The sequence below is a fragment of the Carassius auratus genome, unplaced genomic scaffold, assembly GCF_003368295.1.
Source record: "Carassius auratus strain Wakin unplaced genomic scaffold, ASM336829v1 scaf_tig00217496, whole genome shotgun sequence".
Lineage (NCBI taxonomy): Eukaryota > Metazoa > Chordata > Actinopteri > Cypriniformes > Cyprinidae > Carassius > Carassius auratus.
Window position 1 is genome coordinate 198,171 of NW_020529095.1, and position 70,526 is coordinate 268,696.

General features: G+C 40.3%; 1 long non-coding RNA gene across 1 annotated transcript; it reads right to left on the minus strand.

Moving 5' to 3' along the window:
• Positions 1-37,584: 37,584 nt before the first annotated feature.
• On the minus strand, positions 37,585-39,704 carry LOC113101087 (uncharacterized). Its single transcript, XR_003289918.1, has 3 exons — positions 38,892-39,704; positions 38,520-38,637; positions 37,585-38,417 (listed from the first exon to the last, which is right to left on the minus strand). It is a non-coding gene; the product is annotated as an uncharacterized LOC113101087 (long non-coding RNA).
• Positions 39,705-70,526: the final 30,822 nt, after the last annotated feature.

Sequence of the window (70,526 nt, forward strand, 5' to 3'; positions counted from 1 at the left end):
CCACCTATCCACATCGGAACGTCAGCGGAGGATTAACACCGGGCTGTGTCTCTATTGTGGGGGAGATGGACACCTATTACCATCATGTCCAGTACGGCCTCCACGCCCAGCGGTGAGTACCATCCATCACTCTTCTGTTTCAGTACAAGACATCGCCACTCTTCTGTTTCAGTACAAGCCCTCATCGACTCCGGTTCGGCGGGGAACTTCATCAACCAGCAAACATTAACTCGTCTAAGTGCCAAGCATCATCGAAGCCCGTCGAACTCAAAATAATGACGATACAGGGAAAGCCGCTGGGCAAAGGTCATGTCCGCTATTTCTCCCCCACAATCATCCTCCGTGTGGGACTCCTGCATGAGGAAGACATCACGTTCATGGTGCTGGAGGAATCCACCGCATACATCATCCTGGGACGCCCATGGCTTAACCAACACCAACCACACATCCATTGGCCCACAGGTGAGATCCTGAAATGGGGAAAATCTTGTCATCCTACCTGCATCACTCCCCCAGTTAAAGTTCCCAAGGTCATTCCTTCCATCAAGAAGTCATCCCTACCGGTCCAGTCCACATCAGTGGAAAGCCCCGAAACTAAGGTGGATCATATCATCCCTCCAGAATATCGGGCATTCCAGGATGTGTTCAGCAAGCGGTTGGCAACGAAACTTCCACCTCATCGGCCATGGGACTGCGCCATCGACCTCCTGCCTGGAGCAACCCTTCCAAAGGGACGAGTCTACCCTCTGTCCATTCCGGAGCAGAAGGCCATGGAGGAGTACGTACAGGAAGCTCTCACTCAAGAATTCATCCGACCATCTACTTCCCCTGCCGCTTCCAGCTTTTTCATTCCAGAGGACATCGTCTCCGACAGGGTCTGGTCAGCTTTCTTCCGTCTTCTAGGGGTGTCTGTCAGCCTCTCTTCAGGATATCATCCACAGACCAACAGCCAGACAGAGCGAGAGGGTCTGGGACTCGGCTCACGTGCATCTCCAGCGGGCAGTTCGGAGGCATAAGGAGCAAGCGGACGCTCGAAGACCTACGCCGCAATACCAACCTGGACAGCAAGTCTGGCTCTTGACGAGGGACATCCGCCTCCGGCTGCCCTGCCGTAAGCTGAGTCCCCGATACATCGGACCATACATGATTGAATGGCAACTGAACGAAGTGACCTATAGACTCCAGCTACCTGCACAGTACCGTATCTCACCTTCATTCCATGTTTCACTCCTCAAACCCTTCACTGAACCTTTGTCTCCTCCATCCACAGAGCCTGGTGATGATGCCGTACCTCCTCCTCCAGCCATCGAATAAGATAACGACATCTTCCGGGTGAGAGCTATCCTCGACTCTCGACAACGGGGTCCTCAACTTGGGTACCTTGTGGACTGGGAGAACTACGGCCCGGAGGAGCGTTGCTGGGTTAATCGTAACAACATCCTGGACCCCAGTCTTCTCACCGACTTTCACCGGGACCATCCAGACCGCCCCGCTCACCGTGGTCGAGGTAGACCCCGTCGTCGCACAAGATCCCAGCCGTCAGAAGCCGCCCGTGGAGGAGGGGGTACTGTCACAGCCACACCATCTACACTCCCTGAACCGGACACTTACGCCACACCCACTCGTCCCCAATCACCAGAATTCTGAACACCTGTGCATCATCACCAGTGCCACACATAAAGCCATCCGTCACCATCACCCATTGTCTGGTCTTGCACCGATCTCCTCACCCTTACCGAAACGCCATTTGTCTGACCTACCTGATCCTCCGAACCCTCGTCATCATCATCTGTGTTCCTGTTCCCATCGTCTTCGTCTGAGTCATTATCTGTATCACCATCACCTTAAAGAAAGTTGTGTTATCACTGTGTCATCTTCGTGTCAAGATTCACCTGTGTCTGAAACCTCTGATTCACATTAAACACCATTGCACTGAATCCTCTGTGTCCTCGTCTGTGTCTTACACCCATCTCTTTAACCTGGCATATGCTAACATACTAATATGCTTTTAATATCCAAATCCGTTAAAGGATTTTTAGGCTGCATTAATTAGGTAAACCGGAAACACTTCACATAACACCATACTTGCTACATCATTAGAAGAATGGCATCTACGCTAATATTTGTCTGTTTCTCTCTTGTTCCGAGGTCACCATGGCCACCAGATCCAGTCTGTATCCAGATCAGAGGGTCACTGCAGTCGCCCGGATCCAGTACGTATCCAGACCAGATGGTGGATCAGCACCTAGAAAGGACCTCTACTGCCCAGAAAGACAGCGGAGACCAGGACAACTAGAGCCCCAGATACAGATCCCCTGTAAATACCTTGTCTCAGAGGACCACCAGGACAAGACCACAGGAAACAGATGATTCTTCTGCACAATCTGACTTTGCTGCAGCCTGAAATTGAACTACTGGTTTCGTCTGGTCAGAGGAGAACTGGCCCCCCAACTGAGCCTGGTTTCTCCCAAGGTTTTTTTTCTCCATTCTGTCACCGATGGAGTTTCGGTTCCTTGCCGCTGTCGCCTCTGGCTTGCTTAGTTGGGGTCACTTCATCTACAGCGATATCATTGACTTGATTGCAAATAAATGCACAGACACTATTTAAACTGAACAGAGATGACATAACTGAATTCAATGATGAACTGCCTTTAACTATCATTTTGCATTATTGAGACACTGTTTTCCAAATGAATGTTGTTCAGTGCTTTGACGCAATGTATTTTGTTTAAAGCACTATATAAATAAAGGTGATTGATTGATTGATAGTGATTCAGATGAATGTGAGAGTGTAGGGAGTTTTCTAGAAATGGGAGACATTGATTCCCAAATAGGCACATCAGAATTGAGTGGCTGTGAAACTAAGTTATATTCTACAAGGGAGATTAGTGCTTTCCTTGATGAAACTAAAGGTGTATGGAATCCACAGTTTGATTTGTTTTTTCCAGATTTAAAATGATTTTTAGTGTCTTGTAGAGATGTAATGATAAATGCAACAGTTGAAGAGTTTAGTAGACAAAAACGGTATCGTCTTAAAAAAATAATGACCAAAGTAAAGAAAATGATTCATCAAGATGGAAAAAGGTAGCTGCTCAGAGATTGGAAAAGATAGTCTTGTGAGATATCACCTGCTGCATTAAGATATAATGACATCCTTAAATATTGGATCTTTAAATGTAAATGGATGTCGTAATAAAGAAAAGAGAAGTGCACTTTTAAAGTTTTTGGCTTTTAAAAAGTCAAGAGTGATATTCTTGCAAGAAACACACACAGATGTATTTAACCAGGCAGAATGGCTAAGTGAATGGAAAGGACAGGCTTTTCTCAGCCATGGTTCCAGTGTAAGTGCTGGAGTAGCTGTTCTCATATCAGAAAGTGTTCAGGGTAACGCTTCCAATATGATCCAAATTATTCCTGGAAGAATGCCGCGGGTGGATATTACTTTGCAAGGTCTGTCTTTTTCCTTTATTAATGAATATGCTCCTAATGTTGGGTATGAAAGAGGTTTTATTTAAGAAATTACAGGACGCAATGATTCATATTCTTTGTGATAACTTGATTATTGTGGCTGGAGATTTTAATTGTACTCTTAATAATATAGTTGATAGGAATCATGACGAACCGCATCCTAATTCCGCTGAAGCTCTTAAGAAACTAATAACTTTTTATTCCCTTGTAGATGTGTGGAGAGAATCTTTCCCCAAAAGCAGGCAGTACACATGGATGAAAGTAAATTCCAATACAATATCGGGTGCTCGATTAGATCGAATATATGTTCAGAAATGTCGAAGAGGACACCTTTTTGATAGCAAAATTGTTCCTACTCCAATTTCTGACCATTTCTATGTCTCTGTTACAGTTACAACATCGAGTAATACCTTTAAATCATATTGCCGTTCACTCTGTTGCGAGATCGTACGTTTATACATCTATTTGATTTCTTTTGGAGCGCTTGGAGAGAGAGAAAGACAGAGTTTAAATCCCTAAGTCAGTGGTGGGACATTGGGAAAACCAATATTCAGTCTTTTTGCCAACAGTATGTAAAAAATAATACAAAAGAAATTAAGAAGAAAATTGAAGAGTTAGAACAAGAAATCATGAGACTGAACAGCTCCATGAGTGAAAGTGGTGGAACAAGTGTGGATCTGCTTGAACAATATAATTTTCTCCTGAAAAACTTGCATGAAGAAAGAGATCAAGGAAAAATAGTACAACAAAGATTTACTCAGCTCAACAACATGGACTCTTCAACATCATTCTTTTTTGCTTTAGAGAAAAAAGTTAAAGACAAGAAATCAATAAGTCATCTTAAATTATCAAATGGAAGAGAGACAACAGATAAGAGATAAATTACTTCACAAGTTTTGTCTTTTTATGAAGAACTGTATAGTGCTGAACCTTGTGATTCCGAAGCGACAGCCTATTTTCTTACTGGAAAACTGAAGGAAGAAGAGAAGACACTATTAGAAAAGCCACTTTCACTAGAAGAGTTGAGCGAGGCTGCTAAACAGCAGTCGGTGGGACGATCTCCAGGATTGGATGGACTGACTTCAGAGTTTTACAAGGCTTTGTGGTCAATGATTGGACCAGATCTGCACTCCGTTTTCCTTAAATGTGAAAAATCAAGACTACTTCCTCTCAGTTGCAGAAGAGCAATAATTATGCTATTGCCAAAGAAAGGAGATCTAGGACTTTTAAAGAACTGGCGCCCTATCTCTCTTTTAAGGATAGATTATAAAATACTTTCAAAGGCATTAACAAACCGCTTGAAAAATGTTATGGCTTCAATAATTTATAAAGACCAATCTTATTGTGTTCCAAGATGTTATATTTTTGATAACCTTTTTCTTGTGCGAGATTTATTGCATTTTACTGAAATTTATGGACTTGATGTGGGCCTTTTATCCCTTGACCAGGAAAAGGCGTTCGACAGAGTCGATCATGGATACCTTTTTAATGCCTTATCAGCTTTTGGCTTTGAGGAACAGTTCATTTCATGGATCAAAATACTCTACACAGATGTTTTTAGTATGTTGAAGATAAACGGAACATTAACAAGAACTTTTCCTGTGCGTAGAGGCATAAGACAAGGATGCAGCCTCTCAGGACTTTTGTATTCAATATCCATCTAACCTTTATTGAGAGTTCTCAGAGAAAAGCTACAAGGTATTTCAGTCCTCAATCCCAATATATCGGAAACTACTGTAGTAAGGCTTATTGCCTATGCTGATGACGTTACAGTCATAATAAGATCTCAAGAAGACATTTTTCAGTTGAGGAAGTGTCTAGACTGGTTTCAGAAAGCATCTTCAGCGAAGGTAAATTGGAACAAAACGGAAGCATTACTTTGTGGCCAGTGACGGGAAGAAGTTCCACCTCACCTCCCACAACAGTGCCAACTGGAACACAGAGAGATTGAAGATCCTTGGAATCTTTTTTGGCACTCAGCAGTATATGGCAAAGAATTGGGATGGAGTGGTTGAAAAGATTTTAGGACGATTGAAGAGATGGAACTGGATTCAGCCACAGTTATCATGTAGAGGAAGAGTCTTAGTGATAAACAACTTAGCTGCTTCAATGTTGTGGCATCGACTGACTGTTTTAGACCCTCCTGCTGGACTTTTACAGCTACTCCAGAAACATTTTGTGAATTTCTTCTGGGGAGGCCATCATTGGGTTCATCCAGGGATTCTGAATTTACCTGTGTTTGAGGGTGGTCAGGGTCTCATTGATCTAACCGCTAAATGGAGAGCTATGAGACTACAATCAGCTCAAAAACTGCTGTATAACACTGATCCACAACGATGGATTATGTATGGGTTAGCAGTATTACGAGCAGTTAGTAAAATGGGACTTGATAGACATTTATTCCTTATTTCTAACGATGCAATCAAAGGTTTGGGTATAAATGGATTCTACCTGTCTGTATTAAGAGCATGTAGTATTTTTAAAATGGAAAGAGAGAGCCATTTTGGACTTGAAGAACCACTATTTCATAACTCATGGCTATGTCATCCGTCTAACTTGCCAAATGTTGAAATTAACACTTTTATTTCATTGGGGGTTTTAAAAGTGGCAGATTTAGTTGACACAGAACATAGTACATGGTTTTCAGTACAAGAAATAACTAAACAAATGGGTAAGAAGTCAGAAAGGATAGTGAAGAATGTTTTAAGCAAGTTAAAATCATCATTTACTACATCATTTAACAAGTTTCTTGAAGATTTTTTTGTTAATGGTTCAAATCAAGGGGTTTTTCCTGAATTATTTGTAACACCACATAATTGCCAGAATAGTGAAGATAAGAAACAACTTCTTTCCTTAAAAGAACTTCAACATATGTCTTTTTCAGAAAGCAGTAAGCGACTTTTGTATATAGCTTGTGTGAAGTCAAGATTTCGTGAACAACTTAAAAATAAGACGGATACAAAATGGAGGAGTTATTTATCTGTCCCCGACGTTCAATTACCTTCATGGCGTTTGTTTTATAAAAGTCCATTGCCCAAACGATCAGGAGATTTAGTGGCATATCTTGCACTGTGCTCTAGCAACAAAAATATTTTTGTTTAAGTGCAACTTTAGTACATCTTCAGTTTTTTAATTAATTTTGTAATGTATCAGAAACTGTTTTTCACATTTTTTCTGAGTGTTATAGAATTGTACCTCTTTTGAATCTCTTAGAAAATTTACTTAGAGGTTTTGGTTAGAATTTTTCAAAAATGGTATTTATTTTTGGGGTTAAATATATGAAGTCTCAAAGTGAGTCCTGCACCTTTTCCAATTTTTTAATTGGGCAAGCGAAGTTAACCATTTGGAAAGCATATCAAACTGAAAATGAAGACAAAATAATTAATATAGTAGGATTGTTCAAAGCTTTGGTAGAGTCCAGAGTTCAAATAGAGTATGAATTTTATAAAATGAACAATAATATTTTATTATTAACAGATTTTATTTTTGTGAATGATGATGATAAATTAGTGTTTCAGTGTTACTCTTGAAATTTGAAGGAATTAATATTGAATTGAAAGTGTTATTTATTACTCATTGTTATTAAGTATTGTCATGAATTTTGGAAACGTGATGATCATTGTATAATATGATAGAAAAATAAAAGTGGATAAAGTCTCTCTCTCTCTCTCTCACACACACACACACACACACACACACACACACACACACACACAATGAAACATGAAGCCAAAGTCTTTCTGTATGTTTTAAAAATAAAAATATTGATTTTGCTTTCAATGTATGCTGAGGAGCTCGTTTGTTTGTCACAGCATAGACTGTGAAGTTTAGATGAAGTTGTTTTATCTTTTAGAAGAAAGACCCTCGATCGTATTCAGTCATTAAAGATGGTTCAGGATAGATGGGTTTGCAGACCCACGCATCCTAGAGATGTAATTTGAGAACTGTGCTTTGCTACGGTCATAAACCTTACACATATCTACAGTACTCTCAGACACAGAGCAGGAAAGACATTTTTTTTGCAGGGCCTCTGTTTAGCCGTTCCAAAATACCTCCATTTAAAAAAGTATAAAATATTATATTAAAATGACCGCCTGTACATCTAACAGGCTGTAGTTCTATTTTATATATTTTGTATTAAAAGTATCCTTACTATCCATATTATATTCTTTATTTAAAACAATATATTTAACTGACAGTACCCCCCACCCCAGCGTGTGTTTTCCATCAGTTGTTTGGCCTTCAGCCTTTTTACGTAGTGCTTTTCATTTACTGTAAGATCGCTTTACACCAGTGTAATGAAAGTTAACTTTTCTTAAGGTTTATAGTTGTATTTTACTGTATTCTCATCCTTCTATCCTGTAGATTGTATGCGTACTGTAAAATAACAAATATACATTTTGCTTAAAGTCAGTACAATAATTACACCTACAATTTCAAACGTGTTTAAACACATTGTGTGTCACTAAAGCAAGGCACGCCGTCTATCGTCTTATTTTTTTTTATAACCTGATGACCGGCATCGTTTCTTCATATGATTTATGCACCCGAGTGCTTTTCTCACACGAATAGAAAACTCTTTCTCTTTGGATGTGTATGGCAGAAACATAATTTTTACATCAGAATTTTTTTTTTTTTTAATGTATGACTGAACTTTTCTCATTCGACAGAAATACTATTTTCAAATTATTTACCTGGCCTATAACACTCGGTGTAAATGTTCTTACCTAGAACAGAAAACATACACTCTGACTATTTTGTAGGCATCGTGTAATGTTAAATGGTTTACTAAAAAAAATAAAGCACCGGCAGCTGTGATTTTCAAAATGAAAGAAATGTACAAGCTAAGGATGTTTCAACTATTATAATCATTTCCTTTTGACCCAGATAAACCTGTAATTAATTTGCTATGCGAGTGGCACAATATACAGTTCTCATACTATTGCTGTAAATAGCTGTGCTAAAACATTTATGACTATTGGTGTAAATAGCCATGCTAAAACATTTATGACTATTTTTGCATGCCAACAGATTATGTCAAGGGTGTTTCACATATAAGAATCACAATGTTTTGTAAATGACATTTTTCTTACACCTCAAGATTTAGCCATATCAAGATTTTGAACGGCCGTTCAAAATTTGTTTGTCGGCCGGTCGTTTTTAGGCAATCTTTGTGCGGCATCATCGTAATAGGAATAAATGAAAATTAAGAAATTAAGTTACAGTTTTTCTCTTCGAGATATTTCTTTTAGTGCAACCTTGTGTCTGTCCAAAAAGTGTGATCACATGAAGTATCGATGCAAAAATGAAGTCTAGCTGTTTTACGCTTAAAACTATTACAACCTAAACAAATCAAATGGTTCCACCGAAAGCCACACACTCGTTTAAGTTTGAGCGTGTTAAAGTTTCCACACTCTCGTTGAGATACATTTTATCCATAACCTTTCGCATATTCAGGCGACCAAATCGCTAAGAAAGAGAGTATAGCAAGAAAACTAACGTTTACAACGCATATAGAATTCAGAATACAATTGTTCAAGTATTTTTTTTTTTAAATGTTGATTTGTAAATTATATTTTTATTACTCCGTTAGATTTAGTCATCGTGTTCGGATAGCAGATGACACAATTCACATTTTGTTTTAAGACTCCTGTAAGTTCATGCTAACTCTTGCGTGGGAAAGAGAGCAACATTTCCACTTGACATTAAAGAGTAGGCCTATGTGTACTCCCCTTCTGTCATAAGCATTATCATCTACCGTGTGCTGAGATTTTTCTGCTTTCTCCACTTTTGACGGATTTCCTAGATGGACTATGTCATCTCGTTGTAACGTGATTACGTTTAAGATCCATAAGATTGCACTAAATGCCCTTGAATAGGTTATAGACATACTCTTTTATACAGGAAATGTGTATCAGAATAACAAATACCTAATAGTGAAATCTTCTCTTCTAAACTATTGTGAAAACTTTTAATGTCGATCCGGCCCACCAGCCGTGTATCTTCTTCATTGTTTTTAGATAAAGACTATTCTCAGAGTTTGGTCAAACAGACTAAAACATGAACACACAAGAGTACAAGATGATTAGATGATTGTGAAGAGAGTGTTTAAACTGAGATTGCGATGCACTTTAGAGCTTTTTCTGGTCTACCGGTGTCACAAAGACATATAAATAGCCACTACCTCGACATTTAAAATGAGTCTTACCATCTTCTGTTATGACCGTTACATTAAAGTTGGACATTATAATGTCAAGGATGCCGCAGGAACTATTTCCTTTATCTGTCTCTCTAAACATCACACTGGTAAATAACCCAGAGATGACATGTAGAAAGAATTCATTGAAAGGGGAATGTTTTAGTCAATTTTAGATGGTCTGCACCAACATATGTTTTAGGTATTCATCAGACTAAAAGGTTTGATTCGGGAAACCACACTACAACTGGAAATGCACTTTGTTACGTCTAAATAACCTGTTCTTCTTTAAGAAAACACGAGGTGAGCAGTTTCTGACATCTATTAATTCACTTCATTTTTTCACCGTAAATGTTTGTTTAGCATTCATATTAGTTTTAGTCAGTTACATAGGTGACACGCATGAAGTTTATAATTATGATAGAGTTACAGGTTTAGGTTAGTGGGGTGCCTGTAAGCGGTGAAAACTTCAAGCATCATAGACGACGGTGTTACTCAAACAGCCCATAGCATTATCTTTAAACAAACTATTGTATAACGCGTTACTAAGACAAAATCTGTAACAGTGTTAATTAATATTTTGAAATGAAAATAAACATACGAAACCTTATAATGACCGTGAGTTCAATATAGCCTAACACTGCTTAGACAAATGTTTGTTCTAACTCTTTCGCCCCTAAAATTGCAAGATTTCTTGACTTCGCTGTGTTTAATGAACGCTAGATCTCATCATGCCGTAGTGAACTGTAAACCACACACTTTCTCATCGCATTACACTAAGAAACAAGTACAATCGTATACTTCCAGGACATTGCTCATTCTTTCTGTTTAAATTTGTTTAAACGGACTTTCACATTCTTATCTTATTTTCACCAACTAAGTGTAATTCCTAGGCCTTGCGGATTGTTTTCTAGTTTTGCCGTCAACCTCTTTGTTCATATGCAGCGATATCTCTGTGAATTTGCTTGATTTCATAAAATATTTGATCTTTTACGTTATATCAATATACTATCATACTTTATATCAGATACAAGTTTGTTTCTCAATATTCCTTGCTGGTCAAACCCTAACCAAGGCCCCTTCACCCTCCTCCACTTTTGAATGCAACACCCCCATCTCAACAACCAACCAAGCAACATTTGATACGTAGAAACAAGACCATTCTTTTTTTTTTTTTTTTTTGAATGTACAAAAGATCCACCACTACTTCCTCCTGACTATGGCTAGTCTTTATCCCCTGTGAGCGGCTGACCTCATAAACTCTGCAGTTATCGCAGGTTTTCTTATGATCTGCGAACAAGGGTTTTACAGCACGGTCGACGGAGCTACTGCAACATCTTTTCAATCAAAACATTATCTATGTGGACTGACAGAATCGGCTTCAACGATCAAAATCGTCTGAAACTGGTGCACTCTCAAATTTTTCAAATAATAAGACTTCGACGGATCTGAACCATAAACCAGAAATTGAAACTGAAATTGCGCAAAGCCTGGATCGTCCAGACACTTCGACAGTGCGGCATTGAGGAGGAATATCTCATTCCCGCTTTTTCAGGGAACAGGGTTACAGTCAAGTAACCCGAGACGTTCCCTTGTCAAAAGCTACTCTCAATGCTGCACTCAATAGCTATGTCACGGCACGTGATGCAAGAAACACCGCGAGAGAACCAATTGCGTGTAAGTCATTTATTTAGGGATAATCCAAAGGGGTAAACATTCCAGGCAGGGGTCAAAACCAAACATAATCCAAATCCAACATAAACAAGACACGAAGACAAAGCAAGGCAAGACAAGGCAAAGCAAGGCAAAGCAAGGCAAGGCAAGGCAAGGCAAGGCAAGAGTTGACGGACCTGAATAATACACAACATTAAACAAGGACTCCGTAACACAGACTAAGACAGACTGGGTATAAATAGACAGAAGGATAATGAGGGAACAAGAGAACGGTGGGGGACAATCAATTACACAACAAGGAGGAAGGTGACCAAATAAGGGAGGAGGAAGTGATCTGGTGACAGACACCGTGAGCAAGGAGGACATCTAGTGGAACCCCAGGGAACAACAACCCAGACACTGTGACAGTACCCCCCCCCCTCTGCGGAGCGGCTCCCAGACGCTCCATGACAAGACACAACACAGAGAGCAGGAGGGAGGCGGACAGGTGGAGGCATGGAGGGCCGGAAAAGAAAAACATGGGGAACAAACACCAGAAATGTAAACATAAAACAGGGACACCAGGAGGGAGGAGGACCGGAGGAGGTTCAGGGGGAGGGACGGAGGGCCAGACTAACTGAGGGGAACAGGCAGACACATAACAAAAACCAAAAACACAAAACAGAAGTCCATGAAGGACATAATGTGGTGTCCACCAGGGCGGAGCAGAAGACCACCACAGCCCTGTGGTCGAAGCCGGAGTCCACCAGGGCGGAGCGGAAGACCACCACAGTCATGTGGTCAGGACGAGAGCCCCTCAAGGTGGAGCTGACCTCTGTGCGGCCGGACCAACGGGACTACTAAACTCCGGTAATCCCCTGGTGTCTTTACTGGACTCCAGAAGATCGGTGACTTGACCTGACTCTGGAGGGTCAGAGGTGATTAGCCCTGACTCTGGAGGTTCAGAGGTGATTAGCCCTGACCCTGGAGGGTCAGCGGTGACTAGCCCTGACTCCGGAGAGTCCACCGGAACCTGACTCGACTCCAGACAGTCCACCAGAACCTGACTCGACTCCGGAGGGTCCACCGGAACCTGACTTGACTCCGGAGGGTCCACCGGAACCTACTCGACTCCGGAGGGTCCCCCGGAACCTGACTCGACTCCGGAGGGTCCACCGGAACCTGACTCGACTCCGGAGAGTCCACCGGAACCTGACTCGACTCCGGAGAGTCCACCGGAATCTGACTTGTCTCCGGAGAGTTCGCAGGAAGATGACTCGACTCTGAACTGTCTGTGAAAACCTGAGGCGCCTCAGCTTTGGGCACTGCCTCTGGAATGGCCTAGGGCACTGCATCGGGAACGGCCTCGGGCACGGCGAAGAAACACGGCGAGAGAACCAATTGCGGGTAAGTCGTTTATTTAGGGATAATCCAAAGGGGTAAACATTCCAGGCAGGGGTCAAAACCAAACATAATCCAAATCCAACATAAACAAGACACGGAGGCAAGGCAAGGCAAGGCAAGAGTTGATGGACCTGAGTAATACACGACATTAAACAAGGACTCCATAACACAGGACATCTAGTGGAACCCCAGGGAACAACAACCCAGACACTGTGACAAGCGCTAATGGGAACGAGAATACCAACGCCACCACACTGTAAGTGTCTGGACCTCCAGGATTGTGTAGTGTGTGCCCCTTGGTTATCTGATGTTCTACGCAAACACCGTTCAAAGCTTAGAGCTGCTGAAAGGGTGTGGCGCAAGTCCAAAAATACTACTGACCTTAATGTGTATCAGGCACTCCTATCTTCTTTCTCTGCTAATGTCTCCACTGCTAAAATTACATACTACCATAACAAAATTAACAATTCGTCTAACTCTCGCATGCTTTTTAAAACATTTTCCTCACTTCTTTGTCCTCCTCCTCCCCCCTCCTGCTTCATCTCTAATAGCTGACGACTTTGCAACGTTTTTCATTAATGAAATTAAACATATTAGTGCACAGTTTTCCACACCACAATCAGTCAAGCTCATATCACCAGCAAACTTACACTTAAATTCTTCTCTTCACTCTCTGAGGAAGAAGTCTCAAAACTCATCCTTTCTAATCACCCTACAACTTGCCCACTTTATCCTATTCCATCTCGTCTCCTTCAAGCCATTTCTCCTGCAGTTGTACCTGCACTCACTCACATCATCAACACATCCCTCCCCACTGGTGTTTTTCCCTCATCATTTAGACAGGCATGTATAACTCCACTACTTAAGAAACCCAACCTCAACCCATCTCTTTTAGAGAACTACAGACCAGTTTCCCTTCTTCCTGTCACTGCAAAAACACTTGAATGAGCTGTGTTCAACCAAATCTCTACATTTCTCACACACAACAACCTCCTTGACAGCAACCAATCTGGGTTCAGAAGTGGACATTCAACTGAGACTGCCTTGTTCTCAGTTGTTGAAGCTCTAAGACTGGCAAGAGCGGAATCCAAATCTTCAGTTCTTATCCTGCTTGATCTGTCCACTGCTTTTGACACGGTTAACCACCAGATCCTCCTATCAACTCTATTGGCAAAAGGCATCTCAGGAACCACACTTCAATGGTTTGAGTCTTACCTATCAGAAAGGTCCTTTAAAGTATCTTGGAGAGGTGAGGTGTCCAAGTCACAACATCTAACTACTGGGTTGCCTAAGGGCTCAGTTCTTGGACCACTTCTCTTCTCTGTCTACATGGCATCATTAAGTTCTGTCATTCAGAAACATGGCTTTTCATACTACTCCTATGCTGATGACACTCAACTCTAACTCTCATTCCATCCTAATGATCTGACGGTAGCTAATCGCATCTCAGCTTGTCTAACAGACATTTCTTCCTGGATGATGGACCATCATCTTCAACTAAACCTTGCTGGTGTAACCCAAATTTGGACCTCTGTCTTGAGGGCATTGGCTACGTGCTTAAAAGTACAGAACAGTCTGTTTCTGAAGGTCTCAGTTGAACTTTAGACCTTAGAAGACGTATGTGCATCATGTATTTAAATTTGAGGTTAATTTACAGTCTTCTGAGCAATGCTCAAAGTCCAACAAGCAACAACTATCTGCCGACTGTTCTGAAATAGGGAACTGAAACCAGACTGCAGAGCTCATCTGATATTTTTGGATTAATGATTTAACACCTCTTGATATTTGCTGCATAGACGGTTTTTAGTTTTAATCACAAGTTCCTTTGTTTGGCAGAGCTATAAGAGGAGGCAATGTACCCCTCCTGGTTTAGCTCAGGTTGAGTTCAGACTGGACCCTTCTAGCTGGACTTAGTCTTTGCTCACCTTCTTCTTTATCTTTGATTCCGGGCTCACTTGAATACTTCAACTTCTCTCAGGTTTTATTCATCTCAGATATGATTATTATTATATTATTTATTATTATATGAATATTAGTATAACTTTTGACTTTTGATATACAGGTATTGTTGTATACTTTGTATTATTATTTTTAACATCTTGATTACTTTTGAATATTATAATGCATTTTGTTTTACTCTTAATTGGGCAACACCCATCATATATGGATTGCTTTTAAAACTATATTAATATTGGGATTTGTATTTTCTATATTTGAAGCTGATTTTAATACTTACTAAATCTGTTTGTAAGTTATGAGTTGTATTCTCATTTCCTATATTCTTTGAATAAATTTGCATACTAAATTACCACCCCCACCGTCTGACGTGGATCAAGAGTAAATTTTTTGCATCACTTGCCAAGACAGAACTGCTTGTGATTCCAGCAAACCCATCGTTTCATCACAATTTCACCATCAAGTTAGGCACATCAACCATAACTCCTTCAAAAACAGCTAGAAGCATTGGAGTTATGATTGATGACCTAGGGTTAAATACGTAACCTAGAGACTTTCCTCTGCAGAAACTCAAGCTGTGTTGAAGCGCTACGGGGAACGATGTACCCATGCTGCCAGACTACCAAATCCCTGCCTAGTGTGTATCCAAAGAGCACAGCTTAGGACAAGAGAACAGAAGCGCCTGGAGTGACTGGCATATCTAGGCCATAGAATTTTGCAAATGTGTAGGGCGTGGACCACCCCGCAGCGTTGCAGATGTCCAGCATGGACACACCTGCTAGGAATGCCTAGGAGGTCGCCATACCCAGAGTAGAGTAAGCCTTGGCTCCCGACAGCGGGGGAAGAACAGAGGACTAATAGTCTGCTTAGATGCAGGAAAACCCCTTTTGGGGGGACCGTAGCATACTAGCAATTGGTCAGATTTTCTCCACAGGGCAGCTCTGTGGATGTATGCATCCAGCGCCCGAACTAGACACATACAATTTAGCTTCTCTTGGTCGGACTCCCAAAAGGGAGGAGGGCAGAAGGCTTGCAGCACAACAGGTTGTGGTGTGATAAAGGGAACCTTAGGAACATGTCCCGCTAGAGGGTATATGAAAGCTTTGGTCATGCCAGTTGCAAAATCCAGATGGGTAGGGGCCATTGAGAGGGCCTGTAAATCTCCTACTCTCCTCAGAAAGGAAATAGCCAACAGAAAGGCGGTTTTAAAGGTCAGGTGTCTGTCTGAGAAATGTTGAATCGGCTCGAATAGAGATTTCCAAAGAGCCTATAACACCACAACCAAGTCCCATGGGGGAATACGGGACCATACTGGAGGTCTCAGCCTCAGTGCACCGCAGAGGAAACGTGTAACTTAAGCCTGGAACACACCAAGTCGATGGTCGGCCGTCAGGCAGTTTTCGTGCGTCGACGGACTAAATCTTCTCAGTATGTGCATTTTCTTGTGATTATCATTCATGATTGTTTTAAGATATGGCTGTCTGGAACGAGGCAAGTGAAGATGCTTTGATCAACATGATCCAGGAAAGGCCGGCCTTGTATGAAATTACGGAAAAATCTTATTCCAACCATTTGGTGAAAGCTGAAATGTGCCGTGTGTGGTGGAAAAATTAATTGAACATTGCTTCTGTATACCTATATATGCATGTGTTTTCTTAGAATTGCTGTGTGGGTTCAGAAGGGTGACACCTGGGGGGAAAACAGATGTCTGAGAATGACCTGAGAGGGTCATTGGGCCATATAGTGGGGGTACAATGTCTAGGGATGACCTGAGGGGGTCACCCAGCTCCTAAATTTGTGGGAAGGGATTCACAGAGAATGTGTTTTATGTTATCTATGGAAAATTTCAGCTGTTCAGTGTGTGCAACCTTGGAAGAGCAGAGGTATATAAGGTGGAGGACTGCCCTCTTCCTTGGTCAGTTTCACTCTGCAGGAACTCAGTGTTGCTGTATGACTGTCTGACCTTCTTTGCAAAGAATAAAAGCTTTCTTTTTAATTATACCTGAGAATGAGTCTGTCTCTTATGCTGAAGAGAGTTGATTTAAATTTTGCCACGACAATTTGGTGTCAGAAAGTGGGATTCCTTGGATGTGTCTTCTGGACCTGTGAGCGGACGGTGACTGATCATCCTTAACAATAGAAGTTCAGCCCTAACCCCGATTAGATTTGAGGGAGAAAGGGACCGACCGCCGAGGCCCGGAGGAGACACCACTGGAATCAGAAAAGAACCGGAGTGGCAACAGAGCTCTCGGGTAAGAGACAATTCATGGTATTCAAAAATTTTGGGTTTTTAGAAATAAGGATTGGAAAATAAATTAAAAAAGGGATGAACCATAGCGGTGGGTCCTTCTCTGTGGGAAACACAATCCACGGGATTCGGATTGTGAGGGTACTGCGGCACAGTTAATAAATTTCTAAGGGGAATTGAAATTGCTGCAACTGGCGTGATCGTAAATTGAGTTAGAAATTGAGATCAAAGTGATCCAGATATTTCAAAGCGATAAGCTGAGATCACGCTCGAGCGGTTAACATATTAGAGTGCTCTCCACCGAGAAGACCAACAGCACTGTGGCCAGATCCAAAATGGAGACAAGAAACAGAGGAAGACCCAGAAATTCCTGAAAACCCCAACAAGGATATAGAAGAGGAAATAGTGCGCAGAGCACCCCCGACAAAGAAAAGAAAAACCAGACAACCAGTGAAAGAAGAAAATGTGAGTATTACAGCTCCAATGATTGAGGTTTGTGGCCCTGACGGCCCTATTATGGTCTTTAGACCATGGACTATAACGGACATGAAGGAAGCGATGGCTCACTTGCCGAGCCCTGACGAAGCAGGTGATAAATTTTCTACCGAATTAGTCACCTTCTGCCAAGAATTCAGCCCTACCGTGTACGAACTGAGGAGGCTGCTGGCAGTGAAACTGGGGGCTACGAGCAGGCATGAAGTGAGTGGAGAGCTGCAGAAAGAGGACTGTCGGAGAGAACACTGTGAATGGAAAAGTGGATGGCTATCTGCTGTTTTAGCACACGCTTTGCATGCAGAGGAGATGCAGACGGCGAAGAAGGAAAGAGTTAAAGCCAAGACCAACAGAGAGTGGCAGCTGCCGTTTGTGCAAGCCGTGTCAAAGCCGGGGGGCTATTCTGCGCAGCGAAACCAGCAATCGAAATCGGCAAGATGGAAAAGAGGAGGAGGAAGGTATCCGAACGAAACTGAAAGAAACTCTGAAAGATGGGGTTGTTGGATCTGCGAGACTGATCAGCATAAGACATTCAGGTCTACAAGATGCAGACTGTGCAAAAAGGACGGTCATTGGGCCGAGGATTGCCCGGAGAACCGGCGGAATCAACAAGCAGACTGAAGCGAGGGAGACGGAGAGCAGAGAGGAGGGGTCCAGGGCGAGCAACCAACAGTCACAAGTCAGGGAAGTGAAAATTTTCTAACCGCAAACACATACACATACACTGATGTACTTTCTGCTCTCTGCAATGAAGAAAACGCTTGCTTTCCTTTGTGTATGTCTGATTCTATCCTATGCTAGTGGAGGGGATATTGATTGAGTTTTTAGCTGATTCTGGGGCCGCACGGTCAGCTATACGGCCATGTGATTTGTAATGCCAACCACAATTAACAGGCGAAATGAATGAGTCAATTTCTGCATCAGGGCACGTAATTTGTGAAAGGTTCACAGTGCCTCTGAATTTGTTGAACAAAACGGGGTGAGGTGCTGAGGCATGCTTTTCTCTATACCCCTGCATGTCCAGTGCCTTTGATGGGGAGAGATTTGTTGTGCAAACTACACCGCAGACCCAGGGGGTGTCCGAGTGACAGAGAAAGAGCAGATTTGCTGTCTGCGAGCAGAACCAAAATGGGCATATGAATGGCACATCATAAATTCTGATTGGGCTGAAATGATGTGTGAATTGGCTGAAGATAGAACAAAACCATTTGATAGAGAAATCATGTTGCCTGACAAATTGCATTGCACGTCACATGTTGTAATACAGTGAGATGACCAGTATGAAAAAGACTGGTTTGAAGAGGAAGAAGGAGAAACCTTACATTTTGAGAAAATGTTTTGGACAGAAAATGTGTGTGCAGTTTCAGTTTGCTTGACAGAGAAACAGCTTCAGTTTTACCTAATGGCAGAAGACACTGTGCCTCACTTATCACTTTCCAAGGACAGGAGCCAGACAGGGCCCAGATTAGACTTGTTTGTGAAAAACTGTGTTTATGCCAAAGACTGGAGACAGATAGGGGAGGGGTGAAACACAGTGAGATTCTGGGAGGGTTTATGACTGAGTGCAAGCATGACATTGAAACAGAGAGAGTTGTGGTACCCATTGACAAAAGTCAGAGGGGGGGTCATTGCATGACAGTTATTTTTGCCTTCAGATATACATGCAGCATTAACACAAGTGCCATCAGAGTTATGGGCTAAACACAAATATGATTTGGGTTTGATTCACAAAGGATGTGAACCGGTTGTGGTCACCCCGAAATCTGATTACAGACCATGTCAACATCAATACCCCTTAAAACAAGAGGCAATTCTTGGTATAAAAACAGTGTTTGAGTCACTATTAAAATAGGGAATAATGGTGCCATGCAATGATTCTCCAGTTCGCACTCCAATATTTCCTGTAAAAAAGATAAGAGATGTGGGTCAGCCCACAGAGTGGCGATTTGTACAAGATTTACAGTCTGTAAGCGCTGCTGACAGGCAAAGAGCTCCATCAGTACCAAATCCATACACAATTTAATCACAAATACCACAAGATGATAAAGACAGTTGATAAAGACAGCCAATTCTGATTTGCATTTGAATTTGAGGCCAAAGGTTACAACGAAGCCCTAAGAAGGAGTTTGGAAGCTTTGACCCTGACAGCAGGTACAGCTTTGTTACAGTATGTGGATGATCTTTGCTTGTGTGCTTGTGATGAGCTTTAATGTGTAAACTGACACAGTGACTCTCCTGAAGCACCTGGCTCAGGAGGGCCATAAAGTCAGCCTGACAAAACTGCAGTTCGTAAAACAACAGATTACATTCCTGGGGCATGTAATAGCACTATATAGCAAATCACTGTATGAAAAAAGGGGTTACAAGAAAAGAAAAAGTCAAGAAAAGTCCCAAAACCAGTAATAACAAAGAAACAAATGCTTAATTTTGGGGGATGTGTTCCTAATGTAGAACATCTATTCCAAATTATAAAATTTTTGAGCTGCCCCTGAGAGCCCTGAGAGGGAAGGGGTTGGATTTATATTACAGGATTGAGTGGACAAAGAAAGCGAGAGAGGCATTTCTGAACATGAAAGTTCAGCTGTCTGTTGCGCCAACTCTGGGCTTGCAGGCGCCAAATTAACCCTTTGTTCAGATGGTTGATGAGAAAAATGTATTTATTAGGGCTGTCAAAAATAGCGCGTTAACAACGTTAATTAGTTGTTTGTTGTTAATTACGTCAATTTTTTTAACGCATTTCACGCATGCGCAGTGTGACAGATTATTCAGGTCACAAAAGTCTCGTCGATCTCTGAATTCTCAAGATAGTATAAAACAGCGGCGAGCGCCACGACGAAAACACAGAAGAAGCTTAAGGTTTTACCCCAGTTTCTCTCAAATACATTCGTGCCAAGCTCGATAAACAGAGACGACTTTGGTAGTTGATACGCTGGAGCTTCTTCCTGTTATAGCGTCCTGTGTTTCACACTGCGCATGCGCAGAACGCCTACATGCAATGCAGCGAAAATTACAGCTGTTTGGAAAAGCATAAGCATTTTTACTAGGTTTTACTGGCACTTGAAGCCTTCAGAACGTGAAAATATCGATCCTAAAGTATTGTGGCAGAGCAAATGAACACCTCCCAAAAACAAGAGTGCTCAGAGTGCTGCTTATTTGATGGTGGCGCATGTTTGTGTTTCTGAGTTCATTCTTTCGAGTTTCTCGATGCATAATTTCATAGATATGTGGCTATATTTAACCACTGGTTCACCTAAAACTTTTACACTATCTGTGGTTAAATGGCATGGTTTGATATAGTGCTCAGGTAAATTTGATCTAAGTAAATGTTAAACTTTTCAAATTCAGAAAAAAAGAACCACATATTGATAAATCAATACATGAAAATTATGTATCTGTGTCCTGTTATTTATCTTTTGGTATGCATTTCAGAAAAAAAAAATGGTTAGGATTCAGGTGTAATTGCAAATAGTGATTAATCCTGATTAATCCACTGAAAATTCTGATTAATTTGATAAAAATTTTTAATCATTTGACAGCCCTAGTATTTATGAATTCTGTATTGTTGCAGCATCATGGAGACAAACTGAGACCTGTGTCATATTTTTCCAGCAAATTAGACCCAGTTGCAGCAGGCCAGCCACACTGTCTGAGGGCAGTGGCAGCTGTTGAGAAGGCCGTGGTGGCTTCTAGAGAATTCGTAGGTTACTCTGATTTGACATTGATGGTGTCTCATGCAGTGTTCATGATTTTGCATGAAATAGAAAACATCACACTATCAACAGCTCGATGTTTAAAATGTCATACTATTCTGCTTGATGTGCTTAAAGGGGGGGTGAAATGCTCGTTTTCACTCAATATCCTGTTAATCTTGAGTACCTATAGAGTAGTACTGCATCCTTCATAATTCCAAAAAGTCTTTAGTTTTATTATATTCATAAGAGAAAGATAGTCTGTACCGATTTTTCCCGGAAAAACACGAGCGCCTAGAGGCGTGACGTGTGGGCGGAGCTAAAGAATCACGAGCGCGAGTAAGCTTTTGTGTTGAGCGAGTCTGGAAGCTGTGACACAGATCCAGAGGCTGAAATTTAACAAGAGCAGCATCAGCAAAGGCTTCTCTATGTGGTATGTACTGAAACTGTATATATTTGCTTAGCGGTTTTGGAAAATGACTAAGTTCCACTTTGTCGTCTTTTTTTTTTTTTTTTTAAGCTGTACATGTGGAAAGTGCAGTTTGATAACAACATCGCATGTTGTTTACTTGATGTGCTTACGCGATGATAGCTAAGTTAACAACACAGAGATATTTGAAGCAGTTTTACTCATGCAGTTTGATGACAACATCGCATGATGTTTACTTGATGTGCTTACGCGCCAATAGCTAAGTTAACAACACAGAGATATTTGAAGCAGTTTTACTCACAGCCTGCGGTTCCAACACACGATCGTGACCCTTTTTCGTTGGGATTGCATTATCCTTAAGAAATAAACGATGTGCAAATCCAGCGTCAACCTGGGCCTTGTTTGTAAAACAAGCATCTTCGAAATGCAGGGGAACAAACACAAACACTTGCACAACTCCGTTGATGCTCTGTAAAAATAAACTCCATCCACTGGTCCCTTAATGCTGTTTCTCTTTTGGTAATCTGTGCAGGGTTGTCTTGCCCTGGCAACTAAAAACACGCTCCTTTTGTGACATTTCGCGACGCTCTCGCTCTGATCAGTGAAGTCTGTGCACAGCCTCTCTCTGCTCTGCTATAAGCGAGCCTGCGCTCTTCCGGCAGACGCGCCCTTAGCACCCATACAAGGAAATTCCGCTCCATCTAACGTCACACAGAGCCATACTCGAAAAAAACTTTCCGAAACTTGGGGCCAAGATGGCGGCGTGATAGGTGGACGCGTTTCGGAGGTGTTATCAGGAAATTTAAAATAGGACGATTATATAACCGTGATAATTGGGTTTGTTTTTTGTGAATAAATGTGTAAGTGATTTTTTCTACTCGTATTACTCACCTTGCGCTGATTTATCTATGGGCAGAAAGAAAATTAGACAGATTTCCAACGAGACAACACGAGCGTCAACTATGGAGCCTGTTAAAAGTGCTGAAGTGAATGTTAGCGTCATCTCCTCTGTGGATTTGAGTTCATCAGGAAACGCTGGGGATCTTAACAACTGGTTTGACTCACACCCAGATATGAATGATCTCCTTGCGATCCCTCTACCTGAAACTCCCTTAAAACCTGCACCAAAGAAAACGAAAAGAGATCCTCGGGATAGTAGCGACACCTCAGTGGAAATTCTGACAGCTATTCGTGAGCTCTCTGGAAAGTACGATCAAATGTTCCAGAAAATTTCAGCAATTGAAATAACAACTGGGTCAACGGCTAAGCAGATTGAAACTCTGTCCTCTACTGTTACTCAGCTTGTTACTGAGGTAGCAATGCATAAGGAGTCTCTGAAAGTTGTGGCTACGGAGATTCAGGAGCTCCAAAATGCGAATAAAACCATGAAGGCCGAAATTGGAGAAAGCAAGCGCTATAGCTGGAAATGGACATTAAAATTACACGGCGTGAAAGAGAGAGATGGAGAGGATGCTCGGAAAGTTGTTATTGATGTCCTTAGCAACGTAGTGCCTGGCATCAGCGATGATCTTGAGGGTGCAATTGATATTGCACATCGTCTTGGCCCGAAGAGAGGGGATGGTTCCCACAGATCCATCATCATTTTGTTTGCTCTCCGTCGTTTTCGCGACACTGTTTGGCAAGCTGCCAGAGGCTGTAAATTCCTTTTCGAAAAGAAGTTGCGACTCACCGAAGCCCTTTCACCGGAAGATAGGATCGCCAGAGAGAAACTTTGGCCTCTTGTTAAAAAAGCCAGAGATGAGGGTAAAAAAGCCTCCTTTCGCAGCTCTTTCGCATTAATCGATGGAAAAAGATTCAATTACGTTGATGTGAGATAGTCTTGTCTCATTGTTAATGTTAATGGTTCTTAACCACATTAGTGCTAGGGACCTACTAGTCATCCAAATTTTGAAACTTGATTTGATGATTGACCTACTTTTGAGGGTGGTCTAATTGACCAAATATAGTTAATACACTCAAATATTATGAATCGCTTATGGTGCTCCTATTGAACTTACAAAGTTAAAGGTGTTGTCTATTTATCTTTGTTTATTACGTTCATTATTCAAACTGACATTCAGTTCTTTTTGCGTACTTGCTATAGAGTAACATGCAAGGTTGTGAAATATATATTATTTAACTTTGTACTCTAGAATTATCTTCGGTTATATATTGTTCCTATCTCAATTGAGAATATTTGTTTACTCAAATTTAAGAAGTGTAAGATTTTATTGGGGGGGGAGGGGGGGTTTAATGGAGTTTAAATTTAACTCTTTTTCTGTTGTATCTTTAAATGTAAGGGGTTTACGTGATGCTGTAAAGAGGAAAGCTGTTTTTTGTTCTGTAAAAGCAGTGAGTCTGACATAATCCTTCTTCAGGAAACACACTCATGTGAAATGGATGTAAAATTTTGGAAAAATCAGTGGGGTAATACTATATATTGTAGCCATGGCTCTAATCACTCAGCTGGAGTCTTAATTCTTTTACACAAATTTGAAGGGCAAATACTTGGGGTAAGGTTGTCTGACGAAGGGAGATGGATTAATTTGGCGTTTAAACAGGATAACTCAAACTTTGTTATTTGCAATATTTATGGTTGTAATTCTCGATCGGATAATAGGTCTCTCTTTGCTCAGATAACTTCTGAATTAAAAGTAACACTTGTTAAATACCCTGACTCTTTTGTGATTCTAGGCGGTGATTTTAATGAGTGTGTTGACGGCACTTTGGACAGATTTCCTCCTAGAGGTAACGATGGTCTTTATCTTAATAGCAACATTTTATCATTATGTGCAGAATTTTCTCTTACTGATACATGGCGTTTTTTTCACCCTGATTTACACGAATTCACTTGGTCTAATAGAAATAGATCTTCCCAATCAAGAATTGATTTATTTTTGCTCTCTTGCTCAGCTCTTCATTTTATTAAAGATATTTTTCATTCATTTGCGCCCCTGTCAGATCATAAACAAATAAGCTTAAAATTGTGTAGCAATGCTGATAAAATTCATAGGTTACGTGGTTATTGGAAGTTTAATAACTCCCTTTTAAAAGATGCTTCCTTTAATGATAGTATCAAAAACTTACTTTCAGATGTATTTTCAAAAAAAAAATGAGGACAGCTATAAAGTGAAATGGGAATTTTTTAAATATAAGGCTAGGCAGATTGCTATTAGACGAAGTAAAGACTTAAAAGCCTCTAAAAATAAAAATATAACTGAACTATTAAATAAAATAAATATTTTATTGCAAAAAAAATTAACTCCGGAAGAAGAATTACATTTAAGGGAGTTAAATCTTCAAATTAACCAAGCTTATTTGGACTTGGCTAGAGGGGTTTTTATTAGATCTAGAGCAAAATGGCTCGAGGAAGGAGAGACCAATTCCAGTTATTTTTTTGCATTAGAGAAGAGGAATTGCAGAAAAAATTCATTAACCGCTCTTAATATTAATGGTGTCAGATGCACAGATCCAAAATTAATTTCTACTTTTGTTACTGCCTTTTATAATGACCTTTACACCTCTGAATTTAATATGGATAATTGTGAGAATTTTTTGGAAACAATTAGAAATTATATTCCTGTCATTGATAATGATTTTAAAGATATTTGTGAGGCCACTTTGACAATAGAGCAAATTAAATTGGCTTTATTTTCTATGAAAAAAAAAGAAATCCCCTGGTGTTGATGGTTTTTCCGTAGAATTTTATATTAATTTCTGGGATTTAATACACTCCCCTTTGTTTCTTATGTATATTGAATGCATTGCTCAGAGAGAAATGACTTCATCAATGAAACAGGGTATTATTTCCCTTATCCCAAAGCCTGAAAAAGATTATCTCTTAATTGATAATTGGAGACCAATTACACTTCTTACAGTTGATTATAAGATTTTGGCCTTAGTATACGCAAATAGATTAAAATTTAAGCTTAATCATATTATTTCAGAAACACAGTCAGGTTTTGTTAAAGACAGGCACATTAGTAATAACTTAAGACTTGTTTTAGATTTATTGGATTATGCTGACTTTGTGAAATCTGATGCTATTATGCTTTTCTTAGACTTTTACAAGGCCTTTGACACCATTGAGCATGAATTTCTTCTGCAATCTCTTAAATTGTTTGGTTTCGGGTCTTCATTTGTCAATATCATTAGAATGTTTTATAAAGGAATAACAAGTTCTGTCATAGTTAATATGTTCACCTCTAAAAGATTTTCTATAAGACGTGGTGTCAGACAGGGTTGCCCGATTTCCCCTTTTTTATTTATTTTGGTTACTGAATTATTATCATTAAGTGTAATACATAATCAGATTTTTAAAGGTATCTCCATTTTTGATAGGGAAATTAAAATCTCTCAGCTAGCGGATGATACCACTCTTTTTTTAAAAGATAAAAGTCAACTTTCTATAGCTATTCAGATAATTAAACATTTCTCGTGTGCTTCTGGGTTAAGGCTAAATTTGTCCAAATGTGAGATAATGTCACTGCATAAATGTGATGACACATTAATTCAGGGTATTCCAGTTAAAGACACAATAAAGTATTTGGGTATTTATGTATCAAAAAATGTAATAGCCAGACAACAACTTAATTTTTCTAGTAGATTAAAGAAGACTCAAAATATTTTTAATCTTTGGCTACAAAGAGACCTCTCACTTTATGGTAGGGTTCTCCTCTCTAAAGCGGAAGGTCTTTCTCGCTTCGTCTATCCTTCACTTTCTTTATATGTCAATGATTGTACTATCAAAGGTGTTAATAAACTTCTCTTCGACTTTATATGGAAAAACAGGTCTCACAAACTTAAAAAAGCAGTGATATCTAGTTGTAGAAGTGATGGGGGACTTGAAGCTATAAACTTTCATAATACCATTTACACTTTTAAAATAAATTGGCTAAGAAGATGTTTATTAAATCCAAATTCTTTATGGTTCTTTATTCCTAATTATATATTCAATAAAATTGGAGGCCTCCCCTTTATCTTAAAATGTAATTATATGCATAATAAACTCCCGGTTAAATTAGCTAATTTTCATCAACAGGCTCTTCTTGCGTGGAAGCTGTGTTACGTTCACAACTTCTCACCACATAAAACTCTCTTGTGGAATAATATGGATATAACTGTTAGGAACAAGTCTCTTTTTTACACTAATTGGTTTAACAGAGGTTTAATTTATGTTTTTTCTTTATTTGACAATTTTGGCAATGTCTTGTCGTATGAACGCTTCATGACTGTCCATGACTTTCCTATTCCTTTCAAAGAATATAATAATGTTCTTAGAGCTATTCCCTCAGGTTTAATGCATCTGGTTAAAGGCCATATATTATACACCAAAAGAGATATGAAGGAATCGGCTTTGTTACTGGGCGGCATTGGCATTTATGACAAGAAATGTAATAATAAACATGTTCGCCAGATATTTCAAAAGAGAGACCTCATTGTTCCTCGAGGTAGATCCCATTGGGCTGCTTTAATTAATAATATAGATTGGAGAAGAGCATGGTTGTTGCCTCATAAATATTTTATTCCTAATAAGACTAAAGAAATTCACTTTAAAATACTGCATAAAATATATCCCGTTAACTCATCTGTTTCTAAATATGTTGATATTCCTAGTACCTGCATATTTGGTGGCAATGAAGAGGAAACCCTAATACATTTATTTTATTCTTGTGAGTTTGTTCAGAAATTTTGGCTTGACTTGTATTCCCATTTAAACAAACCCCCTATCTTTGCACAATCTTTTAGCTTGAAAGATATTATATGTTATTACTCTGAATCTGCCAACAAATCTAAAGAGTATATATTCAACTTTTTTATTTTGTTCGGCAAATTTTTCATCCATAAGCAAAAATTTATGGGCTCAATTCCTACTTTTTCACATTTCCTGATTGAGGTTGACTCACTGCTCAAATCTTTTTGTTTAACTAACAATAAAAAATGTGTCAGGTTTTTGGATTTATATGAAAAGTGTATTTCTAATGACTGATTAAGCTTAGATAGCTTTCCTTCATTGGTTTAAAATGTATTTGTGTATTTATTTATTTTATTATTATTATAATATATATACATTTTTTTTTCTCTCTCTTTCTCTTGATTATAAGCTACAAACCCCTTTATTGTGTTTTATTTCTCCTCTTCTTCTCTATCTTCTTTATTTGTTAATGTTCTCCTGAATGTGATTGTATATTTTCATCCAATTTCTTGAATTAAAAAAAAAAAAAAAAAAAAAAAAAAAAGAATTACTGAAAAAAAAAAAAAAAAAAAAAACTTTCCGAAACTTGTGACAAACCGGAAGGAGTATTTTTGGAACAGAAATACTCCTTCAAACGTACAACTTAATTTTTAAAACTTTGTCCATGTTTAGCATGGAAATCCAACTCTTTAACAGTGTAAAAAACTCAGTATGCATGAAATAGCATTTCACCCCCCCTTTAATATCACTGTTAAGCGATGCACAACCTTGAATGTTGCTACTCTCCTTCCAACAGAAGAGAATGGGGAAGAGCATCATTGTTGTTTAACAGCACTTGAACAAGTGTGTACGCCACGTCCAGACCTGTCTGACGTGCCACTTGAAAATTGTGAAAATGTCCTCTTTGTGGATGGCTCAGCTTTTAAAGATCCACAAACAGGCCTGAATAAGGTTGGTTATGAGATAACTGAATTTGACACTGTGGCCGCTGGCTCATTGCCATCAAATTATTCAGCACAAGCAGCTAAGCTTTTGGCATTAACAGAAATATGCAAACTAATGACAGACAAATGTGTAACGATTTACAAAGATTTACTAGACGATATGCATTTGGGGTGACTCGTGATTTTGGGGCGCTGTGGAAACACAGAAAGTTTTTAAAGTAAGATGGGCGACCAATATTAAATGCACCCCTTGTGGCAGATTTGCTAGACACTATTTTGCTGCCAGAAAAGATAGCGATTTGTTAATGCGCAGCGCATACTAATAACAAAGATTCTGTATCTACAGGAAACGCCAGAGCAGACGCAGCGTCGAAGGCTGCGGCATCGCAGCAGACAAAATCACCAGAGTGTACTTTGTTATCTGAAAATAACCCTGACATTTCTTCATCTTTACAGGGCATGCAGACATTTTAGACAGGGCAGGAGAGAGAGAAATGGAAACAGTGTGGCTGTGAAGTGGTGAATGGAGTATGGATGAGCAGAGATGGCAAGCCTTGTTTACCTAAAACACTTCTTTCCTCACTATGCTAAGTCGATGCATGGGAAAGACCACGCATCGAAAGGGGGAATGATTATGCAAATTAAAGAATTGTGGTTTACAAAAGGGTTAAACATTTTTACAAAGGGGTTAAAAAATTTATGCAGACATTTTTTGAAAAAGATTTGTCATTTGTAATAATGTGGCAAGAGGCATAAACATGTCTCACGTATTCCAGCAGGCCCTTTGAATATTTACAGATGGATTTCATTGAACTGTTCCCATGTGAAGGGAAGGAAAATGGTTTGGTATTTGTGGACATGTGGTCCAAATGGGTAGTGGTCTGCCCAATGTCCAAACAGGATGCAGCAGCAGTAGTAAGGGCTCTGCTGACTGCCACGAAAAAGCAGTTCGGGAAATGAAACACATTTTGTGTAGGGGCAATAAAAATCTAATTGGCTAAGTGTTGTGAGAAAACTGGACTCACATGGGTTAAGGTGCTCCCAATCGTTCTCATGTACATGAGAATGAGAAATCGATCCAGAGTAAACCTGAGCCCTTTTGAAATTCTCTTTGGCAAACCAAAATTTATGGGTAAAGAAAGTGGGTAAACAACAGCTACCATCTACAGGTGTGTGAGCATGACATGTTGAGTTATTGCAAGGAAATGTTTTCTCTGTTGTTTAATGTCTGTGTTCAGGTGAAAGCTGCTCAGGAGAAGGTTGCTGAAATTCCATTGCACAACCTGAAACCAGGAGATTTCGTGGTGGTACGAGATCTGAGGAGAAAGAGCTGGAAGGCGAAAAGGTGGCTGGGACTGTTCCAGGTGCTTCTGACCACTCACACGGCTGGGAAGGGAGCAGAGAGACCAACGTGGATCCAGGCTAGCCACTGCTGAAAGGTCCCACCTGCATCTGAGGAAGAGGAGCTGAGGGAGTAAGGATCTGGAGACACACATGTCAACAAGGCCAAGAATCCAGCCTAAACATCAAGCGTCCTTATCAGCGGGAAGAGCAAGGTTAAGACTGAAAAACAGCATCGAAGCAGTCTGCGCGCAAGTGGAAAGATAACTATGAGCATCATAGTTGGGTACATCATGTTGTTTTCATATTCCAGACTACAGTGACAACGTTATCAATGTCATCACCCACATGAGAATGGCCTGAACGTACACATAATGCTGATAAATGATTTTTGCTGCTATTATGTCTACCATGTATTTTTTAGTTGATATCCAGCTCAGTACAGAGACTGGTGAAGTTTAGTGTTTCACATCAAATGGTTCAAATGACTGTGTACAATGAAGACGCTATCATCGATTTGAATAGGGAGAAAGCAATTGATGAAGGGACAACCAGTAGTGGAAGCTACAGTGAAATGTGTTAAATGTATAAGATTTATGAGATTTATTCTTTGAAGTAAAAAATGTTCAGGCCTATCTAAATGTATACTGTTTGGTTGCTTGAAATTGGGTCTGTCCCCATATAAAAAGCCTTAGTATATTTTCTAAATTCTTTTACAAAATTACAGAGAGTAATCATTTATGCGAAAATCAGGGATGAAGAGTATAAATGTGATGATATGCATTAAGTTTGCTTTATTTTGAATAATGTTTGTATTATTTGTGACGACTAGTAAAAGAGGAGGAAGCAATTGCAGGCAATCAGATGAAGTTTATTGAAATAAGAGTCCAGAATGTTGGCAATGGGAAAGAAGGTCTACGGTGGCGTGAGAAGAGCTGGATGGTGAAGGTGAAGACGGTCAATGGATGAAACCAGGAACGGACCGGAACACTGACACGAAGACGACAACACGAACACAATCCAGAACACGGGAGACGGTAATCCAACAGGGAAGCTGAGACATGAATGAGGATCTGACAACAGACAGAGAGATGAGTGAGTTTATGTAGCTGAGTGGAGATGAGGATCAGCTGGAGTGAGACAATCAACACACAGGTGACAACAATCAACCAAACAAGCACATGGAGACTACATGAGTACAAAAACAAACACAAAACATGACACGGAGGAAACAATGGATTTCCCGGGGCAGGCGGGTTAAGACGGGGAAAAAAAATCACCGGTTTAATTTTGGACACATGGAACACGGGATGAACCCTCCTGTACGCCGGAGGAAGGCTAAGACGCACTGTTACCGGATTAATGATTTTGGTAACAGAAAACGGGCCAATAAATTTGGGAGCAAGCTTATTCGAAACGGAACGCATCTGAATATTCTGGGTTGAAAGCCACACTCTTTGACCGACGACGTAACGGGGAGGCTTCGACCGGTGGCGATCGGCCTTAGCCTTGGTGCGCGACCTAGCCTGGAGCCTGACAAAATTAGGTGGTTGGTACCCTAAACTACACTTAAATGGAGACATGCCCGTAGATGACACTGGTAAAGAATTGTGTGCGTACTCCACAATTGAGAGTTGCTGACACCAGGACGAAGGATTATTGGAAGCCAAACATCGCAAAACCCTTTCGACATCCTGATTGGCTCGCTCGGTTTGACCATTGCTCTGGGGATGGAACCCGGAAGAAAGACTAACAGTCGCTCCTAACAATTTACAAAATTCGCGCCAAAATTTGGACACAAATTGGGGACCCCTGTCAAAAACCACGTCTGTCGGAAGGCCATGTATACGGAAGACGTGGTCAATGACAGCTACCGCTGTTTCCTTGGCTGATGGTAATTTGGGCAAGGGAATAAAATGAGTCGCCTTCGAGAACTGGTCCACTACGGTTAAAATCACCGTATTGCCGTTAGAGGGCGGGAGGGCGGTAATGAAATCTAGCGAAATGTGGGACCAGGGTCTCGAAGGGACAGACAGCGGTAAGAGTAACCCATCTGGAGGTCGATTGGAAGTCTTACCAATAGCGCAAACTGAACAAGCCAAGACGAAGTCGTGGACGCCACGAGCCATACCAGGCCACCAAAATCGTTGCTTGACTAGAAACCTAGTTCTACTAACCCCTGGGTGACAAGCAACACTGGAACAATGACCCCACTGGAGAACGTCTGACCGTAACCCCTCCGGCACAAACAATCGGTTCGGTGGGCAACGAGCCGGGGGTGTTACCCCTTCTAAGGCAGTCAACACCTTCGATTCGACCTCCCATCTGAGCGCGGAGATAATGATGGTCCCCGGTAAAATGGGCTTGGGAGTAGCAGTACGATCGGAACGCTCAAAAAGACGGGATAAAGCATCGGGTTTGATGTTTTTGGAACCCGGCCGGTAAGAAAGTGTAAAATCGAAACGACCGAAAAATAATGCCCACCGAGCCTGCCTTGAGTTAAGTCTTTTGGCGGTTCTAATGTATTCGAGATTCTTATGGTCCGTCCATACAATGAAAGGTACACCCGACCCCTCAAGCCAGTGACGCCATTCTTCCATTGCAAGTTTGACTACCAACAACTCTCGATTGCCAATGTCATAATTAACTTCCGCAGGAGATAGACGGTGAGAATACGCGCAAGGATGCACCTTACCGTCTGAGGATGCGCGTTGGGACAACACTGCTCCTACCCCCACCTCTGACGCGTCGACCTCCACTACGAATTGACGTGAGCGATCAGGGGTGACGAGAATGGGAGCTGAAACAAAGCAGCTTTTCAGTTTGGCAAACGCAGCCTCGGCTGCGTTTGACCACTTGAACGTCAAACTAGGGGAGGTCAAGGCGGTCAGAGGAGTGGCTAGTTGGCTGAAATTGCGAATGAAACGCCGGTAAAAATTGGCGAACCCCAGAAATCTCTGCAGGGCCTTGCGAGACTCTGGGGATGGCCAATTTACCACAGCCTTAACCTTCTCAGGATCCATGCGAACACCCTCAGTCGAAATGATGTGTCCTAGAAAAGAAACCGACTGTGCATGAAAAACGCATTTCTCCGCCTTGACAAACAATCCATTCTCTAGCAACCGCAGAAGCACTCGTCGTACGTGTTGCACGTGTTCCTGGAGAGACGAAGAAAAAAATCAATATGTCATCCAGGTAAACATATATGAACAGATCGACCATGTCTCGCAACACGTCATTAACGAGTGCTTGGAAGACTGCCGGCAGTACTCAAAATGGCCTCTAGGGGTGTTAAAGGCAGTCTTCCACTCATCCCCCTCCCTGATGCGGACCAAATGATAAGCATTACGTAAGTCCAATTTAGTGAAAACGGACGCTCCCTGCAACCTCTCAAAAGCTGAAGACATAAGCGGCAAAGGATAGGTATTCTTTACCGTTATGTTGTTTAGCCCTCGGTAGTCAATGCAAGGTCGCAAGGATCCGTCCTTCTTTCCCACAAAAAAGAACCCCGCCCCCGCTGGAGAAGAAGAAGGGCGGATGAACCCCGTTGTTAGAGAACTGGATATATATTTCTCCATGGCCGCCGTCTCTGGAATAGACAAAGAATATAACTTGCCCTTAGGCGGAGAAGTTCCTGGCAATAACTCTATCGCACAGTCATAGGGACGATGAGGAGGAAGAGAATCAGCACGATACTTACTGAACACCTCCTTCAGGTCGTGGTACTCCGCGGGCACGTTAGCCAAATCCACTGCTTCCCCCTGAAACACAGACTCAGAAACATTAACACCAGCAGACAAAAGACAAGAGACATTCCTCGCTCCAGCTAACCACAGATCCGAGGCGCCAATCGATCCTGGGGTTGTGTTTCTGGAGCCAGGTGTGACCGAGAACAATGGGAGATTGAGGTGAGTCTGTGATGTGAAATGAAATCTCCTCCGTATGGTTGCCAGATGTGATGAGAGAAACCGGTAAGGTGGTCTGTGTGATGACTGGCAGTCTGTGTCCGTTGAGTGCAAAAGGTGCAATGGGGTGTTTGAGGGAGGTGAGAGGAATGTGAGTTTAGTAGCAAACTTAAAGTCCATGAAACTACCCTCGGCCCCAGAATCCAACAAAGCGTGATGATCGAGTGCGTGGGTGGACCACCGTAGACTCACCGGAAGGAGTGTCGATGTAGATGAGGTCTTCCTGGCAGAGATCCCACCCGATAGTAGCCTCCGTTTTACTATCGGGCTTGGTCTTTTACCGGACAGCGCTGGATGTGATGTTCTTGGCTGCCGCAGTATAAACACAGTCCCAGGGATCTCCGCCTGATCCTCTCCTCCCGGGAGAGCCGAGCTCGCCCCACCTGCATGGGTTCAAGATCTCCAGGTGGGCTGACCACAACCTCTGAGCGCTGACGCTGAGCCTCCGGTCTGGTCGCGAGAACTGTTCTCCCCCTCCGTCTGGCGGCTTGGTCGAGTCGGTTGTCTACTCTGATGGTGAGGTCGATCAGGCCATTGAGAGAAGTGGGGAGCTCGACGGCGCGGATCTCCTGTTGGATGCGGTCAGCCAACCCATGCAGGAAGTGATTCCACTGCGCCTCTTCGTTCCACTTACACTCCGCCGCCAGGGTGCGGAACTCAATGGAGTAGTCGGATACGGACCTGTCTTCCTGACGTAGGTCCGTGAGAAGTCTAGCCGCCTCCCTCCCGGCGACGGAGCGGTCGAAGACCCGTCTCATCTCCTCCGAAAGGGCGTGGAACGAGGCACAGCAGCTGTCTTGGTTCTCCCACACCGCTGTCCCCCAGAGGGCAGCCCTCCCCGTCAGTAGTGACAAGACGAATGCCACCTTCATTTCCTCGGTGTTAAACGTGCGGGGCTGCAGGGCGAAGTGCAGAGAACAATGAGACAGAAATGATCGACAACACTTTGGCTCACCCGCATATTTCTCAGGGATGGGGAGGCGTGGTTCGGACTGGGAAATCCCCCCGGAGGCGATCGGCGGTGTGGGTGGCGTGGGAGGCGCAGCGGGTGGCGGTTGTTGTTGTTGTTGAGCCTGGAGAGCGAGCTCGGACACCTTCGTCACCATTGCTTGGAAAGCTCGACCCATCTCATCTATCGCCTTGTCTTGGCGATCCATACGACCAACGGCTCTCTGCAGAAACTCCTCCAGATGAGATGGGGAGCGATCGCCTGCTGCTTCCATGATGGTCAGATCCTACTGTGACGACTAGTAAAAGAGGAGGAAGCAATTGCAGGCAATCAGATGAAGTTTATTGAAATAAGAGTCCAGAATATTGGCAGTGGGAAAGAAGGTCTACGGTGGCGTGAGAAGAGCTGGATGGTGAAGTCGATGGTGAAGGTGAAGACGGTCAATGGATGAAACCAGGAACGGACCGGAACACTGACACGAAGACGACAACACGAACACAATCCAGAACACGAACACAATCCAGAACACGGACACGGGAGACGGTAATCCAACAGGGAAGCTGAGACATGAATGAGGATCTGACAACAGACAGAGAGATGAGTGAGTTTATGTAGCTGAGTGGAGATGAGGATCAGCTGGAGCGAGACAATCAACACACAGGTGACAACAATCAACCAAACGAGCACATGGAGACTACATGAGTACAAAAACAAACACAAAACATGACACGGAGGAAACAATGGATTTCCTACCGTGACATTATTGAGTGTGAAATTTGAATTTTGAATTGTGTTTGTATCTGTGACGTGACTGAGGGTCTGATTTATTTCAGGAATGCAGTAGTAGTGACTTACTCGTTTAGCCCGGCGCGCAGAGCAAACATAATGTTAAGTGTGTAGCGAAAATATAATCAGTAGAAATGATTTTTTATGTTTTATTGATCAATGAATGATAAAAAGGGGGAAATTGTGGTGGAAAAATTCATTGAACATTGCTTCTGTATAACTATATATGCATGTGTTTTCTTAGAATTGCTGTGTGGGTTCAGAAGGGTGACACCTGGGGGGAAAACAGATGTCTGAGAATGACCTGAGAGGGTCATTGGGCCATATAGTGGGGGGACAATGTCTAGGGATGACCTGAGGGGGTCACCCAGGTCCTAAATGTGTGGGAAGGGATTCACAGAGAATGTGTTTTATGTTATCTATGGAAAATTTCAGCTGTTCAGTGTGTGCAACCTTGGAAGAGCAGAGGTATATAAGGTGGAGGACTGCCCTCTTCCTGGGTCTGTTTCACTCTGCAGGAACTCAGTGTTGCTGTATGACTGTCTGACCTTCTTTGCAAAGAATAAAAGCTTTCTTTTTAATTATACCTGAGAATGAGTCTGTCTCTTATGCTGAAGAGAGTTGATTTAAATTTTGCCACGACACGTGAGATCGAAAATAAACGTCATATCAGGTAAGATTTTCTTTTTGGCAATCGAGGTCTTTAGAAACTGGTTTGTTATTTTTAAATGGTCCCTTGTAAGAATAATGACGTGTGTGTGTGTGTGCGTGTACCATAATAATTTGGTTAATGGAAACAGGCAGTTATTATAATTATGTGTTAGCATCTAGTGTACGTCCAGTAGAGCAAAAAGTAAAAACTTGGCATTACAAATAATCATGAAACTGACAAATAAAGCATAATGCTTACAAAATATGACCTTATCCCTCAGAGAAAGAGCTCAAGAAGTGGTGGGATTCATTGCGAACCCAGTACATGTGCTATAAGAAACAAGGACCCTCAGGAAGTTCTGGATCTCAGAAGACTGGCAGGCAGCAATGGATCCTAAACCGCCTGCAGTTTCTACAGCCTCACACAAAAAGGAATGAGAGCACTTCAAATTTAACTATCAGGGTAAATAACAAAATCTATGTTTGTTTGTTTTTTTCAGAATAAAATAAAACCTTTTGCTTTTTTAAAGTGGCCACTGATTTTTCAGATGGGTCTATTTACAAGTAACTCAGCATATTAACACAAGCCGTTAAATTCTTTTGTCACATTATCTTCCACAATGTGCCATAAAGTGCTTCTGAATAGAGCCATTTCACCAATTTGCAGGGTATTGTTGTATTTTTGCCCTGTTATTGTTATGGGTGATTGGTGAACAGTTGTAAGAATCTATGGTATCACATCATTTGCATATAGATTTTTTTCTTTTACATTTTTTTAAGGAATCTTCAGCTGATAGTGATCCATGTTCAACCTCAGATGGTACCAACAGTGACACATGGACTGGCACCCATGAAGAGCCCAGCTTCTTTGAGGCGGAGCTACGTCCCAGTACACCCTTGCCTGAATCCACGATCTGTGGAAGTGAGTCTACAGCTGAGTCCACAGCCATTAGAAAGAAACCTCCAAAGGCCTCCGGGGAAGCGCAGGAAGATGCAGGATGAATCCTCCAGTGAGGAGTCCACATACTTGATGCGCACCATCTGCAAAACTCTGGAAAAGTTGGCATCACAGGAAAACACCAATGATGCCATCTCAGCTTTCTGCAAAAATCTAGAACACAGAATGCAGAGTTTGCCACCACATGTACTGCCACATTTCCAGCATGAGGTTGATGATTGCATTTTCAAATATTCAGTGGGCCACAACCATTCATTGGATGCATCTGTCAATCAGTATACACACCTGTAATGTGTTACATTGCAAAAGTGTAATCATGTTTGCAGTATATTGTAAGTTGTATTATAGTGCTTGTACAATTCTATTTAGAATTTAAAGTCTCTTCTATGTTTGGTATTTTTAAATAATTTACCTTCTAGCAAATTTTTGGGCCATTGTTCTGAACATTGCAAAATAAAACACTGACTTTTAGTAAAAAGGTACTTGCATTCACAATTCTTTATGTAAAAAAAAATCACAAAAGACATAATTATGTCAAATCCTGACTTTTATTGAGCAAATTCTCACCATTGCTTATTAGAGCATTTGATAAAATATGATATCAAATATCAGCTCAAAAAAATACAAAATGCAAATGCATAGAGAAGTGTTAGACGTGTGTGTGTTTGTGTGTGTGTGGAGGCTCTTCTGTGCTCAAATCGTGACTAAGCAACTGAAGTTTAAATAAAAGAGAAAGCTGAGAGTCTCGCACACAAAAACCATGCATTTAAACCAATGAACAAATATATACAAACGTATGTTTTGAATTAGAAAATTATAGATTTTATTTCTTGAAGGTTACACAACACACACGGAGACACACAAACACACACACAGATAACAGAGTTTTCATTCCCACTTTTGGAGCACACTGCAGTGACTCAGTGTCTTATATTTTGCCCCATTGAAAGGGGAATGCACCAATGTCTGAATTAAAGTACTGGCAAAGTTTATCCCTGAGCTGTTTGGCATATGTAGTACTGTTAGTTGTGTTTGGCAGAGAGGCCTGCTCTAGGCTGGGGTCTTGATCTATTCCTGGTCAATTGCTGCCATATATGCTTCACAGCACTCTGTACGCAGAAAGTTGTGCAGAGCACAGCAAGCCAACACAATGTCCTCAACTTTGGCAGTGTTTTGAATATTAATGGTAGTTAGAAAAACTCTAAAGTGATTTGCCAGGATGCCAAATGCATTTTCAACCACCCTCCGAGCTCGCGAAAGCCTGTAGTTGAATATGCGTTGCTCAACAGATAGCCTGCAGTTCGGATATGGCTTCATGAGGTATTCCTTCAAGGGAAATGCCTCATCTGCCACAATGCAGTAAGGGGCCAGCTGGTCAGTTTCAGGAAGTCCCACATAAAGGAATCTGTAATTGCTGTCAACCAGTGCCATTAGAACAATGGAAAATGTACGATTGTAATTGTAAAATGTCGATCCAGTTCCTGGTGGGGGACGATGTGTTTCCCATCCAGAGCACCCAGGCAGTTTGGGAAGTTCCACTGAGCCTGGAATCCAATGGCAACTCGCTGCCACTCTTCCACTGTGTCTGGGCACTGAAAAACAGTAAGATAATATTTTTTATTTTATTTTATTTGTCAGACCCTTTATAAATCGTAGTCATTTTTGGATGTTACACTGTCCGAATGTGTACAAACCTTCAGGGATTTTTCTCTTTTAAGACCTGGAAGATTGCTGCACAGGTTTCAGGAACGAATTGCTGAATCGTAGACATTCCCACTCGGAACTGGTAAGAAAGGCTCTTGAAGCTTTCTCCTGCAAAGAATACAATCACATAACTCCATTAACAATTTTCCACACATTTTCGAGAATCAATCATCAAGAACAAAACAATTTTAATGTATTATCATATTATTATATTTTATATGCTGTCAGGTAGGCTACAATTGCCATCCAAAATAATCTATTTCATTTCACTATTAAAAGCTTAATAATACACCAAAATGTACACATTGGAAAAGGTGTTGTACTGCAATGTTTAAACAAAGAATAACCTTTAGCTTGCTTACCTGTTGCCAGGAACCGTAGTGTTATCATCAGATGTTCCCCAACTGAGATGCAATCCTGGTAGTTCATGTTTTTCCTCTGTATAATTGGAGTGATAAGTTCATTTAAAGTGTTAAATTGAGTCGGAAAAAGCTGTGCAAATTTTTTTTAAATAGGAGGTTTCATCTAGTTCCAGCTCTCTACACAGGTTCGGGAAAGCCCATGAACCTGTTTCTGGAGAATCCATGGTTTCACTCATTTAGTGCGCTTTCTGCGTATTTTTCACGTCTGATTCTGTCTTTCCTTTTCCACAAGCAAAATACCAAGCGCTGACAATGCCAGTGCCATTTGCAACTTGTCAGACATTTCCAAAATATCACAAATCCTTCTGTGGATAGTGAGACTCTGATTTGCTTTATCTTTGTATATGTTTTGTATCCCTGTAGCTTCTTCCGGTTTCCCGCTTTGAGTAACTACTGCCAAGACTACTGCCACCTGCTGGTACGGAAAGGTATTTCCTACGCAGGCGCAGAACAAACGTGCTAGTTGGCCATCAGGTGTCGAGAATCGGCTTGGTGTGTCAGGGCAAATCTGGACACAGACGCTGCCGATGTGAGGCGATCCTGCAGTCTGTTTTCGTTGCCACTAGTTCATCTGCGTCGGCTTGGTGTGTTCCTGGCTTAAGGGGTGTCTTCCCAAAGACTGACCATCGAGAGGGTCAACCCTGCAAAGAGCCTGGCTTGTAGAAACTCCAGAACTGTACCAACTGAGCAGTTAGCTGGGTCAAGCTGGCAGTCTCTGCACCATGAGGGGAAGAGTTTCCACCTCAGGGTGGAATGTGCATTTTCAATAATCCCATTTGCTGTTTTATTTATAGCCTATATTTGCCCCAGGGGAAGTGCCACCAGACATTGACTGCAAGTCTGTGGGAAACACTGAGATTCCTATGTATGCTTGTGTAGCGCCTCCTACAGGTCACCAGGGCACCACGGCTGAATGGACACCCAGGTGAGTTAAACAAGAGGAAACGTGGACCAGTACCTCTAGGTTCATAAGGAGCAGTAGTGAGAGATTGGAAAAAACAACAGACAACCAACAAAGGTAAGTTCAAATTATATTGAAAGATTTATATCAAGGCAAATGATAAATGAAAATAATTAACAAATGATTTATCTTTCAGGTAAAGGCAGCAAAAATGGAAAATACTGATGATCAACAAAATAACAATGAAATTACTGATTGATAATAAATGCAAGGAAAGGCTTATATCAAGAGCAGAATGGCTTTTAGGACTTATTCCTTTTAAATCTTTTTGAAATTAAGACTTGTAGTATATTATTTCTAGTTTAGTGTATACAACTTTACTAGTTTAATTTAATTTTTACCTAATTATCTTTTAGATGTTTTTGATCATTTATTTAAATCTTTATAGATTTTAGATTATTTAACTGGAGCTATGCTAGTCTATTTCAATTGTTTGAGTACTCTTTAGATTTAAATTTGAATGTGATATTCAAAGACTATTCAGCAAAAAAAAAAAAAAATCTTACATTTCAAATATTTCACCCAATAAACCTTATCTTCAAATTAAAACAATACAGGTATTGAAAAGAAAAAAAAAAAATACAATTCAACTGTTAGTGTGTATACAGTTCAAAACATCAATAAATTCAGTAATGGATTTTCAAATAATGTTACCAGTCTCTGAAAAAAAAAACAATCGTCCATACCCGAATGAGTAGTATGCAACAATCCAGGCCTACTGTTGTGTTGAACAATCGACCAAAACTAAATGAGACGTTAGATGCATCAATCCAGGCCTCCTTCCATCGTATTGAACAGAATAGCACAAAGGAGGAGAAAAGAAGAGTTTGATGTTTGTTCACTCACAGATTATTTTTCCTCCGTCCGGGGAAAACTAGCAGTGAATCCGCTGAAATCGTTCGATGGTTTCATTTGCAATTGAGATTCGCTGGGAGGCTCGCCATCTTCCATGCGGTGATGAATTCAGTATTTTCACTCAGAATGATCTCTGCCGATCTTTCTGCTGAGTCTCCTCTCTCTCAGTCTCTTTCGCGCGCTGGTGACATCATCCGCTTGCTTCACGCTGCGTCTCTCCTGATAGGTCAACAAGTGAACTCTACCTCACATTCTCTTAAAGGCAACATAACATTCAACGATGTACAATTCTTACATTCTCAACATAAGAAAAACCACAAGAAAAAAAAACACTTTTTAATCATTTGTGAAAAGTTTTAACTTTGCATTTATGAATTGAGTTAATTCACTTTTTCTTTTCTTTTTCTGGTTTATTTATTCTTATTCTTTTGTCTATTTGTAATCACTCTGGGTTACACCCTCCCCCGCTAACTCTATGCACGTCCCTGTGCATGCAACTAATAGGCTGTGTTACCACGGGTTCAGATGAATTAGAAAAACTGCTTTCCGTAATAGAGTCAGTCACGGCTGTACTAAGACTCTGGAATAGAGACTGTACTATTGAAACCAAAGGATTACCCAATTCGGGGTAAGTGAACACTCTTGGTTTCTGTCTAACTCTATTAGACTTTCTGATGAAATTGCCATCATTTTCATTTTGCTCTTGTACAGATTCATGTTCACAGACCTTTTCCGTTTCTTTTACAGGTATGCTCTGATCAGTGGGCGTGTTAGAAGTAACTGCAGGTAAATTTTCATTTACCTCAGGATTATCAACAGGAAAGTAATTCAAGATAGGTACACTTTCAATTGTAGAATGCTCTGGCCCAGGTGACTGGACAAGCAAGTCCTCAGTTGGAATGTTATCAACAGAGTCCTGAACTACAGTGTTTGAGGAAACATCATTCTGTGACACTTTTTCTGTTTCATAAACCTCAATGAATCTGGTATTTGTGCAGTTAAGAGGATCTCGGTACAGCAGTTCTAAACAGCTATCATCATCAGAGTCAGATTTTGGCTGCTCTTGTACCTCATTACTCGGATTTCTACGAGTTGGCGGACGTTTCCGAGACCTGGACAAATCAACTACCTCTTCAGGTAACTGCAACAATTCACACGGGAGTAAAAGATCCCTATGAAGAGTTCTTAAAGGACCATCTTTGCCTTCTGGCTTAACAGTGTACACAGGAAGTTCACCAGCCTTGTTCACAACAACATATACAAGTGATTCCCACTTGTCAGCCAGTTTATGTTTACCCCTTAGGCGTACATTCCTAACTAGAACCCTATCTCCAGTGTCCAGTGTAGTTTCAAGAACATGCTTGTCAAAACGAGCTTTGTTCCTCTCTCCAACTTTAGCAGTATTTCTCATTGCTAAGTCATAAGTTCCTTGCAACCTAGTCTTCAAATCACGCACATACTGTGAATGCGTCTTAAACTGCTCTCGGTTCTGAGGTACATCAAAAGCCAAGTCTATAGGCAAGCGCGGCTGCCTCCCAAACATCAATTCATATGGGGTAAACCCAGTAGAATCATGTTTGGTGCAGTTGTACGCGTGTACGAGGGGTTTCACAAAAGTACTCCAATGCAACTTATCACACTCTTTAAGCGTACCAAGCATACTTAGGAGAGTACGATTGAATCGTTCAACTGGATTCCCCCTGGGATGGTAAGGGGTTGTTCTGATCTTATGGATTCCCATCAGTTGACAAAGCTCTTTAATAGTCTTTGACTCAAAGTCAGCTCCCTGGTCACTATGTAACTTCTCTGGGATTCCATAAGGGACTATGAAATTCTCCCAAAGAGCTTTAGCAACAGTACGCGACTTCTGATTGGAAGTAGGGACAGCAACCGCATACTTCGTAAAGAAATCGGTGATAACTAGCACATCCTTGGTATTCCTGGAATCTGGCTCAATAGACAAAAAATCCATGCACACCAATTCAAGAGGACGAGTCACTTGTATATTAACCAATGGGACAGCTTTCTCAGGTAAGGACTTATGACACACACATCTAGGGCATGTTCTGATTTTTCTCTCCACATCCGCAACCATTCTAGGCCAATAGAACCTTGACCTTGCTAGATCCAGTGTGCGCTCTATGCCCAAATGTCCCATCTCATCGTGTAAACAGGTAAGAACCATACCACGCAAAGAATCAGGAAGAACCAACTGGTATTGGATATGCTCTCCCTCCTGTCTTCTCCGATAAAGAATTCCATTACGCAACTCCAGCTTCCTTAACTCCCTCATCAGCAATGGAAGGGTAGGAAGTTCTTCCCTTACAGAAGGAAGAATTGTCTCCCCAGTCTCTAATTGGTGAATTATCTCACGAATGATGGGGTCAGATCTTTGCTTTTCCATCAAATCGGTTTCTCCAAAAGTTGGAACTCCAGGAAGATTATCACAACCCTCATTCTGATCAAAACTGCATGGAATTGCATCAACATGCATGGCAAGGGATTCAATTAAAGCAAAGGGAGGATCACCACAATCAACTGAATTGTGATGTACAATGTGTTTGTCACATATGGCCTGAATAACCTCAGCAGGAACAGGGCAAACATCAACAAGCAGGTGATTCAGAGTGAATTGACGGATTCGCTCTTGCTCCTTTTGAGATGTGACATCATTTCTCCATCCACCCTGAGGAAGTCTGGACAGACTGTCAGCATCCAGATTCTGTTTCCCAGCTCTATACTGTAGTTTGAAAGAAAAAGTTGAAAGAGCTGAGAGCCATCTATAGCTCGTAGAATCTAGTTTTGCCGAGGTCAATATGTATGTCAAAGGATTACTGTCGGTAACAACTGTGAATTGGTTACCATACAGATAATCATTGAATTTCTCAGTGACTGCCCACTTAAGGGCCAAGAACTCCAGCTTGTGAGCTGGGTAATGGGCCTCACTCCGAGAAAGACCTCGACTGGCATAAGCAATTACTTTTAATTGGCCATTCTGCTCTTGATATAAGGCCGCTCCCAACCCTACAGTGCTTGCATCTGTGTGGAGGACATATGGAAGTTTCGGATCAGCGAAACCAAGCACGGGAGCAGTAGTAAGTGCTTCAATGATTGATTCAAATGCCTGCTGACAACTCACAGACCAACGGCTACCAAAAGGCTCTTTAGGATTATGGTAGTCTTTCCTTTCTTTGAGCTTACAACCCTTTCGGAGTGGCGGATACCCAGATGTCAAATCGTTCAAAGGCTTCGCGATCCTGGCATAATCTTGAATAAACCTCCTGTAGTAGCCAGAGAACCCCAAGAATGAACGTAGTTCTTTCAGGTTCTTTGGGACTGGCCAAGATTTCAGCACCTCAACTTTTTCAGGATCTGTCTCCACACCATTGCTAGACACAATGTGTCCTAAGTATTTTACAGAAGCTTGACAAAATTTACATTTTTCTGGAGAGAGCTTTAATCCATAGTCTTTCAGTCATTGCAACACCCTCAACAACCTGCGCTCATGTTCCTCTAATGTATCCGAAAACACTATCAAATCGTCGATAAAAACAACAACCTCTTTCAGATGGATGTCACTCATGCACCTCTCCATGAGTCTTTGAAAAGTACTAGGAGCATTAGTGACCCCTTGTGGCATTCTGTTAAACTCCCAAAATCCGAGAGGACAGACAAAAGCGGTCTTATGCTTATCTGACTCCTCTACCTCGATCTGATAGTAACCAGACTTGAGATCAAGAACAGAAAACCAGCGAGAACCAGTGAGAGCAGAAAAAGTCTCCTCCAAGTTTGGCAGAGCATAAGCATCTTTGATGGTTTGCAGATTGAGTTTACGGTAATCGATGCAAAGTCGGACATCCCCATTTTTCTTCCGAACGACTACGATGGGTGAAGAAAAAGAGGACTCTGATTCCCGAATGACACCGGCATCTAGTAACTCCTGCAGATGCTTGCGAACTGCATCATAATCCTGAGGGTGTATTGGTCTAGCCCGGTGTTTGAATGGGGTTTCATCATGTAGCCTTATACGATGTGTCACCTTATCAGTTCTACCGAAGTCAAGATCATGAAGAGCAAAAACCTCTGGCATTGACCATAGTTTTTGTGAAAACCTGTCCTTCCACTCCTCAGGTATTGGGGAGTCACCGAAATCAATAGTGAAAGGCTGGGCAGCTTTCATATGATTGCCACTCTCCGTAACTGTTTTTTTAGTGATCAAACTTTGCAAAGAATGTAATTCAGCAATGACACTTTTTGCAGGAACTGAAATGTCATGCTCAGTTTCATTTTTCATGATCACTGGGATTTTCCGTGATGTTGTAGAGGGAAGTGTGACAAGACAAGAGGCACACAAAAGACCTCCTGGCAAAGAAGACTCAGTAGGAGATTCCATTAAGACCCATTTATCAGAAGGCGGCTCCTGCATACTGATTGAGCCTTCCAGTACATGAGTTTGTCCAGCAGGAACAACTTCAGGCTTTATACCCAGAATTCGCACAGACCCAATAATGCTATTAGACTTTTGCTTTAATCTGTGTCTTAGCACATTCAGAATGGCTCTGAACCCATAAGGTGAAGTCTGACAAGAAATTTCTGACTCAGACTGACTCTCATAGGCTAAATCAAGGGTGTTTGTGCCTATAAGTACAGAAGACTGCCCACTACCAATGATATCAGCAGTGACTAAAGCAAGTGTGGAAATTTTGGTCTCTGCTCCAAGAAAATCCTTGGGGAACACAACATCAATTTCAATATACCCAAGGTAAGGTACGAGCTGACCATTTGCCGCTTCCACCTCAAGAAGATGTTCAAGAGGTTTAATTTCCAAATGGGACAGATTCTTTGCATAAAATGGCTGTGAAACAGTGGTCACCTGTGAACCTGTATCAAGAAGACAATTGCAATTTTGCCCTGCAATAATGACTTCAGCTGTGCACTTTGCCCCAACTAATCCTTTTGGCAGAACAAATGGTTTGTTTCTGGTGCGAACATGCCAATTGCAGCTTCTGCTCTTATAATTGTCGGGACCCCTGATACATTTTTCAGCCCCCGTTTGTCCCACAACCGGAGCTGGTTCTAGTTTAAAGGGGCAGGATGGTATGACCCCTGAGTAGTCTCCCAGGTAGCCTGTTTCTCTTTTAGAAGCTTCCTTTTGGATGCTACCAGAGCAGGATTTGCAGCATTATCACAACTAGAGACAATGTGGCCATCCTCGCCACAACGAAAGCAGTACCATGGTTTAGGTTTAGTCTGTTTAGAAATAAAGCTGTGGGAAACTTCACTTAAATTTGTTTGCACAGACTGTGATTTGGTCACCTTTGTAGCATGTTTTACATTTACAGACTTGGTTGGCTTAACAGCAACAATCTGACTTTGCAATTCTGCTACTTGTTTTTGCAAATCACGAACCATACTCTCATGAGAATCCTTTGTTTGCTCTTTGGCCTTCCTTAAGCTCTCGACATGTCCCTGAAGCAATGAAATTTGCTTCTTCAAGTCAGAAACCGAAGTTTGAGGTGACACCACCTCATCCGAAGAAGCATACAAGGAGTAAGATGAGGTGCGCTGCTTAGATGTACCAAGATGCTTTTTCATACGGGACTCTTTTGTGCTTTGTTTGTCTTCAGCTGTACGCAACAGCAGCAAAAGTTCTGAAAAAGAAGGGGGATCAGTTTTCTTTTGTTCAAGCTGAAACTCTGAAATGAGGGCATTGTCCCAACAACCCCTACAGAACTGTCTAAGCAAGTGTCGATCAGCCCCATCAGAGGACACACCACCTCTTTTTATGGCCAGCGTCAAAGCTACTTGCAAACGTTGCAAAAACTGGGATGGTCTCTCTCCAGCATCTTGCAGTGTGTTCAAGAATTTAGCAAACAAATCATCGCCATCTTCCACAGCTCCAAAAGCTGAATCTAATAAATCAATATATGCTCTGGGTGTAGCATGAGAACCCAGTGTTCGCACAATGTCTGCCGCTGGAGGCAAAAGACTGTCAATAATTTTTCGAGATCTGACTAGATCAGAAAAAGCAGGATCTTGTAGCATAAGTTCAACGCTGTTGTGCCATGTATCATAATCCACCTCATTCCCTGGACGAGGGGATCTTCCAGAAAAGAACTTTAGCTTGAGAGGAGCATGCATGTGAGAAGCAGCATCTTCACTCTTCACAATATGCTCAACTACAACACGCTGTACTTCTGGGGGATTCACATTAGGGATAGACATTCTGGTTAATGGAACAAATGCAGCATTAGTGAGTGTTTCACGGTTCCCCTGAACTTGACTGACCCGAGGTAAATCCGTTTGGATCTCAGGCATGGCATTCACCATAGTAGGTGGTTGAACAGTTCTCCTAGATTCATCTTCATTTCGAGATACAGGTTCTGTGCATTTTGAAAGCTCCTCATTTAAGATGTCTTCAAAAGATTTACCACTCAGCATTGCAATGCGCTTCAATTCCTCCATAAAGCCCTTGGTGACGCTACTAGCGACTGTTTGAACATAAATACTGGACAAAGCTTTAATCTCATACCTGAGATTGGGCTGATGTGGGCTTTCAAAAATGAATGGCAGCTGAGGCTCTAAGCTCTTCAGTGCACTTCCACTCTCATACTCAATTATCACATTTTTGTGATATGGGGACTCAGGGTTGTCAATGGCAACAATCCTGCCAATGCACCCATATCTGCTAAGATGCTCAGTCAAATCATTGTCCCTCTCGGTATTTGTAATACCACTCACAATAAGTGAGTTCGGAACCTTAACATTCTCTCGCTCAATGACTTCCATTCTTTACAGAGCAATGTCTCTTTAAATTTGTCTGTTCTCTGTTATTAAGATATCTCTCTACTTACTGCTCCTGGCTGGCTCGCCAAAACTGTAGCGCCTCCTACAGGTCACCAGGGCACCACGGCTGAATGGACACCCAGGTGAGTTAAACAAGAGGAAACGTGGACCAGTACCTCTAGGTTCATAAGGAGCAGTAGTGAGAGATTGGAAAAAACAACAGACAACCAACAAAGGTAAGTTCAAATTATATTGAAAGATTTATATCAAGGCAAATGATAAATGAAAATAATTAACAAATGATTTATCTTTCAGGTAAAGGCAGCAAAAATGGAAAATACTGATGATCAACAAAATAACAATGAAATTACTGATTGATAATAAATGCAAGGAAAATAAATAAACTGAGCTCTGGGTTTGTTTTCTTATTAGAATGATCTGTTATTTATCTTTCTTTATTTTTTTTCTTTTAGGACTTATTCCTTTTAAATCTTTTTGAAATTAAGACTTGTAGTATATTATTTCTAGTTTAGTGTATACAACTTTACTAGTTTAATTTAATTTTTACCTAATTATCTTTTAGATGTTTTTGATCATTTATTTAAATCTTTATAGATTTTAGATTATTTAACTGGAGCTATGCTAGTCTATTTCAATTGTTTGAGTACTCTTTAGATTTAAATTTGAATGTGATATTCAAAGACTATTCAGCAAAAAAAAAAAAAAAAAATCTTACATTTCAAATATTTCACCCAATAAACCTTATCTTCAAATTAAAACAATACAGGTATTGAAAAGAAAAAAAAAAAATACAATTCAACTGTTAGTGTGTATACAGTTCAAAACATCAATAAATTCAGTAATGGATTTTCAAATAATGTTACCAGTCTCTGAAAAAAAAAACCAATCGTCCATACCCGAATGAGTAGTATGCAACAATCCAGGCCTACTGTTGTGTTGAACAATCGACCAAAACTAAATGAGACGTTAGATGCATCAATCCAGGCCTCCTTCCATCGTATTGAACAGAATAGCACAAAGGAGGAGAAAAGAAGAGTTTGATGTTTGTTCACTCACAGATTATTTTTCCTCCGTCCGGGGAAAACTAGCAGTGAATCCGCTGAAATCGTTCGATGGTTTCATTTGCAATTGAGATTCGCTGGGAGGCTCGCCATCTTCCATGCGGTGATGAATTCAGTATTTTCACTCAGAATGATCTCTGCCGATCTTTCTGCTGAGTCTCCTCTCTCTCAGTCTCTTTCGCGCGCTGGTGACATCATCCGCTTGCTTCACGCTGCGTCTCTCCTGATAGGTCAACAAGTGAACTCTACCTCACATTCTCTTAAAGGCAACATAACATTCAACGATGTACAATTCTTACATTCTCAACATAAGAAAAACCACAAGAAAAAAAAAACACTTTTTAATCATTTGTGAAAAGTTTTAACTTTGCATTTATGAATTGAGTTAATTCACTTTTTCTTTTCTTTTTCTGGTTTATTTATTCTTATTCTTTTGTCTATTTGTAATCACTCTGGGTTACACCTGCACAAATTCAAACGTAAAAAAAATCTTCAGTTTTACAAAGCAAAAACACTGGGCCGTTCCAAAACATTTGAGCATTACATCACATGGCCAGAGCTGTTACCCAGGAGGTTGACCCAGAGGTTCTGAAACCTGATTTACTGTATACTTCTGCGTCGGACATACGCTGTAGCCTCTACACTGCAGGACGTGCGTTGGTTTTCATTTATAGTTCTGTGTCATCATCTGCAAAACCATGCTGTACACATTCAACTGGACGGCTGCCTTAACTTAAAACAAAAACATCACTGCAGGCTTCAGCCCGGCTGCATTTATGATTTAGGCAATTCAAAAATCTCCAAGATTATTTTAAATAATGATTGAATCCATTTAAAACAAAATGAAACTTCAAATGGACTTGAGAACAGTCCATGTGTGTTTTTTATTGAACATAACCGTCACTTAGGCTAGGCGGCACTAGGCAGGCATAGCCTAATGAAATGAGCAAAAAGGCTAGGTCCATTACAAATTTAGTGGACAGTAAAACAAGTCGATCCAACATTTTCAGGGTCCAGAGCAGAGCGTTTTTTATTCACTATATGTCCAGCTGTTGAGAAGACGCGCTCCGACTGCACTGATGTCCCAGGGACACTTCATTGCCAGCTGCACAAGGTGAGGGTAGTACTGCCAATTTTCCACCACAAAAGCCGGTCGCTGTCAGCTTGCAATGGTGGCTCCTTTTAATAACTCGGAATCTCCTGTAACTAGATGCGCGAATGAGGCGAATTCGAGTCTACGCCGCCGCAAGACCTCCAGACGTGCGTATACAACATGGAAATGGTAATAAACATATTTGTGTGATCTTAGAGAGTCTGAAATACACGTTGCTCAATCAGGGTATTAAAACATATACACATAAGTTATTAAGAGAAATAACGGACTATATACAGTATAGATTTAAAGACATTAAGCTTTATTTCCAACACTTCCGTGGCTTCACTAACTGTTGGCAGTTTAAAAAGCGATGAGCACTCCAATCATATTTAGATCAGGGGTTCAATCCATTATAAAACATACAAAGAGTGCACGTCTACCTATTATAGAATAAAAAAACCCATTTCATATCACAATTGGAAGTTACTACAAGAACTCAATGAGGCTTTTAAAGTGGGTTTTTAGCAAAAACATTAATTACATACTGTAACAAAGTTATTTCATGGGAAGAAGGAGGCGGGAACCGGCAGACAATCTAAATTAAGTTTAATAATAAAATAAAGACAAAACAGCGTGACAGCCCCTCATGGACGACTGCCGCGCACAATCAAAACAAAATAAATCCAGGCCTGGTCCTCTCTTGTCCTTCACTGTCATCGCTCCTTTTTTGTATCCTTCCAATCTTCTCCATGGGACGCGAGACCAGTGAGTGGAGCAGGTGTCGCTCATTTCCAGTCACTCCACTGGCCTCGCCCCGTTCCCACGGCTCTCTGCCCCGCCCCACTCATCACATACTCCCGAGACTGCGCTCTACTCACCCCCCCCTCCCCTCCCTCCCTCCGGGGGGGACCGCTCAGAGTGACCAGCAGGAACCTGGGGGTAGGACAGACGAGGTAAGAGAAAAGGAGATGGAAGGATGAGGAGCGACATAGACGAGAGAGGGGAGAAAAAATTCGTTCCAGTTCCCAGATGCACTGCTGCTCGGCCCTCCACCAGCCAGGTAAACTGCTCTGCGGTGCCTGGCGTTGGCACTGGACGTCCATCGGTGGACGGCACGACACTCCTCCGCCACCCAGTGGATGGTGATGGCTCCTCCGATTTTGGGCAGGCGGCAAGAGTCCCCCGTTCCCTGCTCCTCCGCTCCTTCACGGATGGCAGCCGCCCCTCCACATCGTGGGTGGCCGGCTGCGAGCTCGTCCGTTCCTGGCAACTCACTCCAGCCCACCACCTCGAGCATCCCCGGCGCCCGACTGTTACGCCCGCTCGATAACTGCGGGTTCACCCCAGCAGCGGGGGATCTTCGGCAGTGCATCCCTCCTTCCTCCCGAGCTTCGGCACCAATGTAACAAAGTTCTTTCATGGGAAGGAGGAGGCGGGAGCCGTCAGACAATCAACATTAAGTTTAATAATAAAATAAAGACAAAACATCACGACAGCCCTCACGGATGACTGCCACCCACAAACAAACAAAAACAAAACCTAAAATAAATCCAGGCCTGGTCTTCTCTCATCCTTCACTGTCGTCGCTCCTCTTTTGTATCCTTCCAATCTCCGTTGTGGGAAGCGAGACCGGTGAGTGGAGCAGGTGTCACTCATTTCCAATCACTCCACTGGCCTCGCCCCGTTCCCACGGCTCTCTGCCCCGCCCCACTCATCACACATACATTTTGAATGTAGCTTGATCCTAATTGTACCTTTAATCATATTTTCAGATGTATCCTTGTGAGCATTATGGCTCGTTTTTTGCTCTGTGTGACAGCTATAGAGCGTAAAAGAAATGGACACAGCGACCCCATTGGATTCAATGGAGACAAGTGAAGTCAATTAGAAGCACGCTGTCGAAGTGATGCCAAAATGAACCATTCACCAGCGATTAGTGCTTTTTTACATCGTGCTCAGTGTGAAAAGGTATAGTTCACCCAAAAATTTACATTTGATTATCTGCTTACCTCTGCTTACCTGTGAGTGATTCGTTGCCTCGTCATCCTCATTATGTATTTGGCCAATGGGGTACTGCCCTTAGCTTATATAGACTCTGTGTTCATGCCTTCTGGGGCGCGCCATTGTTGAAAACCCGCCCCCTTGTTTTCATTCCAAGAGACCGTGGAGGTATGATTGTCAGCTGTGCAGCTGGTTGTTTTGATTTTAGTATTAAGTGATGTTACATTGTTTCTTTATTTGTATTTGTTAAGTGTGACATTCGGCCATTGAGGCCGTGCGCATTTTTGCGGTGATACTCACATTGTGGTAAGTTTTAATGTGGTACCGTCGTAACTTTTCGGGAAGTTTGGTTGTTTGAATGATCTGCAATACGTTTTGGTGTGGCGTGCCTTCGGGGCTTCCACCGGTGTGGCATCTTCTAATAGCGCGTCGGATTACCAGCTGTTTATTGACTCACTAAAGGACCCATCGTATGATTTCTATGTGCATGTGATTTACGTGTGTGCGCGCCGATATTAAATCAGGGTGAGTACATTTTTCTTTTATTGTTTCTCTTTTTATTCTGAAATGGGTTTTAATTAGATGATTAATAAATATTTGTGTTTAGGAAATCTCTTTGCTTATGGGAGGCCCTTTCAGCATAAAAACGTCCCAGCGTTACTCGTCGTAATTATATTTTTACTAGTAACAATTCAATTAAAGAGCTCTATAATTAAATTTTTACTAGTAACAATTACAATTATAGAGCTCTATAATTCAATTTTTACTAGTAACAATTATGATTGTAGAGCTCTCTAATTGAATTATAGAGCTCTGCAATTGTATTCTTACTAGTAACAACTGAATTAAAGAGCTCTATAATTCAATTTTTACTAGTAACAATTCCAATTAGAGAGCTCTACAATTCATTTATTACTAGTAAGAATACAATTGCAGAGCTCTGTAATTCAGTTGTTACTAGTAATAATCCAATTGCAGAGCTCTGCAATTCCACTAGAGAGCTCTCTAATTCAATTGTTACTAGTAAAAACTGAATTATAGAGCTCTCTAATTGTAATTGTTACTAGTAAAAACTGAATTAGAGAGCTCTTTAATTCAATTCTTACTAGTAACAATTCCAATTACAGAGCTCTATAATTGTATTATTACTAGTAGAAACTCCTATTCATGAGATGCAAAACAGATTGCAGATATCCCGCCTACAACAGTGCATTTCAAAATAAAAGTCCTGTAGCGTGGTTCTAAAGTATCCTGAAATATTTTACAGACTTAGGTAACATTAATCATGTTCACATTAAAGCAAAATTAAGATGATGCCTGAGATGAATATTTACAGTGTTTAGAATTGATATGCAATAATAGAATGACTGTGTTTGTTGTTTAGTAAAATAGAAAACATTAGGCCAAATAGTCTTAAACTTTTTTATAAATTGTGACTCGGGGTTAAATCTAGCCTAAAGTTTTTTTCAAGTTTTTTTTTTTTTCTTCTTCTTTTTTTTCTCCAGGTTGCAATATTGTTTTATATTTTGCCTTCAAATAAGCTTATGCCTGTTGTGGTTGCATGTGTTTGTTGTTAAGTAAAATGAACAAGAGAACACTGAGGAATTCTGACTGTGCATTTAACTCTTTTGTATATATAAATATATATATATTATCGTTAGTCTCATATCATAATTGATAAAAGTTATATTTCAAGGTTTTTGGTAAACAAGAAAAATTTTTTTTTTAGAAATCACATTGTTATTTTTTATTGATATTATAACAGTACATTCAACCAGATGTGTGAACAAGTATGCAAAAAGAAAAAGATCCATCATCAATTGCCTAACCAATAAAAGTGACTTAGGCAGAATATGCCATGACTTTCTCTTACATATAAAATGCAAACATAACAAAACTTGTTTTACTCTCCTAAATGTAACCAAGATGTGTAACTTGTGAACCCTAACCAAGTTGTTTCTTATTAATGTCTAACCTTAACCACTGTTTTCCTTTTCTACCCTTAATCAAAGTTCCACTTAGGTGCTGTGCAAACATAACCAAAGTTTTTTTATTCTCCTAAATATAACCAAGATGTGTAATTTGTCCTGACGGCAGTAATGGAATGGGACTGTAGGCAGTCCAGAGAGCCATTCTTTCAGGAAGGTCTGGTCAACATTTGATATGGGCACACATGGGCCAGTCTTGTTGATCTCGGGTTTACACGGATCAGTTTTGGATTTTAACCATGATCCGATGGTTCTGGGGGCAAAGCAAAGTGTTGAACAGAAAAGATTCTTACACACAGGTAGTTTACGTCTATCTGCCAGTTGCAGGTAGTATAATAGGGACGTTGTTCTCCAAGATGCAACACCACCTTTCTTCTGTTTTATGGGCACATTTTGGACTAGAGTCTGGATATACAGCTTGTGTGTCTCCCAGAAAGGCATGGACCAGAAATTGTTGAAGATATCTGTTCCATGATCTTCAGTCAGTTTCTCTGACTTTAAGCAGTGATGTGATGTGCAGGGTGGGCCCATGGTCTTTGGTGGTCTCTCCTGTCCCATTGGATTCTTCTAATTCTCCTCCTTAAGACGCTTCTTCTTTATCAGCTCTCGCTTCACATATCTGGCCTTGGGCGCCTATGACGTTGAACAGCAGAAGTTTCAAGTACATCTCCTGCATCTCCTTCACTGACAGCTCCTTGAGCTGTGTCTGTATCACTACCATTATCTGGGCTGTCATCTTTCTCAGGTGTATAGTCCTCATTCAAAACAGTGTCATCGATTTCACTATTTGACGATAAATCAGGATCTGATTCTGCTCTGGAGGCTTTACTGGCCGTTTCCTCTTCTATTTGTTGCCCCATGTCTACGCCATTACCTTCTTTCTCAGATCTGCTCTCATCTAAATCCTCCAACTCCACTACATGGGTATCAACTTTATTTCCTGACATTAAAACAGAAAATGGAGTGCTGTTGAGTATTTTAACTCAGTAAATCATGTTAAATTCATAGGTCCACTGCAAAAAAAAAAAAAAAAAAAAAAAAAAAAAAAAAAAAAAATCTAAATCTTACCAAATACTTCTTATAGTCAAGAAGTCTAGTCAAAATGTCTAATTTATATAAAAAACAATTTTACTTTTTTTATTTTACTATTTTTACTTTTATTTGCATTTAAAATAAAAAGTAAATGCTTGAAAAATTACTTCACTTTATTTTTTACAGCATCTTTGCATATCTGAACCCTTTCCAGCAGTGACTGTATGATTTTGAGATACATCCTTTCACATTGAGGACATTTGAGGGACTCAAACCCAAATATTTAAAAAGATTCCAACATTCACTGATGCTTCAGAAGGAAACAAGATGCATTAAGAGCTGGGGGGTAAAAACTTTTGGAATTTGAAGATCAAGGTAAATTGTACTTAATTTGTGTACCGGGAAACATACAAGTATCTTCTGTTGCTTAAGAAGGGCAGAACTAAATGGAAAACAATTATATTTCAACAAAATAAGAAAAATTTGGCCATCTTCATTGTGTTCAAAAGTTTTCACCCCCCAGCTCTTAATGCATCTTGTTTCCTTCTGGAGCATCAGTGAATGTTTGAATCTTTTTAAATAGTTGTGTTTGAGTCCCTCAAATGTCCTCAGTCTGAAAAGATGCATCTCAAAATCATACAGTCACTGCTGGAAAGGGTTCAAATATGCAAAGATGCTGGAAAACTGAAGAATCTGCAGGACTTTAAAGATTTTTCTGAAGAACGCTGCTCAGTTTAACTGTTCAGAACAAACAAGGGACTCATGCACAACCATCACAAAACAGAAACACAGCCGAGGATCATCAGGTAACAGAACACAGTACTAAGAACCAAGGGTTCCCAAACTTTTGAGTGGGGAAAGTTTTTTTAATAATTTCAGCAATTCTTTTGTCTTGTGGACTAAATGTTAATATCTTTTATGTACAATATCTTACTCAGGACAGTACTAAATAAAAAATAACATGCATTTAGTATGATCTCTCTTATTTTTTGAAAATTACTCATATTTTCACAGATTCTGCAAGGGGTGCCCAAACTTTCGATCCCCACTGTAAATGCATAAAAACTATCATATTGCATTATTTGTCTGATGATGTTCAATTATCAATCAATCCATCCATAACCAAGATAATTACTAGACGATTTTCATTATAGTTATTATTACTATCATCATTATCATAGATTTTGGCCTTTATCATAGACTTTGGCCTTTTCAGAACTTTTACTATTATGATCATTATTATTATCAATATCTTTATTATTATTATCATTACTATTACTATCATCATTATCATAGATTTTGGACTTTTATCATAGACCTTTCAGTGTCCCACATTATCACTAAAGAAAAATGAAATGTTGGGTTTAATTAAAAATATTATGTCAACAGGTTCCACACAATTTGTTTAACTAATCTCAACAAATAATAATTTAGTTCATTTTACAAAAGATGTTAAAGTAAACTAAATTAACAAGCCTTAGTAGAATCAACAAACAATTCAGTTCATTGTACATAAAAGTTATAATTAATGATTACACTTCAGAAACACCGCCCTCTATAATAAGGATATAATAAGACTATAACACCGAATAAATAAGAGTGCAGTCGTTCAATACGATCCAACATCGCCTCTCAATTAAAGTTCATCAAACAGACCACAAAAAGACGTTTTGAAATGAAATGTTACATTTCCAACAACTTATTTGTGTGATTTGTTCTAAATTACATTAGAACAAGTTCATTAACACAACTGTGATCTGTTATTACTCAGGTACCTATCTAATGGTGCTACACTTCTGCAAGAGGGTGACAGAACAACGATTACCCATAATACACTGCAAAATCCTCAGCCAATGAGATTCAAGTCTGTATTGGTTTTATTAATCTGTTACTTTTATGCAACAGTTATGTTGGCTGAACAAATCATTTTTAAGTAAAGCTGACAATACACACTTTTTTGTTGAATGAACTAGACTAAATTAAGTTCACATTGTTAAAGTAAATTGGCAAAAGTGAAAGTACATTTTTTTGAGTGTAGGAAGCACCAGATTGTTTTTAGACAACTTGCACTAAGAGCACTAATATGTCTATAATTTCTTTTATGAATGTGTTATCTGCATTTTCTCTTTTTATTTTGTTAGGAGATGTCCTGGGGTTTTTAAAATGGTATTGTGTTTGAATTTAATGTTTTGGCTACAAATCGCAGATATTGCAGACTGCTCAGCCCTGCCTCTCCACCGTGTACTTCGTCCATGTCAGCTGGGGGCGCCAAAATTTCCCGCCTTCCTGTTTATATACCCCAGTTGAATATGCATAAGGCACGATTAGCATAATGATATGTCGCCGATTACAGAGCTCTGTAATGCAATTGTTAGTAGTAAGAATTGCTATTGTAGAGCTCTGTAATTCAATTTGAACTAGTAAGATTGCAATTACAGAGCTCTCTAATTCTAATTGTTACTAGTAAGAACTGAATTATGGAGCTCTGTAACTTAATTCTTACTAGTAACAATTCAATTAGAGAGCTCTGTAATTTAATTATAGAGCTCTATAATCAAATTGTTACTAGTAAAAATTGAATTAGAGAGCTCTATAATTAAATTACTACTAGTAAGAATTATGGGAGGCCCTTTCAGCATAAAAACGTCCCAGCGTTACTCGTCGTAATTATATTTTTACTAGTAACAATTCAATTAAAGAGCTCTATAATTTAATTTCTACTAGTTACAATTACAATTATAGAGCTCTATAATTCAATTGTTACTAGTAACAATTACAATTATAGAGCTCTCTAATTGAATTCTTACTAGTAACAATTACAATTATAGAGCTCTCTAATTGAATTCTTACTAGTAACAATTACAATTATAGAGCTCTCTAATTGAATTTTTACTAGTAACAATTATGATTATAGAGCTCTCTAATTCAATTGTTACTAGTAACAATTCCAATTAGAGAGCTCTACAATTCATTTATTACTAGTCATATGTCTCCATTGACTTCCATTCATTTTTAATTATAGAGCTCTGCAATTCAATTGTTACTAGTAACAATTCGGATTATAGAGCTCTCTAATTGAATTGTTACTAGTAACAATTACAATTATAGAGCTCTGTAATTCAATTGTTACTAGTAACAATTATGATTATAGAGCTCTCTAATTGAATTCTTACTAGTAACAATTACAATTATAGAGCTCTCTAATTGAATTCTTACTAGTAACAATTACAATTATAGAGCTCTCTAATTGAATTATTACTAGTAACAATTATCATTATAGAGCTCTCTAATTGAATTCTTACTAGTAACAATTGAATTACAGAGCTCTTTAATTGATTTATTACTAGTAAAAATACACATTAAAGATATGTGTAATTGCAGAGCTCTATAATTGAATTACAGAGCTCTCTAATTCAATTGTTACTAGTAACAATTGAATTAGAGAGCTCTCTAATCGTAATTGTTACTAGTAACAATTGAATTACAGAGCTCTCTAATCATAATTGTTACTAGTAACAATTCAATTAGAGAGCTCTGTAATTCATTTATAGAGCTCTATAATCAAATTATTACTAGTAAGAATTCAATTGCAGAGCTCTCTAATTGCAATTCTTACTAGTAACAATTAAATTATAGAGCTCTCTAATTTAATTGTTACTAGTAACAATTTGATTATAGAGCTCTATAATTAAATTACAGAGCTCTCTAATTGAATTGTTACTAGTAAGAATTAAGTTACAGAGCTCCATAATTCAGTTCTTACTAGTAACAATTAGAATTAGAGAGCTCTGTAATTGCAATCTTACTAGTTCAAATTGAATTACAGAGCTCTACAATAGCAATTCTTACTAGTAACAATTGCATTACAGAGCTCTGTAATCGGTGACAAATCATTATGCTAATCGTGCCTTATGCATATTCAACTGGGGTATATAAACAGGCAGGCGGGAAACTTTGGCGCCTCCAGCTGACATGGACGAAGTACACGGTGGAGAGGCAGGGCTGAGCAGTCTGCAATATCTGCGATTTGTAGCAAAAACATTAAATTCAAACACAATACCATTTTAAAACCCCCAGGACATCTCCTAACAAAATAAAAAGAGAAAATGCAGATAACACATTCATAAAAGAAATTATAGACATATTAGTGCTCTTAGTGCAAGTTGTCTAAAAACAATCTGGTGCTTCCTACACTCAAAAAAATTTACTTTCACTTTTGCCAATTTACTTTAACAATGTGAACTTAATTTAGTCTAGTTCATTCAACAAAAAAAGTGTGTATTGTCAGCTTTACTTAAAAATGATTTGTTCAGCCAACATAACTGTTGCATAAAAGTAACAGATTAATAAAACCAATACAGACTTGAATCTCATTGGCTGAGGATTTTGCAGTGTATTATGGGTAATTGTTGTTCTGTCACCCTCTTGCAGAAGTGTAGCACCATTAGATAGGTACCTGAGTAATAACAGATAACAGTTGAATTTAATGAACTTGTTCTAATGTAATTTAGAACAAATCACACAAATAAGTTGTTAGAAATGTAACATTGCATTTCAAACGTGTGTTTGTGGTCTGTTTGAGGTCTCCTTGACGAATCTTAATTAAGAAGCAATGATGGTGTTGAATTGTATTGGGTGACTGCACTCTAATTTACTGATTCGGTGTTAAAGTCTTACAAAATCCTTATTGCAGGGGGCAGTGTTTCTGAAGTGGAATCAGTAATTTGTCTTTGTCATCATTAATCACAATTTTCATGTACAATGAACTGAATTGTTGTTTGATGATTCTACTAAGGTTTGTTAATTTAGGTTTACTTTAACATCTTTTGTAAAATGAACTAAATTATTGTTTGTTGAGATTAGTTAAACAAATTGTGTTGAACCTGGTGACATAATATTTTTAATTAAACCCAACATTTAATTTTTTTTGATGTGGGACACTGAAAGGTCTATGATAAAGGCCAAAATCTATGATAATGATGATAGTAATAATAATGATAATGAAAATCATCTAGTAATTCTCTTGGTTATGGATGAATTGATTGATAATTGAACATCATCAGACAAATAATACAATATGATAGTTTTTATGTTTTTACAGTGGGGATCGAAAGTTTGGGCACCCCTTGCAGAATCTGTGAAAATATGAGTAATTTTCAAAAAATAAGAGAGATCATACTAAATGCATGTTATTTTTTATTTAGTACTGTCCTGAGTAAGATATTGTGCATAAAAGATATTAACATTTAGTCCACAAGACAAAAGAATTGCTGAAATTATTAAAATAACCCCACTCAAAAGTTTGGGAACCCTTGGTTCTTAGTACTGTGTTCTGTTACCTGATGATCCTCGACTGTCTTTCTGTTTTGTGATGGTTGTGCATGAGTCCCTTGTTTGTTCTGAACAGTTAAACTGAGCAGCGTTCTTCAGAAAAATCTTTAAGGTCCTGCAGATTCTTCAGTTTTCCAGTATCTTTGCATATTTGAACCCTTTCCAGCAGTGACTTTATGATTTTGAGATGCACCTTATCACACTGAGGACATTTGAGGGACTCAAACAAAACTATTAAAAAAGATTCAAACATTCACTGATGCTCCAGAAGGAAACAAGATGCATTAAGAGCTGGGGGGTGAAAACTTTTGAACACAATGAAGATGGCCAAATTTTTCTTATTTTGTTGAAATATAATTGTTTTCCATTTAGTTCTGCCCTTCGTAAGCAACAGAAGATACTTGTATGTTTCCCGGTACACAAATTAAGTACAATTTACCTTGATCTTCAAATTCCAAAAGTTTTCACCCCCCCAGCTCTTAATGCATCTTGTTTCCTTCTGGAGAATCAGTGAATGTTTGAATCTTTTTAAATAGTTGTGTTTGAGTCCCTCAAATGTCCTCAATGTGAAAGGATGTATCTCAAAATCATACAGTCACTGCTGGAAAGGGTTCAGATATGCAAAGATGCTGGAAAAAATAAAGTGAAGTAATTTTTCAAGCATTTACTTTTTATTTTAAATGCAAATAAAAGTAAAAATAGTAAAATAAAAAAGTAAAATAGTTTTTTATATAAATTAGACATTTTGGCTAGACATAAGAAGTATTTGGTAAGATTTAGATTTTTTTTTTTTTTTTTTTTGCAGTGGACCTATGAATTTAACATGATTTACTGAGTTAAAATACTCAACAGCACTCCATTTTCTGTTTTAATGTCAGGAAATAAAGTTGATACCCATGTAGTGGAGTTGGAGGATTTAGATGAGAGCAGATCTGAGAAAGAAGGTAATGGCGTAGACATGGGGCAACAGATAGAAGAGAAAACAGCCAGTAAAGCCTCCAGAGCAGAATCAGATCCTGATTTATCGTCAAATAGTGAAATCGATGACACTGTCTTGGATGAGGACTATACACCTGAGAAAGATGACAGCCCTGATAATGGTAGTGATACAGACACAGCTCAAGGAGCTGTCAGTGAAGGAGATGCAGGAGATGTACTTGAAACTTCTGCTGTTCAACGTCATAGGCGCCCAAGGCCAGATATGTGAAGCGAGAGCTGATAAAGGAGAAGCGTCTTAAGGGGGAGAATTAGAAGAATCCAATGGGACAGGAGAGACCACCAAAGACCATGGGCCCACCCTGCACATCACATCACTGCTTAAAGTCAGAGAAACTGACAGAAGAGCATGGAACAGATATCTTCAACAATTTCTGGTCCATGCCTTTCTGGGAGACACGCAAGCTGTATATCCAGACTCTAGTCCAAAATGTGCCCATAAAACAGAAGAAAGGTGGTGTTGCATCTTGGAGAAGAACGTCCCTATTATACCACCTGCAACTGGCAGATAGACGTAAACTACCTGTGTGTAAGAATCTTTTCTGTTCAACACTTTGCATCGCCCCCAGAACCATCGGATCATGGTTAAAATCCAAAACTGATCCATGTAAACCCGAGATCAACAAGACTGGCCCATGTGTGCCCATATCAGATGCTGACCAGACCTTCCTGAAAGAATGGCTCTCTGGACTGCCTACAGTCCCATTCCATTACTGCCGTCAGGACAAATTACACATCTTGGTTATATTTAGGAGAATAAAAAAAACTTTGGTTATGTTTGCACAGCACCTAAGTGGAACTTTGATTAAGGGTAGAAAAGTAAAACAGTGGTTAAGGTTAGACATTAATAAGAAACAACTTGGTTAGGGTTCACAAGTTACACATCTTGGTTACATTTAGGAGAGTAAAACAAGTTTTGTTATGTTTGCATTTTATATGTAAGAGAAAGTCATGGCATATTCTGCCTAAGTCACTTTTATTGGTTAGGCAATTGATGATGGATCTTTTTCTTTTTGCATACTTTGTTCACACATCTGGTTGAATGTACTGTTATAATATCAATAAAAAATAACAATGTGATTTCTAAAAAATTTGTTTTTTCTTGTCTACCAAAAACATTGAAATATAACTTTTATCAATTATGATATGAGACTAACGATAATATATATTTTTATATATACAAAAGAGTTAAATGCACAGTCAGAATTCCTCAGTGTTCGCTTGTTCATTTTACTTAACAACAAACACATGAGAAAAAAAGAAGAAGAAAAAAAAAAAACTTGAAAAAAACTTTAGGCTAGATTTAACCTCGAGTCACAATTTATAAAAAAGTTTAAGACTATTCGGCCTAATATTTTCTATTTTACTAAACAACAAACACAATCATTCTATTATTGCATATCAATTCTAAACACTGTAAATATTCATCTCAGTCATCATCTTAATTTTGCTTTAATGTGAACATGATTAATGTTACCTAAGTCTGTAAAATATTTCAGGATACTTTAGAACCACGCTACAGGGCTTTTATTTTGAAACGCACTGTTGTAGGCGGGATATCTGCAATCTGTTTTGCATCTCATGAATTGGAGTTTCTACTAGTAATAATACAATTATAGAGCTCTGTAATTGGAATTGTTACTAGTAAGAATTGAATTAAAGAGCTCTCTAATTCAGTTTTTACTAGTAACAATTACAATTAGAGAGCTCTGTAATTCAGTTTTTACTAGTAACAATTGACTTAGAGAGCTCTCTAGTGGAATTGTAGAGCTCTGCAATTGGATTATTACTAGTAACAACTGAATTACAGAGCTCTGCAATTGTATTCTTACTAGTAATAAATGAATTGTAGAGCTCTCTAATTGGAATTGTTACTAGTAAAAATTGAATTATAGAGCTCTTTAATTCAGTTGTTACTAGTAAGAATACAATTGCAGAGCTCTATAATTCAATTAGAGAGCTCTACAATCATAATTGTTACTAGTAAAAATTGAATTATAGAGCTCTATAATTGTAATTGTTACTAGTAAAAATTAAATTATAGAGCTCTTTAATTGAATTGTTACTAGTAAAAATATAATTACGACGAGTAACGCTGGGACGTTTTTATGCTGAAAGGGCCTCCCATACAATGGAGACATATGACTAGTAATAAATGAATTGTAGAGCTCTCTAATTGGAATTGTTACTAGTAACAATTGAATTAGAGAGCTCTATAATCATAATTGTTACTAGTAAAAATTCAATTAGAGAGCTCTATAATTGTAATTGTTACTAGTAAGAATTCAATTAGAGAGCTCTATAATTGTAATTGTTACTAGTAAGAATTCAATTAGAGAGCTCTATAATCATAATTGTTACTAGTAATAATTGAATTATAGAGCTCTATAATTGTAATTGTTACTAGTACAAATTAAATTATAGAGCTCTTTAATTGAATTGTTACTAGTAAAAATATAATTACGACGAGTAACGCTGGGACGTTTTTATGCTGAAAGGGCCTCCCATATTTGCTCGCTTTAAAGCAAGGTTGAGCAGCTACATTAACAACTTGCTATCAGAATCCCTTGCTTTTTGAGCCACGTCTGCTGCTTTGGAGGAAATAGAACTGATTGCTGTGATTCCATCCCGTTTGCTGTTCAGGCGAGCTGTTTTAGGCTCGAGTGGGCCTGAATGTGTTTTCTTTGGTTTCATGACTTTGTTTATCTTTTTTTTTTTTTGTATTCCACAGGAGCTGAGTTTTCCTGGAAGCAGGCTGGTGATGGTAGCTGCATGGCCTTCACCTTAACTGGGGTTCATTAGTGTTGTGTTATCTTTGATCACAATTTGTAGTGGAGTGATTTCTTTTTTTTTATTATTTTTATTTTTTTTATCGTGTTTTCCTTGCCGTGTGCAGCTATAGCTAGCCTGCTTGTCGGGTGCCTCAGCCCCTGCAGTGATCTACTTTTTTTTTTTTTTTTTTTTTTTGTCTTCGTTTAGGGATCGAGAATTTATTGTGATTTAATTGTTTTCTTTAATAAAAATTGCTTGTGTAAATAAACTCACGTCTCTTGCCTCTCCTGAGCAAACTGATTTGTGTCCCGTTTATTAGATTATTTCCCCAGTAAATTGGGGTGGCGTAGTCACTATATAGTAGTATACTAGTCGAGCCACGTTTTGCTACACATGGAAAGGTTTTAGCACGACTATATGAAATGAGGTAAAAACATTTCTCATTTAGTAAAACTCGGGATTTGCATAGTGTCATTTCAGATGTGGAGTGTTCAAAACTCCCCTTTCGATTATCTTTTTAATCATCTCAATGATTGAATACAAAAATGCAAGGCAAAGATGAAAATATTCTCACCAAGTTGTGAGGCTTCAGGACCTAGCTCGCCCTCTGCCTTTATTTTATTTTTTTTGATAAACAGGGCCAACTTGATATATTATACATCACTGGTTGGAGGTGACCAACATTGATCTGCCATGAAACAAGTCATTGTGGAGCTGGAAAACGTGCCATCTTCTCCTACTCCGTAGTTTGTCTTTTGTAGTTTCAATAATGATTTTTGTCATTTGCAGCACGTTTAGCTCTCGGCCACTGTAGGAGGTCCTGTTGGGGTATGGGTGTGTTTGTTTTGGTGCAGGCTGAAGCACAATAATAATCTAACCATTACTTTGTACCCACTTTCTCACTACACGTTGTTCTGTTGTCAAACACACGACGATGGTGCTGCCACTGACGTTTATGTTCTGTGTGTGTGCGCTATGACTCCTGACCCCGGGGTCCTACGAGGAGCTGGTAGCTGCCTCAATTGTGCCTGTAGTGTAAACATAGTGATCTTATACAGGTGCATCTAAAAAAAAATTTGAATGCCACAGAAAAGTTCTTTTATTTTTTTTGTAATTTAATTAAAAAAGCAAACTTTCTTATATCCTAATATCACAGACTGAAATAGGTCAAGAGTTTTTTGTTTTAATTCTGATGGTGACTTCCAGCTTAGAAAAATTAAAAAAGTAGGAAACTTTGAAAGAGAAAGAAAAATTAAAATCCAAAGTAGGTTTAATTATGCACTGAATACTCAAATACAACCTGGGCTTCAGTGCGGCGTGCCATGAAGGCAATTGGTCTGTGGCACTGCTGAGGTGTTACTGAAGCCCAGGTTGCTCTGATAGCGGCCTTCAGCTCCTCCGTATTGTTCGTTAGATGTTACTTATCTTCCTCTTCACAATAACCTCTGTGAGGTTCAGGTCAGGTGAGCTGGCTGGCCAAACAAGCACAGTAGTTTCATGGTCAGCAAACCACTTGGAAGTGGTTGTGTCACTGTGGGCAGGTGCTAACGTCCTGCTGGAAGAGGAAATCAGCATCTCCATAAAGCTTGTCAGCAGATGGAAGTTTACCAAAATCTCCTGGTAGATGGCTGCATTGACTCTGGACTTGATAAAACACAATGGAGCAACACCAGCAGACATCACCGCACCCAAATCATCTCTGACTTCAGAAACCTCACACTGGACTTTGGATTCTGTGCCTCTACAGTCTCCCTTCAGACTCCAGACGTTGATTTCCAAATTAAATGCTAAATTTACTTTTATCTGAAGAGGATTGTGGACCACTGAGCAACAGTCCAGTTCTTTTACTCTTCATCCCAGGTGAAATGCTTCAGATGTTATTCTGAGGTTCAGGAGTGGCTTGGTTCTAGGAATGTGACAGCTGTAGCTCCTTTCCTGAAGACGTCTGAGTGTGGTGACTCTTGATGCACTGACTCCGGCTTCTGTCCACTCCTTGTAACACTCTCCCAAGTTCTTGAATCGGCTTTTCCTGATAATCTTCCCAAGGCTGTGGTCACCCCGTTGCTTATGCACCTTTTCCTACCACACCTTTTACTTCCAGAGAACTTTCTATGAATATATTTTGATCCAGCACTTTGTGAACAGCAGCCCTTTCAGCAATGACCTTCTGTGGCTGACACTCCTTGTGGAGGGTGTTGATGATTGTCTCTTGGACAAATGTGAAGTCAGTAGTCTTTCCCATAATTGTGGTTGCATGTTCTGAACTATCCCAGGAGGTACCCTGTATCAAACTAATCAAGCTCAAAATTGAATAATACTGAATTTTCTTAAACTGCAAGTCATAGCCATCAGAATTAAAACTACTGAAATATTTGTGCAATGAATCTAGAATATAAGAAAGTTTACTTTTTTGAATTAAGTTACAAAAAATCGTCTGTCTTAAAAAATATGACTGCTGGACAGCTTTGTCCCCCTCAGGTTGCCCTGTTGTCTTCGTCATCAGTTAGGAACCTAGGTGTGCTATTCGATCGCAATCTTTCCTTAGAAAGCCATGTTTCTAGCATTTGTAAAACTGCATTTTTCCATCTCAAAAATAGATCTAAATTACGGCCTATGCTCTCAATGTCAAATGCAGAAATGTTAATCCATGCATTTATGACCTCAAGGTTAGATTATTGTAATGCTTTATTGGGTGGTTGTTCTGCACACTCAGTAAACAAACTACAGCTAGTCCAAAATGCAGCAGCAAGAGTTCTTACTAGAACCAGGAAGTATGACCATATTAGCCCGGTCCTGTCAACACGGCACTGGCTCCCTATCAAACATCGTATAGATTTTAAAATATTGCTTATTACTTATAAAGCCCTGAATGGTTTAGCACCTCAGTATTTGAATGAGCTCCTTTTACATTATAATCCTCTACATCCACTACGTTTTCAAAAATCAGGCACAAAACTCAACTGCGGGCGGCAGATCCTTTTCCTATTTGGCGCCTAAACTCTGGAATAACCTACCTAACATTGTTCAGGAGGCAGACAAACTCTTGCAGTTTAAATCTAGATTAAAGACCCATCTCTTTAACCTGGCTTACACATAACATACTACTATGCTTTTAATATTCAAATCTGTTAAAGGATTTTTAGGTTGCATTAATTAGGTAAACCACAACCGGGAACACTTCCCATAACACCCTATGTACTTGCTACATCATTAGAAGAATGGCATCTACGCTAATATTAGTCTGTTTCTCTCTTATTCCGAGGTCACCGTAGCCACCAGATCCAGTCTGTATCCAGATCAGAGGGTCACTGCAGTCACCAGGATCCAGTACGTATCCAGACCAGATGGTGGATCAGCACCTAGAAAGGACCTCTACTGCCCAGAAAGACAGCGGAGACCAAGACAACTAGAGCCCCAGATACAGATCCCCTGTAAAGACTTTGTCTCAGAGGACCACCAGGACAAGACCACAGGAAACAGATGATTCTTCTGCACAATCTGACTTTGCTGCAGCCTGGAATTGAACTACTGGTTTCATCTGATCAGAGGAGAACTGGCCCCCCAACTGAGCCTGGTTTCTCCATTCTGTCACTGTTGGAGTTTCAGTTCCTTGCCGCTGTCACCTCTGGCTTGCTTAATTGGGGTCACTTCATCTACAGCGATATCGTTGACTTGACTGCAAATAAATGCACAGACACTTGAAGGAGTGGATGCCGAGTTGCCATATCCTTCATACTGATATTAATTATATTATTACATGATTTCGTGTTTGATTATTAATCAAGTTATGGCAAGAGTGAAATGTGTACTTTTATGTGCGCTTATGAGATATTAAAGAATCCTGTTCTACCCTGTATTTCTTTTCCTCAAGATTGTCCACATATTACGTGTGTGTATCCAACCGTAATGATAAGACACTCGCCAGTGCTAGAAAGCCTGAATTATAGATAAGTTCTCTGTGTATGTGTGTTAGTATCTGTCTGTACATGGAGAAGCTCAGACAGTCCCAGGACAAACGATCAACTGCCAGGGTCCAGCGTATCAGATATACGTCTTTGGAGAGTTTATCTAGGTTTTGGAACCAATCAGAATTTTGTTGCCTTATGTATTGACGCAATTAGTATCCTCTGTCAGGGTATAACTGTGGTTGATTTGGAGTTGTACGGGGGCGGCCTACGAACTCCGTCGAGAGTATTGAAGCTGACTTCTGCTGATGAAATTGCACACTATTTTCTTCAAGTAAAATTTTTTTATTATTAATTGAACTCATCTCTGACTCCTGGTCTTCATTGCCAAATATATGGTCCTTGGGTTTTAACTGTAAATTCCCCTACACACTATTTAACTGAACAGAGATGACATCACTGAATTCAAGGGGTCGAGGGAATGGGATGATGGTCAGGTTGATCAGGGCGTCTTGAATTGAGGGCTCTGAGAGACTCAGGGTGGGGGTACCGTCTCTAGCTTATATTAAGGCCAGACAATGAGGACCCCCCCCCGATACAACCTGATAGAGATAAAATGTGGGAGAAGGTTGACTAAATGGATGAGAAGGGTGGGTTCGAGAGAACGAGACTAGCAGTGCGGTGTGACGTGGCCTGGTAAATATGGAGGTTCTTAGAAGTCAGGTGATTGTTTGGGCGTGCCCCAGCCCCGAACTTTAGTTAATACCAATTAACTCCATTTCACAATCTAGGACCACGCCACAAACAAACTAAGGAACTGGGGAAGAGTAGAAAGAGGATGAAGGGGTCGAGAGAATGGGATGAAGGGGTTGAGGGAATGGGATGACGGTCAGGTTGATCAGGGCGTGAATTGAGGGCTCAGAGAGACTCAGGGTGGGGGTACCATCTCTAGCGTATATTTAGGCCAGACAATGAGGACCCCCAAAGATGGGAAGAGCTGAGTCAAGTGTGAGCTCGGAATGCCCGATCATACAGAGAGGACACAGAGGCTGATTAGTTCAGGCGTTAAATGTTTAACGCAGGTTCTTGTTTTCATGAGCCTTTAGAAGTATGAATGTGTGAGAATGAGAGAAGCTGGGCAATCGCATTCAGTTGTTATTCGAAGGAATAGATGATCCCTCAAGTAGGTTTAAATGCACGTGAGGATCTGAATTCTGGATGCTGTTCAGAATTGACCCGGGCAGCCACCATATTACTGCCAAAGTCTATGATGGATAGGCAAGACTTGGCATTTAGTGGTATCGGCTTTGGTCGGCAAGTTCCTTGGCTTACTAAGTGGATGAGTATTCTGTGGTTGTGATATAGTTGATGGCTGGAATGAGAATGTCATGGAGAGAAGATAAGTTGATTTAATTCAGTCTCTTCTGCTAGTAATCAGACGACCATGTCAGGTTCTTGATAGGACTGCGGAGGTGCCTTGCAAGTCAGTCTCCTGGTGTTGTAGGGTTATGAGAGCAGGAGTTTCTCGCGTGGCTCTGTCACGGAATGTGCAGGTGTGAAGGCGCCTGTAGACGATAGGCAGCCCTGACAGTGGTTGAAGGAAGGGTGGAAGAAAGGCTTATGGGAAGAAAGGATGTCTTTGAGTGGGGGGGGGGTTAAGAATGAGAGGATATAGGAGGGGGGGGGGAGGTAGGGAGAGAGAAAGTTTGGAAGAAGGGATGTTGGGATGAAAGGATGTTTGTGAGTGGGGTGTATTGCAAGAAGTAGGGAGGGAGGGGGAGAATGGAAAGAGGTTTGGGGATAGAATTGGAGGTTGAAGGAGACCAGCTGGTCTGTGTGAGCAAACACTATAGAACATGCTATGTTCAATAGGTCGCTTAAAATCGCAGGAAGCCCCACCTTCTGAATCAAAGAACCAAACAGTAAGTCAGCGTGTCACTGCGGCTGCCATTAGAAGCTTCCCAGTTGCCATTGAATCAGTCAGTAGTCTTAGACATGCACTTAGGACTGCGCGTTCACACTGATTGATCTAGCCTGAATAAGATAACAGTGCTGTTGTTCGCTGCAGGCTCATCCACTTGAGGTGCTGCTGTGGTGGTGCTGTTGTTAACTGTGGGATGTCCACCTGAGGCGCCACCTTGGTGGTGTGGTTGGCTGCGGGCTCTTGCCTTGCTGGTTGTTAACTGTAAGACTGTTCGCCTGAGGCTCTGCTGAGGTGGTGCTGCTGTAGCTGTATGATCGTTTCACCTGAGGCGCTGGTGGCGGTGCTGTTGTAGCTGTATAATCGTTTCATCTGAAGCGCTGGTGGGGCTGCTGTTGTAACTGAATGATCGCTTTGTCTGAGGCGCTGGTGGCGGTGCTGTTGTAGCTGTATGATCATTTCGCCTGAAGCACTGGTGGCAGTGCTGTTGTAGCTGTATGATCGTTTCGCCTGAGGCGCTGCTGTTATAGCTGTAAGATTGTTTCACCTGAGGCACTGCTGGCGGTGCTGTTGTAGCTGTATGATAGTTTCACCTGAGGTGCTGCTGTTGTAGCTGTATGATCCTTTCGCCTGAGGCGCTGCTGGCGGTGCTGTTGTAGCTGTTTGATAGTTTCACCTGAATGTGGTGATCGAACGCAACCGCTCTGAAAGAGACTGTGATCGGAATGATGAGAGGTGATCCTCGAGTGTCGTCAGTGACATTGAATCAAATAGTGCGCCATTCAGACCAGCCAAGTACACCTGTTCTTCGAGAAAATGAGACTAGTAGTGCGGTGTGACGTGGCCCGG